The sequence below is a fragment of the Dreissena polymorpha genome, chromosome 8 (assembly GCF_020536995.1).
Source record: "Dreissena polymorpha isolate Duluth1 chromosome 8, UMN_Dpol_1.0, whole genome shotgun sequence".
Classification (NCBI taxonomy): Eukaryota; Metazoa; Mollusca; class Bivalvia; order Myida; family Dreissenidae; genus Dreissena; species Dreissena polymorpha.
In genome coordinates, this window is record NC_068362.1 from 27395809 (window position 1) to 27467897 (window position 72089).

Sequence of the window (72089 nt, forward strand, 5' to 3'; positions counted from 1 at the left end):
TTGACTAATCTTCATGAAACTTGGTCAGAAGATTCATCCCAATTATATCTTGGACAAGTTCGAAAATGATTCCGGTTGATTGAAAAACATGGCCGCCAGGGGGCAGGGCATTTTTCCTTATATGGCTATAGTAAAACCTTGTTAACACTCTAGAGGCCACATTTATTGTCCAGTCTTCATGAAATTTTGTCAGAAGATTGGTCCTAATGATATCTTGGATTAGTTTGAAAATAATTATGTTTGCTTGAAAAACATGGCTTCCAAGGGGCGGGGCAATTTTCCTAATATGGCTATAGTAAAATCTTGTAAACACTCTAGAGGCCACATTTACTGTCAGATCTTCATGCAACTTGGTCAGAAGATTCATCCCAATAATATCTTGGACGAGTTCAAAAAGGATGCTGGCTGGTTGAAAAACATGGCTGCCAGGGGGCGGGGCATTTTTCCTTATATGTCTATAGTAAAACCTTGTTAACACTCTAGAGCTGGCCACATTTATTTTCCGATCTTCATGAAACTTGGTCAGAAGATTTGTTTCAATAATATCTTGTTATCTCAGGTGAGCGACTTTGGGCCTTTCAGGCCCTCTAGTTCACAAAATGGGGGGGGGGCCAAGGCGGTTTCACAAAAACATTAAAAAAAGCTCTGCTTTATGCAATTTAAAAATAATTTAACTTATTTACTTGAGACTGTTGCTAAAAAATATCGATGTTATCTTGTAATCAATATTTGGATATAGATTTGTGAAAATAAACACTTTTGAGTCACCATGAGTTGAAAGACAGTGTTGGTTATGTTACCAGAACTTCTGTTGTTTTGTGTGTGTTTTTTTCACAGTTTTTAGCAGTATATTCATTCGTATCACAGGAGGCAAGTTTAGCAACTCACTCTGACTAGATTAGCTAGTTTATCAGTTCTAAGTTAATATACTGTGAAACCATTTATTTTCGCCTGCATGAAATTTTGTCGTTTCTCAAAAGAATACTATTTTGCTGAGTTAAGCTCTTTGCCAATTCCTGATTAAAAAAAACGAAAAATTCAGGATCTTGCCTCAATAATTTTCTGATTTGTTTTTTAAAAAATTCCGAGACAATTTGCTGCTGGGAGAGGGTTTCACTTGCAAGTCATGTGCAGGAGGTGGGCCTTGTTTATCACATGCAAAGAACAAGCCCATTGTCATTAGTTGATAGTAACCTATTTCATGCCACTTAACTAGTATATTGTTATGATTAGCGAATAAGTTGGACATGACCATGAATAAGTGTTCGAAGCGACAAAGTACATTTCCAATTAGACTTGTTCAATTACAATCATGGTTAAATCTACAACATGCCTGAAAAACAATAAACACAATTGGTAATAAAATTGTTTACAATTAATCCTTACCATTCTATCAGCATGAAGTCTACACTACTCAGAGCTTTATTGCATAAGCTTATTGCAGGAAATGTCATTGTCAGTAAAGAACACATCATAATGTACTTCTCTTTGTATACTATCTGTAAGTATTTAGATTGCAAGAGGCAGATGCCAGGTATGCATGTACAGTACACTCCACGCGTTTTCCCCAATTTCCCTCCATACTCCGCGGGTTTCGACCTGGAGGGAGATTAAGAAAATCCCGCTTTACGCGGCGTTTGCATAATTTTGGACGCCGCGGTTAACGATCGGCAAAACTGATAAGCCGACGCGGCGGCCCTCGGCGTTGGCAACGCGGGGGAAACTCCGCGTTTTACGAGATAACGATCAATTTAATTTTGTTTGACTTCCTGATTTTCAAATAAAATTACATTTATTAAAAGTACATACATGTACATGTAGTATAATGTTAACAATTAAAAAAAAAACCAAGATAGATCGATCAAGGCGTGGTTGTAGAAGTAGTTGTTGTTGTATAGAAAACTCGTTGATTTACGACACACAAAACGTCGTCTTTTAACTTATACTTACCAATTAATATAAACACAGTTTGCAACATTTTTTTTTATAATTTAATCCAAAGTTTTCATGTTAGCAGGTGATTTTCTATACTGAACATGTATACAAATGACCAAGGACCCTAAAAATCTCGCAAATCTGAATTGACAGTTTGACGTAATCAAAGAAAAGCCGCTTCCTGTCTAAAGGCATAACGTACTCAAGTAAACACGTTCAAAGAATACATAAGGAATGGTTTTAATTGTCGGAACAAAGTCAATTCTCTGCTCGCTAATGCATTGATTTTCTCTTTGTTTGTAGGTTATTCCATTGATTGCTAAAAGGTGGTAACTATTGAGTTGATAATTGCATTTAATATTCACAGTTGTACATGTATTCTTGTTGCGTCGACATTCTAAACAATGTTTACCAGTAATTATGGACCAAATCGGCAGAGTGACATTCACACATGTTAATCCCTTTTGTCAAAACACCGCAGACAGCAGTCTACACAATAGGTCAGTAGACAAGCTTTGCGTGTTTTCATAACGTCAAACACTTAAAATCCAGTTCTGCCCAGATGTCTTCTGTAATCAGTTTACAGTACAATTAGTGTTAAAAAAATTACTCTACTAAAATACCGTATCGATAAAGATTCGGCGTGTTCGATTTGAAATTATTTTAGAGGAAATATCAACTTATTCGAGATATAATTTCGTTAATAAATACCAAAGAAACTTTTAACCGAAATCAACAATGTTCTCTGCGCTACAAAGTTTGTATAAAAAAATCAATACATGCATGCTTTGCAGGAGTATACGTTGTACCTTGACCTTGTACATTGCAGCATAATTTTCGCGCGCTTTTGTCGGGAAATATACATGAGGACTGTATATTGGAAGCATTTGTAAACGTCTTGTTAACAATTAAAAATCGTAGTGTGTTTCGGATTACTAATTATTATTCTCATTTGGAAATTTTACGGAACATTTATTCTTTATTCTTTTATCGAGTTCACCTCGCTCTTCCAACGCCGCGTGAACACTCGCTAGCAGAAAAAAACCCGCGGAGGGAGCGCGTTTTTTGGGGAAAACGCGTGGAGTGTACTGTATATCAAAGTATTTCATGCCTATGGTAATTTAGTGTTAATGTTTTTGCACATTTGACATAATTATATTTGTAACAAACTGAAGTTCGTTACTGGATCTCATTAAGAAATATACTAAAATCAATGTGGGACAAATGATAATGGTTTCAAAGTCCTTAAATTACAGAAACTTACAATTATCCACCCTTAGGCTACTTGAATCAGTGGTAGGGGAAGAATTAATTACAATAGACAGGATTTCATGACCAATGTCCAAAGAAGTTATGTTGAATTGAGAATTTCAACAATATTGCTGTAGTACTTGCAGTTTAATATTCTGTAAAAATTAGACAAGACTAATGCAGGCAAAAGAGTGGAGGAGTTGTACTCGTGAGGTTGTATATGTCAATTTTTAACAAAGGGCAGCAACCCCTTACAAAATTACCCCAGTAAGCAATTATGAAACATTAACAATATGCAACTGTGCACTTAAAAGACAATCACTAGTAAAATTTAAGAGAAATTACACACCGAATCCTGATATGTTATTTTAAACAAAGGGAACTAACTATTGAAAAACCTTCACAAGAGGATATTCAGAGAATTATTAATGTTAATTTTGACGAAAAAGCACATGACATTTTATTTTAAACCAAGGGCAAATCATCCTTAAGAAATAACTCCATCATCAAACCTTGAAAATTTTCATGTTAGCACTTAGATATAATGATTATGTAAAAAGCACTTAGATATAATGAGTATGTAAAAGTATGATGGAAATCTCATTCAAAATGTAGGACGAGTATTGATTACATTAAAGAATTTGATTTTTAGGGGCATGCACAAACCACAGTTAGAGTGATCCCTTCCATTTCTATACCTTTATGCCTAAGGGGGTGATGAAGATTATTTGAAAAAATGTATTATAAAATGTAACAAGTAAATCTGTCATCAAAAAAACTAAGTTTGATACCATATTTAAGCTCCTACTTAACGAGGGCATAAAGATTTGCCCTCATCTGTCCTTTTGTCTGTCAAAAAAATATTTTCCCTAATAATACTTGTCAAACTTATCAACCAATATGTGGACTTGCGCACCGCTATATTTTAATTTGGATGTTTTCAACATTTTGAGATGTCTTTTTAACCAAACAATTACCCTTTTCACTTGTGTCAGGACTGTTACTCAAATCTTATTGCTAGCTATAAAAAGGCAAAATCTTTTAAAACCTATTAACCAATATGTGACATTGCATACCTCCATAATTTTCTGAGGATTTTTTCTTAAAAATTGGAGTTGAGGCCCCTTTTTAAAAAATAAATCACATTTTTGCAATTGAGTTTCCCATAACTCAAAAGTATTGCTCTTTATAGCTTAAACTTTACAAACATATAAACCCGCAAGTGCAATTCAATATTTTGGGTCATAAGAGTTTTTAAGACAAATTAGGAATGTGGGGGCATCCATGTTTTTCAGAAACATTTCTAGTTTACAGCTATATGGGTTTCTTTTATATTTCTTTTATATTGTTTTTGCCCTGTCTGTTGGTTGGTTTGTGTGTTTGTTTGCTCCAACTTTAACATTTTGCCATATTGAAGGTAGCAACTTCATATTTGGCATGCATGTGTATCTCATGGAGCTGCACAGTTTAAGTGGTGAAAGGTCAAGGTTATCCTTCGAGGTCAAAGGTCAAATATATAGCTTCAAAGCGGCGCAGAAGGGGACATAGTGTTTCTGGCAAACACATATATTGTTGTTTCTGCAAAAAAATGTAAAGATTACCGTAAAAACACAGTCATAAGTCGAGATTTTTTACCTCCAAAATTTGATTAAAATTACGGTATCGACTTATGAGGTCGACCATGAAATTTTTTTATGAAATTCAACGAAGATTGATCCCCGGAGCAATTGTTGTTGTTGTATAAAAAAACTCCTTGATTTACAACATATGAAATGTCATCTTTTAACTGATACTTTCCAATTAATATAACCACAGTTTGCAACATTTCCATTGTTTTTATTTTCATAAATCTAAAGTTTTCATGCTAGCAGGTGTTTTTTTATAACTGAACGTGTAAACAAAAGATCAGGTCATTTTTAATGTCGAGCGATAATTGGCAACCTGTGTGAATTGACAGTTTGACGTCATCAAAGGAAAGCCGCTTGACCTGTCAAGAAGCCATAAAGCATCACCCTACTCGCCGATAAAATAAGATTCCTTTAATTTGTGAAGCAACATGTTTAACCAATCTCGAGTTTGTTATTCACTGGTAATCGTCCAATTATGTTTTAGCACGTGCATTGCTCCGCCTTTTTAACTGTTATGTAGAACAAAGGTGGAGTTAGCAGTCTATTGGTTATGTCAATCATTGTAATAAAAACGTGTTTTACCAAGGAAGTAATCAATTGTTTTGATAGTCAGATTAAAAGTGCAAAGATTTGATTACAGTGATCACAGTGTGTCATCGGATTAAAAGTTTGTGGATTATTACTAGCGTGGAAAATTAAGTGCAAACTTTATAATAATAATTTATTAATTTGACAAACACATTTGATTTGTGAAAATTCCTGGAAAACACAAACGCCATGCGTATGACAATGCGTTAATAATACGCGTGATAGAATTTGCAGAGCAATCAAATAATAATAGTGCTGCTGAACGCGAGTTTGGTGTTTCGTATGTCGTTGTTGTGTAAATTACGATGTACATGTATATACATGTACATCTTGGTTTCCTATGTTGTTGATTTTGTTTTTATGTGGTTCATAATGATTTGCTTTTTCTTTATTTTTATCTATTATTTTCGATGTCCTAAATATTTCGTATTGATTATATAACGCAAAGTACATAATACACGTGTCCACTAGGTCTTTGTCGCACAGGGCTATAATGACGTTATGGTCTATGTATAGAATAAAAACTTCCCCAACATTAAAATGGCGTCGCCTGTTTATGAAATTCGCGGACAATTTCTGGCTCGACTTATGACTTTGACATATTCAAAATCTCTGATTTTTGTATTATTTTTTACCCCCGACTTATGAGCGGGCAGACTTATGGCTGGGTTTTTACGGTATTCTTATGTAACTGAGTGAAAAGTCTTACATAAATGAATATTTTGTTTGTAAAATTAATGTTGTGTAAAATGTTGCCTGTTGAGTAATTCTATTTGTTAATCATTTGTTTCAAAGAAGTCATTAATTATTTCACAGAATACACTTTAAGAAAAAATGATTGCAACATTTTTCACTTTTGAGTTGACAGTTGCATTATGTTCTGACAGACTCAAAGAAATGTGAGCCTACAAGTCAGTTTTGACATTTTCATTTATTGTCCATCTAGCTGTCTGTTACATGTGGCGCTTTTTAAAGAGAATAACTATTGTTATCTTCTCCTTCATTATTTGTGGAGTTATTGTCCTTTGTTTAATTCACCTTGCTCAAGTAGGAATCAATGGATTAAAATGGATACCGGTAAGTTTTAACATTTGTTTTGATATTATGTTTTGTTGCAATACAGTTTGGAATCACATAATTATTACTAAATATTATTAATATTGCTTAAGAAAACTGCCTTTTATGTACGGTCATCTCAGTTTCATTAAAGACACTTTAAAATATTATCTTTATAACATAATTAATATATTATTTCCTTGGATATCAGCTGCCATGCGCAGTAACATGACCAAGATTGTGACACTAGTAATTACAGGGAAACTTGTGGGGCAGTCAATAAAGCGATTACATTTTTGTCCTTATAGCGCAATATTGGAATTTATAATTAAAGCCACTGCTGATGCATTTGATCGGAAATCATGTGCAGAACTTAGTGACACTCATTGAATTGTAGAGAAATTATCAATAAAACATGTTCTTTATTGGTCAGTCATTATTAGAACTTAGTTTACAACTTTGTTCAATCGTAATAGAAAATGCCATGTTTTGGTTGTTTAAATAATATAATAATAGAGTAATATAAACTTGTTGTTGTCAATGGTAAATAATACAATATATTGAGTGATCCAAGCAATTTCCATTAAAGGTGAACTGATAATGATTCCCATTATCAACCAAATCTGAAGCAACCATTTCCCTGTGAGTGTTGTATTCAATTTTTTTCTTCCTTCTTACTTGAAATATATTGTTATTTTTTAAGCAAAAAAGGGAAAAATTGATTGAAAATGCAGATTATATAGTATGCTTAGTTGCAAAATTTAATCAGAATTTTTAAGTCCTTGGAACTAGCCTGTTACTAATTATACAAGGCATGTTCTGGTAATTGTGGAATCCATGACAACCTTTACATTGAAAGTCAGTGTCTGTTTGTAATAATAGGCCTTTTATTATAAACAAAACCTCTGTTTTAATAACATTAAGCAAGAAAAAAACAACATCTTCGAATCAAATTTAGTGAACGTTTTAATTGCATTTCCTGGAGTGGACACTGAAGGAAAACAGAGCAGGTTTGTTACGTAAGATGGCAGTTTCTGTAATTATAATGTCAGTTAAAGATACCCTTTTATATTTGTTCAAGTTAAGGATATTTCTAACAATTTAGTGTTTCCATTCACTTAACTCAAAGTTTGTCAAAACTATTTTTTTTTCATTACAGAATGGATAAGTTTATCCTGTCGATATAAAGTATTTCGCATTAGGACAATTTTGCACCAACTAAAACTGGTCTTGGAAAAATAATTGTATGTTATAAGGCTTCCTGAATGGTAATATAAATATTTAATGTGTAATGCACATTTACAACGTTACTAAATGCATTAGGTTACTATTAAATAAGACTTTTGAGCTATAATAGTTAAGCAAAGAAGTTTGTTGTTCCATGTTTTGTTCAGACTTTCGTTGTATTTACCAGCCATTTAAAGGGATCTTTTCACGGTTTGGTAAATTGACAAAATTGAAAAAAGTTGTTACAGATTCGCAAATTTTCATTTTAGTTATGAATATATTTGTGAGGTAACGGTATTACTGAACATTTACCATAGTCCAATATAGCCATTATATATACATTTTGACGATTTGAAAACCTAAAAATATAAAGCGTTGCAACGCGAAACGATTGAATAATTTGGAGAGTTCTGTTGTTGTCGTTTAAATTTACGGAACTACGAAGATTGCTTATATAAGGTATAAAATACTTATACTGCGTATTTCCGGCGGAATAGCCGAGAGGGCTAATGCATTTTTACTTCAGACTAACTCCAGGACTCCGGGGGTCACTAGTTTTAGCCCTACTGGTCGTGTACGTAATTCCGGCCTGTACGTAAAAAATCGGCCACCTGTGTTTAATCATTTTCATGATCTAAACACACATGTTTTGATTATTTTTAGAACAATCAACTTGAAAACCAACCCTAATCTCAATATTTTGCAAATTAAAGACGCATATCACTGTAAAAGTCTGCATTAAAATGTCTCAAACTTAACACAAGATATTTCTCTCATGGGAAAAGTGACGTCATTATCCATTGCAAAATTATATTCATATAAGAAACAAATATATTTGATAAAATTATTATTATTTCTATCTGATAAACATTAATTAAGGTATTTTTAATTAATTGTATAAAAACATACATTTAAAACAAAAAATCAGGAGCTAAATATAAACTTTTAATATATGAATTACCTCCCTTGATTTGAATATTAATAGTTTACATGTTGTAAAATTAAATATAAGTGATTACTAAAAATCGACACTAAAGTCAACTTTTTAAACAAAATGTTTTTACTTTCTTAGCTATGTTAGTAAAAATTGATTAAAACTATTGAAAATAATTTTTTTTTGAATTTGTATTTCCCCATTAACCGTGCAGGCCTGTTAATATTTATTCAAATGGGTAGGGGGAGTAACTGGTATAATAATGTCGCATATTTTATAAGTTTCAAGTCAAAAATTGTGTTTGTGAAAACCTTTATTAATTCTCTTAAAAAGAGGACATTCGTCTAAAGATATTGCTTTGTAATTGTACCTGCATATTAAACTGAAAAGTGGCCGATTTTTTAGGTACAATTGCCGTACGAAAATTGATAGTTTATATGTCATTAATTTCTGTTCATAAAAGTAACATACACTGATCTAATTCTATTGAAATTTTCATGCTAGGTGAGTTTTGAACCCAGGATTATAAATGTGAAGTTTCGTTTAAACCAGTTGCCTAAAACAAAAGATTTTGTTAAAATAGTCCCAAAAGTGGCTGGAATTACGTACACGACCAGTAGTACCGGCTACATTTTTTCCCTTTTTAGCTCATCTATTTTTTGAAAAAAAATTATGAGCTATTGTCATCACCTTGGCGTCGGCGTTGGCGTTGGCGTTGGCGTTGGCGTTGGCGTCGGCGTCCGGTTAAGTTTTGCGTTTAGGTCCACTTTTCTCAGAAAGTATCAATGCTATTGCATTCAAACTTGGTACACTTACTTACTATCATGAGGGGACTAGGCAGGCAAAGTTAGATAACTCTGGCGTGCATTTTGACAGAATTATGTGCCCTTTTTGTACTTAAAAAATTGCAAATTTTGGTTAAGTTTTGCGTTTAGTTCCACTTTTCTCAGTAAGTATCAATGCTATTGCATTCAAACTTGGTACACTTACTTACTATCATGAGGGGACTGGGCAGGCAAAGTTAGATAACTCTGGCATGCATTTTGACAGAATTATGTGCCCTTTTTATACTTAGAAAATTGACAATTTTGGTTAAGTTTTGTGTTTAGGTCCATTTTATTCCTTAAGCATCAAAGCTATTGCTTTCATACTTGCAACACTTACTAACTATCATAAGGGGACTGTGCAGGCAAAGTAATGTAACTCTGACTGGCATTTTGACAGAATTATGTGCCCTTTTTATACTTAGAAAATTGAAAATTTGATTAAGTTTTGTGTTTAGGTCCACTTTATTCCTACAGTATCAAAGCTATTGCTTTCATACTTGCAAGATTTATGAACTATCATAAGGGGACGGTGCAGGCAAAGTTATGTAACTCTGACTGGCATTTGGACGGAATTATGGGCCCTTTATACTTAGAAAATTGAAAATTTGGTTAAGATTTATGTTTTGGTCACTTTACCCCTAAAGTATCATAGATATTGCTTTCATACTTGGAACACTCACAAACTATCATAAGGGTACAGTAAAAGGACAAGTTGCATAACTCTGGTTGTCATTGTTACGGAATTATGGCCCTTTTTTGACTTAGTAACTTTTAATATATGGTTAAATTTTGTGTTTCGATCCACTCGAAGTATCAAGGCTATTGCTTTCAAACTTCAAATACTTACATGCTATCATGAGGTTACTGTACCTGGCAACTTGAATTTTACTTTGACCTTTGAATGACCTTGACTCTCAAGGTCAAATTATTAAATTTTGCTAAAATTGCCATAACTTCTTTATTTATGATTAGATTTGATTGATACTTTGATGAAACTACTCTTACCTGACATACCACAATAGACTTCACCCAAACCATCCCCCGTGCCCTCCCCCCCCTCCCCCCCCTCCCCCCCCCCCCCCCCCCTAATTTTTTTTTTTTTTTTTTTTTTTTTATAAGATCATCTCACAAATGACCACCACACCCTCACACTATACCCCCACCCCACCCCCCCACCCCCCCCCCCCCAAATTTTTTTTTTGATTTTTTTTTTTTTTTTTTTTTTTTTTTTTTAAGATCATCTCACAAATTATCACCACACCCTCACACTATACCCCCCCCCCCCCCCCCCCCCCCCCCGATTTTTTTTTTTTTTTTTTTTTTTTTTCGCTTTTTTGGAAGATAATGTAATAAATGTCCACAACCCCACACTATACACCCCTCTTCACTCCACTCCTCCCTCCTTTGTGATTGAAAATGAGAGTCCCTTCACCTTTAAAAAGAAAATAGATGAGCGGTCTGCACCCGCAAGGCGGTGCTCTTGTTTTAAATGTTATTCTTGATTTTTTACTGGAGCTTTTAAGATCCAATGTTTACATTTATCAATATAAAGCATTTAATGACAAACTTCAAAATATGCCAAAATCTGTGAAAAGGTCACTTTAAGACATATACAATGATCAGTTCACTTATTCACACTCTCCCTGTGTGAATGTTTGTGACTGAGGTTTAGCTTATTTTGAGTGCACTTAGTTGAACTAGGTGCGCATACCTTCTACAATATCATTTACCTAACAAGTGCAATACTATGGTTCAATGGTAGGCAAGAATGGCCAGGTACATTATTTTCTGAAAAATCCCCATACGAGTTATGTAGCCATGCCAGAGTGTAAACAAGAAATATCTTTAAAAAAGATATACGGCGTTGATTGTGGTTGGTTAAAGGTAAAGAGTTTAATGAATGAAATCAAAGATAGCATATGTCTTTGTCTATGCAGTTCTTAGCTGCATTTCACGCAGTACGGGATGTTACGTGTAGTTTTCGCGTTTTATTTTACATTATTACATATTTCTGATCGTATATCTATAAATACAAAAAAGAAGAAGGGAAGTGAAATTAAAACGTGTTAGTCAACCGGCCACACACTAAGTATCCGCGCGTTCTTCAGACAAACCTGTTTAGTTGTTTGTCGGGCATTGCTATTTAATTTGATTATTTACAGTATCGGAAATCACCTCGCTCATGCTTAATACATTGGTCAATATGGTGGAATAATTCTTGTTAAATTAATCAAAAATAATATGTATCATGGTTTTGTTGAAAACATATTAAGAATCTATTATTGAGATACCATAATTATATCGGCGAATATCTTCATTTAACATCTAAATAAAATTCCAGTTCACCTAGTTCACGCTATACCGGCTATATTATATGAAGATCCCTGTTCTGACCGCGAACTGACCCTGATTCATTGCGGCTTGGAATGCAATGCTTTAAAGTGAGGTTGCGATTCCACCGCTGGAACCACGGCTTGTTTAAAACTTCATACATTGACATGTTTGTTCAATTTCGAAAACAATTAAAATGGTTTGGCCAAAACTTATACATGTATCAGGATATCGAAAAACGATACTTTCATGAACTTAAATATACTAGTACACAGACAGGAATATGGAAGTAATTACTAAATATGAGAACATAGCCTTTAAGTGCAAATGCTTTGGTGCTGGTAATCCTCTGAAAATATAAGGTGCACTCACAAACTGTATTGATGTGAACAGTTGAGTGTAAAACTGTTCCATCTATCATGCCTTTTCATAAGAGATAAAATTATTTCATTCTGAACACGCAGTAAAACAGTGTTAAATAGACGCGTTAACGTTTCAAATGGACTAAATGAAGTGTATTCATCTGTGTCTAGCCACGGGCATTTTTATGAATGGGATTAAAGGTCACCTAAGGTCAAAAGTGACCTTAAACAGCTAACGCCCAACAATAACAGTCTGTGCAGGCTATGAAACTTCCTGTGCCCATCTGTAGACTTTGAATAGTTCATGTAAATAGGAAAAATGAGTTTGCTTAAAAAGTTCTGAAGGCTCTCTAAACATGTAAGGGGTTGTATGCTAGTGTTCATTTCTATTCACGCTGTGTGTGTTATACTAAAATATATACTATGCCTGGCTAGATACTTAAAGCAAGGAAATGAAAATAAATGTTCGACACATTCCGGTAAAGTGAGAGATTAGTGTACAGAAAATTAAGGTTTTAAACATAATTTCATTTTCATTGTAATAGAAGAAAACTAATTGCAGAGGTCTAACCATTTTCAATCATGTGGTGATTATCAAGTCAAATATCCATTTAATGATTCAAGGTTTCTATACTGTTGCAGTCTGCACAGGCTAAAAAGGATTGACCCTTTATGTCTCATATGGATTTTCGTTTAGAAGAGAATCCATTTAATGAAACAAACAATTCCAAATATCCCTGATAAGCCTGTGCGAACTGCAAAAGGTAAATATGGGACAACACTTCATACATGTATTAAAGCCACACACCTTGAAATGAAAGTAAATTTAAGTATAAATAAGAAACTTATTTTATGTATGCCAATTAGAATATATCTTGTGGTTACAAGGTAGAAATCCGTCTTTTTGCGCTTTAAAACTTAAAAATAATCGCGTTTGTTGGACGGATATGTCTAGAAATCCTCCTTTCGGTTTTAAAAGCGGTACCGTTTAAAAAATAATTAATTACTTGCCAACTAGGCTATAGATTTAATTTTATCTATGCCAATTAGAATATATCTTGTGGTTACAAGGTAGAAATCCGTCTTTTTTACCGCTTTAAAGCTAACAAATACTCACGTTTGTCGAAATGGACATATATGTATAGAAATCCTACTATCGGTTTTAAAATTTGAAAAAATAATAAATAACTTCCTAACTAGGCTTAAGATTTAATTTTATCTATGCCACTTAGAATATATCTGGTGGTTACAATGTAGAAATCCGTCTTTTTTGCGCTTTAAAACTTTAAAATAATCGCGTTTATCCAAATGCTCGTATATGTATAGAACTCCTACTTTCGATTTTAAAATTAAAAAAATAAAATAAATTACTTCCTAACTAGGCTATAGTTTTAATTATTATTATGCACACTTTCAAATTGCTTCTAAATGTATTGATTAACATGTATTTAATTTCAAGGTGTGTGGCTTTAAGGCCTATTATTCCAAATTGAGGCCCATGTGAATGTTCACAGCAGTGGTTGCTCCAACATTTCAGATCACTGAGGCACTGTCGTACCTCCATCTCTCGGAGCAGTTGGTCCATCGCAACGTGTGCCCACAGTGCGTACTGATCACTAAAACTGGAAACTGGAAACTTGTCGGCCTCGGGTTTGCAGAGAAAGTGGTGGACAGCAAGGTAATAACACTCGAGACTGTACATACTTTTTAGGTTATAATTTGTGGAATAAGTTGTTAATGAGACTTATTCACAGATGTTTGCATTATTTTAATTGTTTGTCATTAACTGCTTCAGATTGATAATAATCAATATCAGAACCAAAGAGCTTCAGTATAAAACAAGAATATGATTTAAGAAAGACAAAAAAGACAACAAAAAACAGTTGAACCCACCTGGTCTCTAACCTCTGATATTTGGATAAATATGTACAAGCTTAATCATTTGGCTATTAAGGCTGTTCCCAGGCGAAATAAAGGCCATATGACCATGGTATACCATGGCTAAACCATGGCCGACCATGGTCATATGACCATGGTTTACCATGGAAGACCACGTTTTGTTAAATGGCATCACAGTCTTTGGCCATGGTCATGGTGACCATGGCCAAATACCATGGTTGACCATGGCCAAATACCATGGTTGACCATGGTCAAAGACCATGGTGCCATTTAACACGTGGTTGGCCATGGTCTACCATGGTCATATGACCATGGTCTACCATGGTAGACTATAGTCATATGGCCATCCTTTTGTAAAATGGCACCACTGTCTTAAGTAGTTATGGTTTTGACGGAAAAAGGCTGATGATAACTGCTGGAATTTATGCAGGAATTACCTGGAGAATTCCAGGAAAAGGGTCAGGCTTGATAGTTCTGTTGTTTTTTTTCCAAAACTATAAATAAAAGGCAGTTTGACATTAATAATAAACTTTTTGGCATTGAACACTTGTGTGGAAAGGCTCTTACTCTAACTGATGTGTACAGGGCCATTGAATTACTGAAAGAACTTAAAGATAACATTCAACATTGTTATAAAATCATTAGCATTGCAGACATTTCATTGGCATGTTGGCAATCAGTTGATGAGTATGAAATTATTGGTTATGCTTCTGATTCTGTTGATGACAAAAACATTCATAAAGCAGAGGAAACAGTGATACAATGTAGCAAAAGTTGGAAAACATAAGTGAACACAGTGCCAAAGAAGTTGAAATGGAACCAATGGCTGATCAGTTTAGCCGGTAATTTATTAAAGACTTACATTTCCAAATATAAAATAAACCATGTTGCTTCATTCAGCTTGCCTGTTTCAACTTCCTGTGCACACAATATTCCTCCATTGTAAAAACAGCAATGCAATGTCCATGTTTGTGTTCTTAATATCATCTTAAACTGTTTTTGAAATAAGATGTCCCGAAAACTTTCTTAAACTGTTCTTTTAATTCTTTAAAAAATTAATGCATATTTTATGTAAATGAACATTAAACACCATGGGCACACTAAAATGAAAATAAAAGTAACTTTGCCGATCATGGTCCATGTTTTTTGTGACCATGTCCAAACATGGTCTGTCTTTTGTCACCATTGCCTAACATGGTTAACCGTGGTCACGATTGCTGACCATGGTCTATGTTTTTTGCTCACCTGAGCACAATGTGCTTATGGTGAGCTTATTGTCCGACCTTCATGAAACTTTGTCAGAACATTTGTCCCAATAATACCTCCACCGAGTTCGAAACTGGGTCATGCTGGGTCAAAAACTAGGTCACTAGGTCAAAAAAAGAAAAACCTTGTGAACACTGTAGAAGTCACATTTGATGCCCAATCTTCATGTAACTTTGTCAAAATGTTTGTCTTGATGATATGTTGGTTGAGTTAAAAAATGGTTTCGGTCCATTGAAAAACATGGCCGCCAGGGGGCGGGGCAGTATTCCTTATATGGCTATAGAGAAACCTTGTGAACACTCTAGAAGTCACAATTTTTGCCCAATCATCATGAAACTTGGTCAAAACATTGGTTTTATTGATATCTCGGACGAGTTCGAAAATGGTCCAGATCAGTTAAAAATCATGGCTGCCAGGGGGGGGGGGGCATTTTTCTCTTTATTTATATAGTGAAAACATGTGATCCCTCTAGAAGTCACATTTTTGGTCCAATCTTCATGAAATTTGGTCAGAACATTTTTTACTGGATACGACGGTTGAGTTTGAAAATGATTTGGATCGGTAAAAAAACATGGCCGCCAGAGGGCAGGGCAGTTTTGCTTATATGGCTAAAGTTATTAACCTTGTTAACACTCTAGGAGTCACATTTATTTTCCAATCTTCATGAAACTAATTGGTCTGAACATTTGTTTTTATGATAGCTAGGCTGAGTTTGAAAATAGTTTTGGTCTGTTGAAAAATATGGCCGCCAGGGGGCGGGGCAGCTTTTCTTATATAGCTATAGTGAAACCTTGTTAACACTCTAGAAATAACATTTATAGCCCAATCTTCATGGAACTTGGTCCAAAGATTTGTTGTATTGATAGCTTGGCTGTGTTCGAAAATGTTTACGGTTTGTTGAAAAACATGGCCGCCAGGGTAGCGGCAGTTTTCATAATATGACTATATTAAAACCACGTTAACACTTTAGTTGTAATGCGGATGTTGGTGCACAATGATGATGATGATGATGATGATGATAATGATGATGATTATGATTATACTGGTAATGGATTCAGAAACATTAACCACAACCCAAATATCTAATTATAATTATTGCATTACTCAAATTAATTATTGCCATTACTTATGATTGTTATCTATATCTATGCAGAAATTTAACATAGTGGTAAGTCAAGGTCACCGAGGCTAATAATAGATTTTTTCATCACACTTTTGTTACAGTTTCTAATAGCACCTTCAATATTTTTTCTGATCTCTTACATATTGGCATGTAGGTACCTTGCATGGACCTCTACCTTTCTATGAGGTCACTGGGGTCAAGATCAAGGTCACAGAGGCTAATAATAGATTTTTCTGTCACAGTTTTGTTACAGTTTCTCAGCACCTTCAATATTTTTCCGATCTCTTACATATTTGGCATGTAGGTACCATGCATGTACCTCTACCTTTTCATGAGGTTTGAGGTTACTGGGGTCAAGGTCACCGAGGCTAATAATGTATTTTTCCGTCACAATTTTGTTACAGTTTCTCATAGCACCTTCAATATTTTTCCAATCTCTTACATATTTGGCATGTAGGTACTTTTCATGGACCTCTACCTTTTGATGAGGTTTGAGGTCACTGGGGTTAAGGTCAACGAGGCTAAAAATAGATTTTTCTGTCACAATTTTGTTACAGTTTCTCATAGCGCCTTCATTATTTTTACCGTTCTCTTACATATTTGGCATGTAGGTACCTTGCATGGACCTCTACCTTTCGATGAGGTTTGAGGTCACTGGGGTCAAGGTCACCGAGGCTAAAAATATATTTTTCTGTCACAATTTTGTTACAGTTTCTCATAGCGCCTTCAATATTTTACTGATCTCTTACATATTTGGCATGTAGGTACCTTGCACGGACCTCTACCTTTTGATGAGGTTTGAGATCACTGGGGTCAAGGTCACCAAGGCTAATAATAGATTTTTTTAAGGTGGTTATTAACACATTGATTGACAAAGCGCATCATCGGGGAGCATCCATCAGTTTTACTGATATTCTTGTTACTTTTACTATGAGTCTTCTTCATTGTTGTTATTTTGCACCCAGATGTATGGGGGTTTAGTTTTTATTGAATCTGTGACAAAAAATTGGAGCATTTTCTTCTTTACATTAAATTTAAGCTATATTTCTGAAACTTAATTTTTACAGACTTGTCTATTTGAAGCTTGTTCCAAAAAGTGGATTGCATATCACATCTTAAATTATAATAATCAATACTGATCGGACATACAATTGATTAAATTGCATTTGTAATGACTTTCTGAAGACAAATAAAATGATGGAATGCAAATTAACAGAAGGCAAGACAAATGTCTGGGAGTTAATACATTTATTACTGTAGAAGAAACTGGACATAAATCCTTGCACCCATGTACCTTTGGAGTAGTAATCGACATATAGTCTTGTCAGAAAGAATATTAATCAAAAGTAATATTGACTTCTCACAGGCATCCAAAAAAGTGCATAGCAAAAATGATGTCTTAACTCCTTTCCCACTAAGAAAGAAAGAGAAAATGGCTTTTGCAATCAGCAGTTTTAAGCTGTTTGCTGCTCATCGGTAACTTAGGGTTTGAAATGAAGCCTTTATAACTTGAATCCAGTAAGAGGGCTTTAACTAAATTCAACTTTCTATGGGACTACAAATGCGTCAAAATACGTATCTGAGTGGTAAAGGATTACTTGCAGAAAAAGCACATACCCAAACACCCACCTAACCATGGACAGACCCACATACCCAAACACCCACCTAACCATGGACAGACCGACACACCCAAACACCCACCTAACCATGGACAGACCCACATACCCAAACACCCACCTAACCATGGACAGACCCACATACCCAAACACCCACCTAACCATGGACAGACCCACATACCCAAACACCCACCTAACCATGGACAGACCCACATACCCAAACACCCACCTAACCATGGACAGACCCACATACCCAAACACCCACCTAACCATGGACAGACCCACATACCCAAACACCCACCTAACCATGGACAGACCCACATACCCAAACACCCACCTAACCATGGACAGACCCACATACCCAAACACCCACCTAACCATGGACAGACCCACATACCCAAACACCCACCTAACCATGGACAGATCCACATACCCAAACACCCACCTAACCATGGACAGACCCACATACCAAAACACCCACCTAACCATGGACAGACAGTGCAACTGCTAACATTTAAACCATTTATGCATAGCGTCTAGAAAAAAGGCCTTTGCAAACAGTGTAGACCCAGAAGAGACGCCGCATGATGTGGCGTCTCATCTGGGTCTGCGCTGTTTGCTTATATGAATTTCTGTAAGAAATATTCTAAATAAAGAAATAAATATACTAGACATCCCTAATTTTGGAAATAAATTGATCCAATTTAGAAGGATGGGAAAGTCCACTAGGCATAAATGGGTTAATGTCCAGCTTAGGAGGCATACACATAGCAGACTTTGAATCTGTAAAGCTTTAGTTCCCTAAGGGATAAATTTAAATATTTATGAATATCAAAACCAACATGTATGCAACAGAAAAGTAAAACAAAAACAAGAAACATAGGTATTGCCCTGGTATACATGTACATGATGTACTGGTATTTTCAGGAAAAGTTTCCATGCCAACCATGGACCACAAAGGCCTCAAAGCTTGCTCAACCCGACCTGAACTTCATGGCACCCGAAGTTCAAGTTGAAAAGAAGTTCAGCGTGATAAGCGACATTTTCTCGCTTGGCATGACAGTTTGCTGCATTTTCAACCATGGGATGCCGCTGATTAATGCTGAATACAACCCCCAAGTGTACATGAAGCAGCTTGACCATGTGAGAGTTTCAATTTGTGCTAATTATTGTCTTTTGGTCCTAAATATGATGTTTTCATACACTGATCCAAGCAGTATGAAATAAAATAAATAATTAAGTTATGGTAAGTTTACCCTGTTGTAAGTCCTGAAGTAAACTGTTATCGTGACTTTATCAGGTCTCAAGGTCGGAATCTTTACTGTCATATGCCTGAAAATAATCATGCTGTCGTAAAAAGGTTCAAACCTATCGCAAGACATTTCAAGAAATACTGTCATAATTATAATTAGTAATATAATAATTTTAACTCAGTTTATCATGAAGCATTCTATGTAGGTGGGTGACAGTTGAAAATGCAAGACATTTATGTTATTGGCAGTGTTGACTGGTTTGTTTTTCACTAGATACAGACAGTTAATACATTTTATCAGATATTGCCAGATGAAGACACTATTTTATTTCTGAATGAAGCTGAATAACCAAATTAGTGGCGTTCTGAGAAAACTGGGCTTAATGCATGTGCGTAAAGTGTCATCCCAGATTAGCCTGTGCAGTTCACATTGGCTAACCAGGGACGACACTTTCCGCCTAAACTTTTTTATCGGTAAGGAGGAACTTCCTTGAAACTAAAAATACCATAAAAGCGGAAAGCGTCGTCCCTGATTAGCCTGTGCGGACTGCAGAGGCTAATCTGTGGCGACACTTTACGCACATGCATTAAGCCCAGTTTTCTCAGAACACGACTCAAATGATGTTAGATCCTGGCCATACATGTTCTTAATGTGTTACTCCATCCATTTGTTCGCCTGTCCTATCACAGTCAATCTTTTGCTTTGAATTTGTGTGAGTGTTGCTCCAAGATGGCTGAAACTTTTCAAACATATTAACCCATTTATGCCTAATGGACTCTCCCATCCTTCTAAATTGGATCAATTTATTTCAAAAATTAGGGATGTCTAGTATATTTATTTCTATATTTAGAAGATTTGTTACAGAAATTCCTTTAAGCAAACAGCGCAGACCCTGATGAGAAGCCGCATCATGCGGTTGCGGTGTCTCATCTGGGTCTACGCTGTTTGCCAAGGCCTTTTCCTAGACTCTAGGCATAAATGGGTAAACCAGCATGAGATACTGCTCATCTCTATATTTTGGTTCAGATTTGTTTGCAACATTTTTGTCAGGCCTTAAAAAAGAATTGCTTCTGGCGGGCTGCAACTGTACAAACATAATAACCACTGTATAAACATGAACACCATAATTTGTTGGTTCAGTTTTTTCAAGGTAAGTGCTGTCTTTAGACAAATAGGACTGAGAGAGCATGTGTTTTCTGCGAGCATATTTCTATTTAATTAATTGGAGACTGTCATTACGTTTCTTTTAAAAACAGTGGAGTTTATTAGCTTCATCTTTTGGTAGATCTGTAGGTAGGTGGGTCGGTCCAGCTGAGACCTTTTGGTTTTGCACAACATCTTGGGAATGCTTTGACCTACCATAATGCAATGTTTTTAGATGATTATACTTGGACTAAAAGGAAGATGTTGATTGATTTTGAATTCAACAGGTTGAAGGTCAATTTCACACAGGGCTTCTCACAGCAAGTGCACTTGGCAGGATACGTTGAGAATGCTTTGACCTTAGATCATGCAAATTGGTATCGAGGTTAATTCTGAGATATGGAAGATGTCTATTGATTTTGAGGTCACCAGGTTAATGGTCAAGGTCACATGAGTATACAAATTGTTTTTAGCTTACCTGAGCACAACGTGCTCATGGTGAGCTTTTGTGATCGCCTTTTGCACGTCGTCCGTTGTCCGCCGTGCGTTGTGCAACGTCAACATTTGCCTTGTTCACTCTCTAGAGGCCACATTTATCGTCCAATCTTCCTGAAATTTAGTCAGAAGATTGGTTTCAATGTTATCTTGGATGAGTTCAAAAATGGTTATGTTTGCTTGAAAAACATGGCTGCCAAGGGGCGGGGCATTATTCCTTATATGGCTGTAGTAAAATCTTGTTAACACTCTAGAGGCCACATTTATTGTCTGATCTATATGAAACTTGGTCAGAATATTCATCATAACAATATCTTGGACAAGTTCAAAATTGATGCTGGTTGGTTGAAAAACATGGCCGCCCGGGGGCGGGCATTTTTCTTTATATGGCTATAGTAAAACCTTGTTAACACTCTAGAGGCCACATTTATTTTCCGATCTTCGTGAAACTTGGTCAGAAGATTTGTCCCAATAATATCTTGTTATCTCAGTTGAGCGACTTTGGGCCTTTCAGTCCCTCTTGTTCTAAATAATATCTTAATAATGTTTTTATAAAAAATCATCTAAACTGGTATGCTGGTAACATGAGAAGAAGGAATTACTTTTTTGTTTATTTTAAGGTCAACAGCTAAAGGTCATTTGAACTTGTTACAGGAAATTTGATTCCACACATTTTGATAACACATTGTGATCATTAAGTTGTTCTGGTGGCTACTTAATTGGTTGAAAAATTAGATGCTGAGGAAGATTGAGGTCATAAGGTGAAATGTCTATTGTCAAGGCCACAGGGGCTTATATAATAAAATTCTTTTCTGCATTATATCTGGAAAATTCTTAGTATCATAAAATTATAAATTAGTATGCTGGTAATAAGTCTTGACTAAGGACGACCCAAAATGCTTTTCAAATATAGAGATATAAGGTCATGATCAAAGGGTTGACTTTGCTTGCAAGTTTTACACACATTTCTTACTTGGATAGCTTATGCTGTTGGAATTACTGCTCATCAGGGAAATACATTAGAAAAGCCTATGAGGGAAATAATTACCTCCTGATTTATTGAACATAAGTGAATTTTAGTGTCTGAATTCGCTTTTTCAATTACATCAAAGGCATCATCAGTGTTGATGTGTACAGGCACAATTAAAACTTTCCAAATCTTAAAAATTTTACCAGTTTTAACCATTATAATTTTACTTATTTTAGTACAAGGTGAGCAATCAGTCTTTGTCCATTTTCAACTTTGTTCATCTTCACCTTTGAGCACTAGAGGCTAGCATAAGAGGCTAGAGTTCTTGTTGGTTTAAGTTCTTATTTTGACAATATATAACCCAAGTTTGCATTTAGGTCACACGTGATCATAAGCTAGGTTGCCTGAGGTCGATTTTGGAAAAAATATGTTGCCACTCTTCAAGCCACATTTATGATTACATCTAAATGAAAATGGGTCAGAATGTTCATCTTGGCAATATCTAGGCCAACCCTTTGCATGCTGGGTAATTTGTCTTCTGCTAAAATGTCGTCTGCTGAATTTCTAAAATTAGCATTTTCTTTGATTTTTTTCAAAGAATTCTATCAGAATAGCAAACAGTTTGGATCCTGATGAGACGCCACGTTCTGTGGGGTCTCATCTGGATCCAAACTGTTTGCAAAGGCCTTCAAAATTCGGTTCCCGCACTGAAAGGGTTAAATTGGGGCTATAATGAGTCAACTCTAAATGCTTTATTTGACACTAAGTGAAACTTGTAGTCATGTTATATCTAGTCCATCAAAGTCTCAATATATATCTAGCCCAAGAAAATACAAGAAAATGGTAGCCTGTGTTTGGATTTTTATTTTAATGCATCGCACTCCTTCGGAGGCAGTATTAACAATGCACCTTAACCTCCAATATTTGTAGAATACTGTCCTGAAATCCTTGTCATTAAACAAATGTTAAGATAGTGCTTCAACGACACATCACTGCCTGAGAAATAATTGCTTTTTCCCCACCAAAAAAAAAACCAATGGCATCATTAGCGGACATTGGATTGTTTTACAGCAACTTCCCCTTAACCATCCCATGGGATTGTGGGAAGATTTACAAAAGTCAAATGTTGAAATAAAGCTGTGAAATTAAAAACAACACTTTTAAGAGGGAAACATATGACCTTACATGAATTATTATTGCAAAATCTTTAGATTTCTGGTGCTAAAGATACAATTGTGAGCAATTATGTGAACTGATTTTTACCACAGGCACTACTTTTCTGGTGTTATTTTAATGCTCTATTAAATTTAGCAAGATATCACTTGACATATCTTGCTGAGGAAACATGTTAATTAGTGTTGTTTTTATTTGTCACGTTGTGCTCAGGTGAGCTAAAAAACAATTGAATGCATTTCTTAATTAAATCTTCAATCAGGAATCTCCACGTCTTTAACCATGTCAAGTTAAGCCGCTGATAAGATTTAAATATGCAGATAATTGACTGGCAGAATATTGCTTACTTATTTTCTTTCATATTATGAAGATTTTTGTTCCAAATGCCCTGTCCTGTTACCATGCCTACGGTTTCTTTGTAATTCATCTCCAATGTTTATGTTCTTAGGCAGGATCAGGGGGGAATCACAGGGATTATGCATGGAATAATTGTTTCTGAATTAGGCGATGTCTGCAGGACTAAACCAGTCATTTATGAGAAAGAATTGACTCTTTTGGCGATGCATGTGAACAACCTATTAATATGGGGGGAAAGCAGTGACATGGCTGTAATTACCACATTGGGATAGGGAGGTTGTGGGTTTGATCCCTTTACTGAAAGTTGTTCTTCCTTTAGATAATTTTTTATGTGAAAACTTTGTTAGCAGCCTGCCTGCATTCAGCCTACCAGGTTCCTGTCACTATGTGACTGTCGTCAATATGCATTGATTTATGCATGAGCTACATATTTGCATACCACTTTAGATCCCAGTGCAATACATAAAATGATAAGTTGTCCTACAGTTTGTATTCCTTTAAAATGAGACTTTATGGAAAAAAAAGAAAGTTGAAAGTGGGCTACAACTAAGAATTTCTTAATATTTTTACTTTTAAGGTCTTTCCTCACCAACAATGAGAAATCATGTCAATTAATTTTGTTTACAGAAATGGTTTTCTCAGGTCTGCAAATTGATGTTTCCTGTCCTTTCATCAGTCTTAGTCTTAAAAAAAGAAAAGAGAGACAACTAAGATGTTTGTAAAAATGTTTTTATAAATAATATTACTGAAGCCCTCATTACCATGTGTTTCAGTTAACTCAGCAGTTTGGAGAAGTTGCCCATCGCATGCCCCTGGCACTGGTAGAACCTGTAGAGAAGATGATCAACAAGGATACCAGATACCGACCCACTGCTCAGCTCTTCTCACTTGTAGGTTACAATGCACCAACACTTAAGTGATATTGTCTAAATTGGTTATTGGTTGTGATCATTTATACGTTTCCATGATTGGCTGATACGCATCAGTTTCACTGATATTCTTGTTATTACATTGTATCAGTTTATATATTCCTCATTAACAATGCTAAGGCTGTATTTTTGTTCTAGTACAATTATTTCAATGATGGCCAGCTCTTGTGATCAATATGTGTTTGTTTTCAGTTTTTTATGCCCCCGGATCGAAAGATGGGGGGTATATTGTTTTTGGCCTGTCTGTCATTGTATGTGTGTGTGTGTGTGTGTGTGTCCAAAATCTTTAACCAAAACTTTAACCTTGGTCATAACTTTTGCAATATTGAAGATAGCAACTTGATATTTTGCATGCATGTGTATCTCATGGAGCTGCACATTTTGAGTGGTGAAAGGTCAAGGTCATCCTTCAAGGTCAAAGGTCAAAAAAACTAATTAAAAACTTTAACCAAAACTTTAACCTTCTTCATAACTTTTGCAATTTATTGAAGATAGCTACTTGATATTTGGCATGCATGTGTATCTCATGGAGCTGCAAATTTTGAGTCAAGGTCAAGGTCATCCTTCAAGGTCAAAGGTAAAATTTATGGCTTCAAAGCGGCGCAATAGGGGGCATTTTGTTTCTGACAAACACATCTCTTGTTTTTCATGCGTCTGCAGTTTCTATGATTCACACTGTTAGATAATGGAAGCATTTCCCTGATTCATGTGTTGTTTCAGTACAAGTATATTTATGTTCCATTTGATTCCATGATCAAACTTAATTTTCAGTTGAAGTATTTTAAAACAATTTGTTTTCATGATCCAATTTTTGTTTTATTTGAAGAATTTACATGATCCATTGGTTTCCTCAATCCAATGTTTGTTTCAGTTGAAGTATTTTCATGACCCGGTGGTGTCGTGTTTACAGCGACTGGACAACTTGGACTTGCTGGAGACCCAGCAACAGAGGGCCGAGGTGTACACAAACTTGATACAAGTCATCCCAGACATACACAAGGCACGTCTTACAAGTATAAAGAAAACCTCACAAAAAAGAAAATGTATCTTTTAGTTCTAAAGCCCAATCATTCAGATAAGAAACCATCATATTAAATCATGATAAATTCAGCTTTTATTAATCTTTTACAACCTGTTAATTTCATAGATACTTATATCCTTCATGTCTGCCTCTGGCTGATCTTGTATACCAGTGTAATGTACAAAAAATTATTGTTCCCTACCTGTTTCACCGGAGGGGACTTATGGTTTGCGCTCCGTGAATCCGTGAGTCTATGAATCTGTCACATTTTTCTGGATCCTGCGATAGCTTTAAAAGTTCTTCATATTTTTTCATGAAACTTGAAACATGGATAGATGGCAATATATACATTATGCACGTCATTTCATTTTCTTCCTATGTCAAATATTCAGGTTGCAATGGAAACAAATAAAAAATAAATTCTGACAATGGTGGAGCCGGTAGGGGACATATATTGCTTGGCCATAGTCTTGTTATATATTGTACATGTCATGTTGATTTGGGATAATGCCCCTGAATGTCTTTGCCAAACGATATGATCCAGTCAAGATGTCCATATCCAAACACAGGGAGTGAACCCACATTGGAAACTAAGCCAGTCTGCAATTATTTAAATGTGTGTACTTTGTAGCTGTACAAGACTCAAAGCCATTAATAAATAGAGTGCACCATTTCTTAGCATAGCTGATGTATTATGGTCAATAGCACTGCAGGAAGTATTCAAGAATAAATATAGCCTTTGGAAAGAAATTCAATATGTGAATACCTTATATCCAGACCTTGTAAGGGTTGCATGTGGCATTCTTGAGGTCACAGTGAATGTCACTGTAAAAAAAAGACTAATAGACTGTCTTAATAAATCAAAATCCAATTGTGCTATTGTATTGAAACTTCAGACCTAAATGCCATGTGTCCAGATCTAGCATGGGACAGCTTATTAGGTGTGTAGGTCACTGTCAAGGTCACTAGTCAAGGTCACTGAAAGAAGATATTGAAGAATTCTGTACTCCATAATTTGACAAGAAATTTATCAATTGTTCATGAAACCAGTTACATAGATTCCTTATGTCTAAGGATTGCAAATGGGAAGAGTGTGATCAAGATTCAGTTCACAACAAAAAAATATTTAAAAAATGGATTTGGCATAAGATCTCTTGAAAGAATCTAAGCAGTTTTGATGAAAGCATATGATTAAAACCAAGATGGTCTTGTCAAATATTTTTTAGATAAAAAAAATACAAAATTAATACATGGCTCAAGTAACTGACATATTAAACAAACAGTTTGGTTAAGAAAAAAGAGCCATAAACTGACCGACAAAATAAAGAAATATCTAGTGCGCTGTCCTCGGACAAATCATTTTGTTTTTAGCAATTTCTTGGTAAAGGTTTTGTCATATTAAGTGCCTTAGCTGATAGATCTGTGATCCTGTTTATTTGTTTGTGACAGTTTTGGACAAAATATTTCAGTTCTTATAAACTGTTTAGTGTCACTTGTTGTAAAATAGGTCACACTACTGTAATATCTTTTAAGAGAAATCATTTTAAGAGTGTTAATACATCACACATCTACAATTCAATTACTTAAATTTCTGGACTCCTAGGAATTTGTTAAAACAAGCATTTTCGTTGAATTGATATCCCCCGCCAATATTCTTCTTGACGCAAAAGTGTTATATTTGACACTCAGCTAAAAAAAAATAAAAAAATAAAGATACAAAGGGCCATTACTCCGTTATTAACAGACGGTGTACAATGCCATTTGGCATGCATCATCTGCTTATCCATGTATATACTCATACCAAGTTTCATTGAAATCCACCGAAACACTTCCAAGATATGGCTATGGACACAAAAGTGCCGGGCGGAAAGACGGAAGGACGGATGGACTACGCCAAAACAATATCCCTCCGCCTATGGCGAGGGATAATGATATTGAAAACACTTCATGATTCCACAAAAGTTATTGAGGAATCCATTTATAACAAATGTCAATCATTAATTCAAACATTTAAAAGAAAACATAATGCTATGTTTTTGAAAAAAAATGCGATCAAATATGAAACAATTTTTTCTATTTCATCAACAAATAAGTGTAAACAATAATCTATGTAATAGTAATTAACTCTTTCAGTGCTGGAACCGAATTTTGAAGGCCTTTGCAAACAGTTTGGATCCAGATGAGACGCCACAGAACGTGGCGTCTTATCAGGATCCAAACTGTTTGCTATTCTGATAGTATTCATTGGAAAAATAAATCAAAGAAAATGCTAATTTTAGAATTTCAGCAGACGACATTTTAGCAGACGACAAATTTCCCAGCATGCAAAGGATTAACAATATTTACATATCTGTCCACAGAAAGTTCTGTATGGTCAAGTCCTACCAAACCTTGTTGACTGGTGCCTCTGTGTGGAGACCATGTTTCTAGCCCTGCCTGCAATGTTGGCCCTCATTGACTATGTGACACTGCAAGATTACAAGACTGTGATACTTCCAAAATTCCGGATCATATTGAATGCACCCAGACCAATGCAGGTAAACAGTGCTTTTCTGATTTGTATTACCCCCACCCCCCTATAAACTAAATGGGGGTATACTGGAATTATTATAGATTACCGGTATCTTTCCGCTTGGCTGTAAACTAAAAAACTGTATCCTTAACTTTTCAATTTACAACATTAACTTGCATATTTGTTCCTTATGATCTGAAGTTGTGTATATACATAGAAAAACCCAGGTTATAGATTAGCAAACACTGGGCAAGGGATTGGGCAGGCAAGCAGTATGTGCACCATTCTGAACAATTTAAATTTAAGAGTAGTATATGTGACATATTTTTTTAAGTCTGAGGCTAATCTTCTTGAACATGAAATGTTTCTTTGAGGCTTCTCAACCACGTAGGCTCATATGGTCCAGCTTCACTGCACAATATTAAATCATGGCTAAAAAAGAAATATGTTTTTGGATTTGCAAATAAATTCACATAAATGCTCATAAGTTGGTCCTAGATCTGCCAAAATTATTGAAAAGAATAAGCTCATTCACACAAGATGTTTTGAGCAAAAAAGGAAATGTGGGATAAAGTTTTGTTTGTTTGACATATTTTCTTAAGTATTACGGTATTAAATCATGAGTACTTAAAAGTTCTCCCTATTGTTCGTTAACTTATTTATTGTCATTTATCAAAAATCATAAAAATTACTACAAGCTCTTGTGAAGATCAGAAAAAATGTCCATGTCCTTCTGTGTAAAACAGTTTAACCCTCAATCATGGGATACTCAAGGCTTTTGACTATTATTTGAAAAATAGGATAAATTGAAGCACCTGTTATGGCCACATTATGCTAGTGTTAACTCTTATTACAGTTTTGACTTTGTTACAATACATAAAAAAATAAAATCCCAATAGAGTATTTTTCAGAGTTTATGAAAAAATATCCCAAAGCAAACATGTCCATACATTTTTACAGTGTTAATGTTTTTTATCACAGAATTTCTATTTTCTTTTGTTATAATATGGGTCGTATAAAGGCTTGATAAAGATAAAGCGGAATGAGCATGAATTTAGTCCTGTTATTGGTCAAATGGAGAGTTTCCTATGCACAATTTGGATCACAATCTTCAGCCTTGCCTGAGCAAATTATTTCCCTCTAATCCTATTATAAGATAAGAATGAAAATAGTAGAAAGGCATGAGAATCATTGAGAAATATGTGTGTAATTACATATCAGTTCATTGGGAAGTCTTAAGATTGCAGTTACAGAAAATCTGTCTTAGTAAAGGATTCTTATAGGAAACCAGTTTGTTGTTTTTTTTTAAAAAGGTCACACATTTGGAATACATTTTGAAAAGTTCATACCAAAAGTAATTTGATATAAATTAAAGATGATCCAAAATTGAAAGAGTATATATACATGTGCTTACCTTATTAAGTTGTATTTGTAATTAACTACTTGTGAAAACAGTACATTAAGTCTGTATTCTGGAAACAGAAACAATGTTGCATTCCTTGACTGCCTTAATTATGTTCCGTTTCACGGATTTCCATAGTTATTTTTCAGTCATAGTATGCCGGTGTGATTTTCAATTACTAGTATGCCTTTACAATGTTCCTTCGCAAAATCCCTTTGTGATGTTCCATTCCCAGAATGTCTTTATATTCCATTCACAGAATGACCTTGTCATATTCAATTCTCTGCATGCCTTTACAGTCAAAACTGAGAACAGCGGTCAGTCAAGGGAATTGGTCAAAGTGACTGTTATCGACAAGTGACTGCTATTATTGGATCACCACTTTTTAGATGGTTATCAGTTGGTAGTATTGCTACGTCGTTACCAGACCCAGTCATTGAATAATGCAGAATAATGTCTTTACAAGAATATAACTTTGTTGTGTTCCATTCATTGTATGCCTGTTTCATTCTTCATTTCCAGAATGTCTTTGTCATGGCCCACACACAGAAAGTCTTTGTCATGTCCCATTCACAAAATGTCGTTGTCATGTTCCATTCCCAGAATTCCCTATTCAGCTTTCATCCCTAGAATACTTTTTTATGTTCAATTTCTATGATTCATATTTTATTTTCCCATTGTCCATTATGCCTGTGTAATGTTCTATTGCCAGAATGCCTTTATCATGTTCCTTTGGCAGTTTGATTGTTCGTTGTGTTTGATTACATGCTGTTTTCAAAAGAATTTCAATCAAATCACAGGATCAATTTCCCAACTCACACTTGTCCATGGTTTGCTTGGAGTAGTACATTCCTGAGTGCAACTACCTATGCCAGTAACTTACAACTGCCTTTCTTGAATCACAGGTAGAAGTAGGGTTAAGTGTCCTGGCAAGGGATTGAAATGGCAATCCTTTGATTTTGTAGTCAAGTGCTCTACCCACTCAGTATGCCTTTTACATGTTTTATTAGAAGAAAGCCTGTGTTGTGTTCCATTCTCAGTAATCTTTTTAATGTTCGATTCCCAGAATATATTTGTTATGTTCAAATTCCCAGAATGTATTTGTTCAAATCCTAGAATACACTTGTAATGTTCAAATCCCAGAATACACTTGTCATTTTCCAATCCCAGAATACACTTGTCATGTTCCAATCCCAGAATACACTTGTCATGCTCTAATTTCAGAATGCAGTTGTCATGTTTTAATCCCAGAATACACTTGTCATGTTATATTGCAGGCCACTGTGTACATCTTCGACAAGCTGGAGGTGATACTCACCACACGTGTCATGTTATATTGCAGGCCACTGTGTACATCTTCGACAAGCTGGAGGTGATACTCACCACACTTGTCATGTTATATTGCAGGCCACTGTGTACATCTTAGGCAAGCTGGAGGTGATACTCTCCACACTTGTCATGTTATATTGCAGGCCACTGTGTACATCTTAGGCAAGCTGGAGGTGATACTCACCACACTTGTCATGTTATATTGCAGGCCACTGTGTACATCTTAGGCAAGCTGGAGGTGATACTCACCACACTTGTCATGTTATATTGCAGGCCACTGTGTACATCTTAGGCAAGCTGGAGGTGATACTCACCACACTTGTCATGTTATATTGCAGGCCACTGTGTACATCTTAGACAAGCTGGAGGTGATACTCTCCACACTAATGTCATGTTATATTGCAGGCCACTGTGTACATCTTAGGCAAGCTGGAGGTGATACTCTCCACACTTGTCATGTTATATTGCAGGCCACTGTGTACATCTTAGGCAAGCTGGAGGTGATACTCACCACACTTGTCATGTTATATTGCAGGCCACTGTGTACATCTTAGGCAAGCTGGAGGTGATACTCTCCACACTTGTCATTTTATATTGCAGGCCACTGTGTACATCTTAGACAAGCTGGAGGTGATACTCTCCACACTAATGTCATGTTATATTGCAGGCCACTGTGTACATCTTAGACAAGCTGGAGGTGATACTCACCACACTTGTCATGTTATATTGCAGGCCACTGTGTACATCTTAGACAAGCTGGAGGTGATACTCACCACACTTGTCATGTTATATTGCAGGCCACTGTGTACATCTTAGGCAAGCTGGAGGTGATACTCACCACACTTGTCATGTTATATTGCAGGCCACTGTGTACATCTTAGACAAGCTGGAGGTGATACTCACCACACTTGTCATGTTATATTGCAGGCCACTGTGTACATCTTAGGCAAGCTGGAGGTGATACTCACCACACTTGTCATGTTATATTGCAGGCCACGGTGTACATCTTAGACAAGCTGGAGGTGATACTCACCACACTTGTCATGTTATATTGCAGGCCACTGTGTACATCTTAGGCAAGCTGGAGGTGATACTCACCACACTTGTCATGTTATATTGCAGGCCACTGTGTACATCTTAGGCAAGCTGGAGGTGATACTCACCACACTTGTCATGTTATATTGCAGGCCACTGTGTACATCTTAGACAAGCTGGAGGTGATACTCTCCACACTTGTCATGTTATATTGCAGGCCACTGTGTACATCTTAGGCAAGCTGGAGGTGATACTCTCCACACTTGTCATGTTATATTGCAGGCCACTGTGTACATCTTAGACAAGCTGGAGGTGATACTCTCCACACTTGTCATGTTATATTGCAGGCCACTGTGTACATCTTAGACAAGCTGGAGGTGATACTCTCCACACTAATGTCATGTTATATTGCAGGCCACTGTGTACATCTTAGGCAAGCTGGAGGTGATACTCACCACACTTGTCATGTTATATTGCAGGCCACTGTGTACATCTTAGACAAGCTGGAGGTGATACTCGCCAAGTCATCTCTGGAGGATATCAAGACTGAAATCATTCCACTTGTATTCAACACTCTGGACTCAAACTCAATTCAGGCTCAGGTGTGTACCATATGAAATTGAACACTTCTTAAAGTTATCTGGTCATTCATGTGGGAAAAAGAAAGTTTTTTAATGTTATGTGTCAAAGCTTTATGATTTCAGATGGCCATCATCTTAATGTTTTAAAGTGTTGGAACAGTTGAGTGCATCTTTTTACTAACAAAGAACATGAAACAGCTGTTTCCCATAAAAACTTTTTTTTAAATTCTACCTCAAAAATCTCTTTTTTATTTCACAAATAAATATAACTAAATGCAATGCTACAAATTCTTAAAATAAAGACACCAGTTGTCCTGTGGCATCACCTTTCTAATAGTACATGCATCTGATTTTAAGCAATGTGGTCATATGCAGCACCAATCAAGTCTCTTTTAAACCTTGACCACTTATGTACTCATCTTGACACGTTTTTGTCCCTTACAAATAAAATAAAATGAACAATGTCTAACTAGATTCAAGTTTAAAAGGCTTCATTACCCACCCTAACATACTCAAGAGCAGCAAATAGCATAAAACCTGAACAGACTGCGAGTTACTCGCAGGCTGTTCTGGTTCTTCTGCTTTTTGCATATAGCCATTTGCATTTGGTTTTGAGTGGGAAAGGCTGAATATCATGTGTTTTACTTTCAGGAAGCAGCGTTAGGTTGCATGCGGCTTTTGAAGGAATATCTGGACGACAATATAATGAAGAACATGGTGCTACCACGTGCAAAGTCACTGTACAACAAGTCAGACAACATCAAGGTTATACAACTAAATCTTTTTGTTGTAGTCCTGAATTTAGATACTCGTCTAAATCGTCTAATCTATTGATTATAAATCAGTGTTTGAGTGTTACTCTATTTAATGTTATGACACATGAAAATAGGTTAATGCCATATGCAGCCAGCAAAGCTCCAGACAAGCCTGCGCATTCACTGTGTAGGTCTCATGAGCAGACATGGTAGCTCTTGAACAGCCTGGGCATTCACAGCGCAGGCTGGTCTGGCTATAAGCTGGCATAATATCTATTTTGGCACACTGCTAAAATACCTAAATACATTTTCACTATAAAAACAGCTGCAGGATAGGAATTTTGTATTTCAGTGTGTTTGTTTCCGTATTCAATTGCAAGGAATATGGGCTAATTGTATGTGTTGTGTATCATAAATTCCATAATGCTCTGAGGGACTTTGGTTTTGTTTTTTGTTATGCAGAATACATTATTCATACAATGCATTTGTGTCGATCTTTTCGACATATGTGATTGCTATTTGTTTTTCTTAATGAGATACATAATAACTGGAATATAAAATGACTTTGGTGACATGTAATCTATTGTATTGCACTTGCTCATTGTGTGACAGCTGACATACTAATGTAAATCTGATAAAAGTGCCTTCATTCATTACTATCAAAGTTTTCATTTTATGTCAGGATCACAATGAAATATCTTGACTGTCTGGCATCAACAAATAACATAATATTCAGAATCCTTGTGCAACAGGATGTTTTGGTGCAGTATTTTTATGCTCCCCCAAAATATTTTGGGGGGAGCATATAGTCACCGCTTCGTCTGTTCGTGCGTGTGTCCGTCCGTCTGTGCACAATTTTTGTCCGGGCTATTACTCAGCAATTAATGACCGGAATTCAATTAAACTTTATGGGAAGCTTCACTACCAAGAGGAGATGTGCATATTATCAGCCGGTTCTGGTCGGATGATTTTTCACAGAGTTATGGCCCTTTGAAATTTTCCATTAACTGTACATATAGTGCAATTCTTGTCCCCCCAACTACTAGACGTTTCCTTTAATCTGAATATATAGTGCAATATTGTGACAAAAAAAAACTTTGGGGAGCATCACCCGTCTCCGACGGTTTCTTGTTTCTATTGTTAGCTGAGTTATTGCCCTTTTGAGCAAGCAAATGTCCTGCAGACATACATATTAAGATTACATCAATTGCAACAATCCCACTGTTTCTTGTACAAACTAGAAGAAATACTTGAATATTGCGTATGATTTTGAATTTTATAGATGAGAATCAATGCGCTGACATGTATTGATACAGTACTGGACAGTCTTGACAAAATGATGATTCTTGACGATGTTTTGCCATTCCTCATGGACATCACGCTCGGTCAGGACCCTAAGATTGTCATGGCTGTGGTTGGTGAGTAAACGCCCTCGGGCTGTAAAATATAGCAAAATTAAACTCTGACCCAACTAAACTAGTGATTCCAATCCTTACTAGCCATTTTGAAATTTGTCATTGGCCATAAATTGTAAAGCTTTGTTAAATGTTATTTTAGGAATAAAGATGAATGTTCTGTCAAGCTGACATTTTGTATCATTCTGTATGACTTGCATAAATAAAAATGTCATAGCATATTTCGCATTGCATACCATTAACGGCGCTTGCCAAAGGAAATTGTTTTCTTGCCATGGAGAGTGGGCTAATGAAATTTTACATTCCTCTCTCTTACAATGTTCTGATACTTATTGGACCCTCTTTGTTTGCAGGCATCTACAAGCACTTGCTCAGTGACAAGAAGTTTGGACTGACTCACAACCTGATCGCTACGAGGGTCATGCCCCCACTGATCCCTCAGACAGTGAACCCAGGATTGTCCATGGAGCAGGTTACAGACGAGTTCCAAGGGGCTTCATTTATCTCTATCATGCTGCCCTTAACCCTTTGCATGCTGGGATATTTGTCGTCTGCTAAATTGGTGTCTGCTGAATTTCTAAAATCACCATTTTCTTCACCTTTTTTCAAAGACCACTATCGGAATAGCAAACTGTTCGCAAAGGCCTTTAAAATTCGGTTCCAGCGCTAAAAGGTTTAAATTCACAGAGCTGTGAATACAATCTATTAATCTGGATTTAAATATTGCCATGTTGACCTTGAATCCGATCATTATTGCCTTGAATTGTATAATGTTGACTTTTAGTTTTGTCATTCTCATTCCAAAGTTTATTTACTCCCACTTTCAGTTCATGAATTTGACCCTGCTGACTTTGAAGTGCAACTCTCTGACCTTGAATTTCATCAAGTTCACCTTCAATTCATGATGCTGCCTTAAATCATTGAAACCCTTAAGCTGACCTTGCAAGTTATCATTTTGACCTTGAATATCATCATATTGAGCATGTATTACTTTTATTGACATTGAATTCTATTGGGTCCTTTAATTCAATCATAACCTCACATGTTATCACTTTTGTTTTGAATTTCATCATTTCTTATTTGATGACTCTCACACTAATATGAATGTTATCTGCTGATATTGAATTCCATAAAATTGGCATACAAACGTGTCATTCTATCTTATTATCCCCCGCCATAGGCGGAGGGATATTGTTTTGGCGTTGTCCGTCCGTCTTTCTGTCCATCCGGCACTTTTGTGTCCGGAGCCATATCTTGGAAGTGCTTGGGCGGATTTCATTGAAACTTGGTATGGGTATGAGTATATACATGTATATGGATAAGAGGATGATGCACGCCAAATGGCATTGTACACCATCTGTTAAGAACAGAGTAATGGCCCTTTGTATCTTAAAAAAAATGCTTTTTTACCTGAGTGTCAAATGTAACACTTTTGTGTAAAAGCATATTGGCGGGGGATATAAATTCAACGAATTTGCTTGTTGACAATGGATTCCATCAACTTTACCCTGAATGTTCAACATTCAATATCATGTTTTAATGTCATGATCTATCAATTCAACATTGAATGTCAATAACTCTCAATATTACCTCTTATATAATAAACTCAGTTTTACCTTAAGTATAAGGATACCGGTACATGTATCGCAATCAAACATTCAATGTCATGAACTATCAATTTGTACTTAAAAGTCATCAACTTTCATTTTTAGCTCGACTATTATATATGAAATATATATAGTTGAGCTACATGTATCCTACTCACCCCGGCGTTAGCGTGATCGTGAGCGTGAGCGTGCAAATGTTAAAGTTTGTGTACTACCCCAAATATTTCCAATGTCCCTCGACATATTGCTTTCATATTTTGCATACTTCTTTACCAACATGACCCCAACCTATAAACAAGAGCAGACAACTGTATCAAGCATTTTGTAAGAATTATGGCCTTTTTTCCACTTAGAATATGCATATTATTGATAACTCTATGTTAAAGTTTGCGTACCACCCCAAATATTTCCTATGTCCCTTGACATATTGCTTTCATATTTTGCATAATTCTTTACCAACATGACACCAACCTATGAACAAGAGCAGACAACTGTATCAAGCATTTTGTAAGAATTATGGCCCTTTTTTGTCTTAGTAACTGAATATTTTGTTAAATTTTGTGTTTAGATCCACTTGACTTCTAAAGTATCAAAGCTATTGCTTTCAAACTTCAAATATTTTCTAACTATCATGAGGGTACTGTACTTTCCAAGTTCAATTTGACCTTGAACCTTTGAATGACCTTGACTCTCAAGGTCAATAGTAAATTTTAGTTAAATTTCCATAACTTCTTTATTTATGATAAGATTTTATTAATACTTTGACAAAACAACACTAACCTGAATATCACAATGGATTCCACCCAAACAATACCCCACGCCCCAACCCAGAATCCCTGCCCCCCCCCCCCCTCCCAAAAAAATTATTATTTTTCCTTATTTTATTTTTGAAATATAATCTAATAAATGACCCCACCCCACATTATACCCCCCTCTGAACCCCCCCCCCCCACCCACCCAACCCAAAAAGAATATTTCTTTGTTGGAAACATGGTTAAAAAAAACAACAACAGATATTAATTTACTTTATTTTTAAAGGACAGTCCAAACTTCCCACCCAAGCTATTGCTATCAAACTTGAAATAAAATCTTATTACTTTGTTTTATGTCTTTACAAATGTTCAATAGATTGTGGAAAATATACCTGAACTATTACCTTGACCTTAATGATTAATTTGAACAATTACCCCATGATTAGCTTACGTTATACTGTCAAGCACTGGAATAATCGAGTCCTCTGACAGCTCTTGCTACTTTTGATGTCATGGACTCAAAATTAAACCTGTTGTAAGGCTCAATTTACTTTTAATGTCATGAACTCTCAATTTTACCTTTAATTGTATGAACTCTCAATTTTACCTTAAATTTCATTAACTCTCATTTTTACCTTAATTTCATGAACAATCAATTTAACTTTAAGTTTCATGAACTCTCAATGTTACCTTTAATTTAATGAACTCTCAATTTTATCTTTATCTTCATAATGCTGAACCTGTAGCCTTATGATAAATATTGAGTTTCATGTGCATTAAATTATAAACCAATGGTTCCAAAACTTTTTGTCAACAGTAAGCAAACTTGTCTTTGTTACAATGTTTACATGTCTTATCTGTCCCAAGGTACTATATGATTAACTGTTTTTTAATTGTTTAAGTATCTTATAACATAACAGCTTACATACTTTATATCATACTAGTACTTTTTGTCAGAATATATTTTTTATTATTAAGGATACATGTATCGCAATTGAATATTCAATGTCATGAACTATCAATTTGTACTTAAAAGTCATCAACTTTCATTTTTACTTTTGATGTCATGGACTCAAAATAAAACCTGTTGTAAGGCTCAATTTACTTTTAATGTCATGAACTCTCAATTTTACCTTGAATTTCAAGAACTCTCAATTTTACCTTTAATTGTATGAACTCTCAATTTTACCTTAAATTTCATTAACTCTCATTTTTACCTTAATTTCATGTACTCTCAATTTAACTTTAAGTTTCATGAACTCTCAATTTTACCTTTAATTTAATGAACTCTCAATTTTATCTTAAACTCCATAATGCTGAATCTGTAGCCTTATGATAAATATTGAGTTTCATGTGCATTAAATTATAAACCAATGGTTCCAAAACGTTTTGTCAACAGTAAGCAAAGTTGTCTTTGTTACAATGTTTACATGTCTTATCTGTCCCAAGGTACTATATGATTAACTGTTTTTTAATTTTTTAAGTATTTTATAATATAACAGCTTACATACTTTATATCATACTTGTACTTTTTGTCAGAATGTATTTATAAATTATGTAATGCAAATGGTGCAAGAGTGAGTTGTGCCTCTTGGCATTTGCTGTCATTGTATGATCCCATTCAGCAAAATTTTAAACTGACTTAAAAAAAATATTTTATGATAAATTGTTAAATAAAGAGTCATATATCAGTGGGATAAATCCTTATACCACTCATAGTGCTGCAATGGTCGTTTGTTTCCATATCACAACATTAACAAGACTTGTAGCATCACTATTAAGAGAGACAAAATATGTCTTGTTACTCCTTCCAGTGCCAGTTCTTATTAGATATTTATTATCTCCCTTTGCATTGATCACCAGTTTTCACCCTGTAAAATTTTTATCCAACAGTTCAGTGCCTTAATGGAGGTCTTACGTGAAATGCTGGAGCACATTGACAGGAAGAGGCGTGACAAGATGAAGCAGGAAACCGTCACTGTTCCCATACCCCAAAGGTAAGAACACCAGTCCTGTAGTGTTTAAAAGATGTTTGCTTTGATTGCTTTTTTTAATGATTCATTTTAAACATGGGGCACACTGACTGGACTTCAAAACACTTGTTTTGTTCTTCCCCCACCCCACCCCCCTCTGACACACACCGTTCTTGTGAGGTGAGGATATACATACGCTATGAGTTTTATAAATATCACTTGTGATTTCTTTCTGGGTTGAGTGGGGTCAAAAATTGTTAATACCGGTAGTTAAAGTCTTTCAAATCATTTTACCTTAAACTGAGGTGAGCAATGCAAGGAAATCGTGGGCAACTTTGAATTCAAATTATTTAAAAAAAATGCTTTAAGAAGTGTAAACTTGAAATTTAACAGGTTAATCTTGTTGGATAGAAGTACATCACTCATGAACTGTAATACTTGATGTCATATTCTTGAAGTGATTGTTCTTTGCTATTTGCTTCTAAACTCCAAATTGTTGCATGTTTGCAAATTACAGTCAACAATGATAAAACGAAATTAATATTTATTCAATCATGATTTGCTAACCTTATTGCTATATATCATACTCATCTAAAACTCAATTATGTGTTTTATAGATGTCCCCGTGGTGTCATGGATATGGTGTCCCCCTAGCGACCGGGAGATTATGGGTTTGATCCCCACCGTGGGAGCATTCTTTAGATCTCCCCAAAAGACATCAAGTACTGGTTCTCGGCCCAGGAAATGGACTCGAGAGCGTTTATATGAGCCATTAAGGCTCTCAATGCAATCAAGCTAAAATAAATAGGTTTAAACTAAACTAATTATGTGTTTACCACTTTCACAGAGGCCTTATTAACATGCCCGCAGAGAGCCAGAGCAAGGACCCTGCCCGCAATTTCCTGTCAGTAGATGATGCCATGCATCTACAGAAAAGCAGAACAGGTTACTCTCCACTCTAAATACTGTAGTGCATGGTGTTGGTGTCTTTTTTTTCTTTTCTTTTTCTCTCTGCAACATTTCACTTTCTTTAAATATCATGAAAGCATGGATTAAGGTAAACCAAACAGAATTGAAAATAGATTAGTTTGTTTTTAAATATGAATTGTTTTTATGCCCCCAAAGGAGGACATATAGTGATCGGACCGTCTGTCCATCCGTCTGTCTGTCCTTCCGTTACACTTTGCATTTAGGTTTCGCGTTTAGGTTTCGAAAAATGCTCATAACTTCTATGTCCCTTCACATAGCAACTAGATATTTGGCATGCATGTGTATTGTATGGAGCTGCACATTTTGAGTGGTGAAAGGTCAAGGTCATCCTTCAAGGTCAAAGGTAAAAAAACATGTATCAAAGCAGCACAGTAGGGGGCATTGTGTTTCTGACAAACACATCTCTTGTTTTTATTCTTCTAATAATAATACATTATAATGTTTTCAATGTAATAAAACATGATTTTAAAGTATATGATATAGATGACAATAATACATTTTTCAAAAGAATGAGATCAAATAATAATAGCAACTAAATATAAAGGCGAATGATAAAACATGTAAATATCAGACATCTATTAAAAAATGAAAAATATTTAAATATCATACCCTGTAACATGAAATAATATTTTAAAATACAATAATTTATAATTGTGTCAATTACTTGATATTTTGAAAAAATGACATTTGCCATTTCAGTTTAAACATCATGTGGTTATGTTTTGTTTCTGTTATTTTGTATACGTTAGCATTTAATATATAGTCAATGATTATCATGAAAAAATAGAATTTTTATATACCATATCCCTGCACTTATTTAGTCTAAACAACACTTAAAGTGTGTATGCATGATTTTGTCAAATATTTAGGAATTTATATGAAATGTGTAAAAAAAACTTGTAATACATATATTTCAATATAAATTAAAATAAAAGTTAAGAAAAACATGTGTTTTAAAATGGGAAATAAGCCATATATTTAATTCTGAAATAGAAAATGTTTGTACAGTCGAATTTGCCAGCATGCATGTACGATGTGAATCTAAATTTAGTTTAAGTGCAGATTTGTTCATACTACACAAAGACACAAATTTGTTTTACGGATCATTTTAATTTCCTGCAATGTTATCTACTCATACGACACACAAAGAAAACAAATGGTTCGGTTATTGTAGGAAAATATGTGTGAAATATTTTCGTCACAATTGGAGCAGAACGCTAATTTGTCTTTGCTGTATTTTATGAAATTCTTCTTCAATGTATAATTTTTCTTGCCTATTTTGTGTTATTGTAACATATATTTATCAATATATTACAATTTAACACATATAAAAATTGTGCATACACACTTTAAACAACACTTATCATTTTCAAACTTACCACAGTCATTAAGTGGAATGTTTAAAAGGATATCTTTGTTACTTAGACTAGTTTGAATGATTTACAAAAATTAATTTAGTTACTTAGACTTCACTTCTTTATGTCTTGATTATTGTTGTGTTCTTTATTTCTCAGAATTTTCATTTTCCTCCCTGCCTATTCTGGAAATTACCAAAGCCCCTGAATCCCCGACCATAAAGATCAGAAAAGGTAAAAATCCACCCTGTCTTGCTTATCATTTTCCCAACCCCCTTACAACAATTGCTGTGGTGACTACCCTCCGTTTTTGTCTGCACCTGTTCTCTCAAAACTGTAAATCAAGAGGCAAAGTTTATTTGGGCAAACTTGGGCCCCCATGATTTGGTATGACAGATGGTTTCTGACAATATTCTTTAATTGTCTCGTTTATCTTTATTGATATAAAAAATACTGGTAACGACCGGAAACACTTTTTGGTACCATAACAAAGTTTTCTACATTACCAATAACTTCATTTGTATATATTAGTTTGCAGCAGCCAATTGTATAAATCTTGATAACTGTTATCCAGCGGGAAACATTTGGTTATCTTCCATTCCAGAATACCTTTTTGGTTAGTTTGAACAGGTGCACGAATGGGTTCCATTTTGGAAAAGATTTAGCTAAGGTTTTTGACTCCGGTTATCTTTATCCAAAAAGGGTTATTGATCTTTTCAGTGTTGGATTGGCTTAAGTTATCCATATTTATACAAGTGGCTGCTGATATATATCTATTTAATACAGTTTGTTGTAATAAATGGACTGTTAAGACTAAATGTTGATTTCAGTGCAATAAGCCAAAAGCCTGTGCGCTGCTTTTCTTGTACACGTATTGTTATGTTATTACTTAAAGCTTTCCTTCAAGACAAAGATATATTTTGAAGTTTAAAGTTACTTGTTCACAGAAGTTGATATAATATAAAAAATCCTGTAATTGTTTACTTAAGGAAACTTTGAAATCTGGAACAGTTAATTTGAAAAAAAGCTAGAAACTTTTTTAATAAACATTCAAGTTTATTTGAAGGATTTGAACCCAGTACCTTTAGGATTAAAAGACTATGTGCTATAATTTCACCAATCAGACATGGTTAAAGCTTACTTTAAACCCATTGTCAATAATGCTAATAGTTCCAAAATTATAAAAAGTGTTACAAGCATTTTATTTTTATTTTAAAAGTGGTTGGCAATCTTCTGTAGTTTCTTATGTGGTCCAGCTTTTGATTCGCAACTCCTGCTTTTATCCTATGAAAATTTACAATATGTTGTACAATTTGTAAACGTTTTTTTTGTTTATGGACATGATCATTCATTAAATTTTCTGAAACTTGTAAAAGTGATAACTACTGGTGAGCTTATAAATGTTGTGATTTAGCTTAAACCTATTTATTTAAGCTAGATTCATAGAAAGCCTAAAGCTTATGTGAAACGCTATTGAGTCCATTCCTTGGGACTAGAACCAGTAATAGGTATCATAGGGGGAATGCTTCCACACTCCACAGCTGGTATCAAACCCGTGACCTCCGGATCGCTAGGCTGACACCATATCCACTACACCACTGGGACTTGTTGTGATTTTTTTTAAGTATTGTTATGAAACATTCACAACTTCTTCATAATTAACAAGAATCTGTGTTCATTAAATATAGCATGAAGATGACTTTAAAGTGCATGTATATGCATATTGCACTTACTTGTTTTTTTTCTTGATTGCAATATATTTCAAGTAAATACTCTTTTACTATATAAATTTTACACATATTTCATCATAAAATAAAGTATTGCTCTTGTACTTACTAAACCTAAAAGGAAACAGGTTCACTTTTAGGGACACAAGTTTTCACTTACAGGGGCCATCAAAATGGTAAGTTTTTTCAGCTCAATGAACACATATTAGATATTGTAGATAAGTGCTACGATTGGTCAGTATTTGTTGTGTTGCATACATCAGGTGTGTAGAACCTTTGAAATGTTTATTGTGATTAAAAGGTGATCTTGTCACCATGTGTGTTGATTAATTCCAGTTTTCTTTTTTCAGAGTTTGATAAGCCATATCAATGGAATATTGAAAGTGTTTGTGTTCTTGAAAATAATTGCAATTCAATTTATTTCAATTAAAGTCTGCTTTTTAAGTTCATAGGAATTTTATTATAATTCTGACGAAAGCACTTACTTGTATATATTTCCACTCAGTCTCGTATGGAAGTGTTTTTTTATTAAGTATACAATGGATATAACCTGGCCCACATTATGTTGGCAATTCATTCAACATTGTCCATACGGAAATTAGGGAAAAATCAGGATATCAATAAAAACATTCGCTTCCATCAATGAAATATGTAAAAGCAGCGGCATAACATTAACCCATTTATGCCTAGCGTCTAGAAAAAAGGCCTTGGCAAACAGCGTAGACCCAGATGAGACACCGCATGATGCGGCGTCTTATCTGAGTCTGCGCTGTTTGCTTAAAGGAATGTCTGTAAGAAATATTCTTATTATAGAAATAAATATACCAGACATCCCTTAAATTTTGGAAATAAATTGATCCATTTTAGAAGGATGGTAGAGTCCACTAGGCATAAATGGGTTTACCCAACACTTAAAGAGGTGTAGTGCATCAATGTATGGCACACACATCGAATGTCATGAGTTCAAACTTACCTTTTTATTAGTTTTTGCCTCACAATAAAACTCTTTTTGACAGTTTTATGTTCCATACTTCATGAATATTTTCACATTTGTTTAACTCTTAAAATTATTTGTGTATATTGCTTCATTATATTTTTTGTTTAATTGTATATTCGTCACCAGTAAAAGCAAAGAAACACATTCAGATTACTTAGTAGTATCAGTCTTTAAACGGTTAACTTTATGATGCAACATTTATCAATTAAAATGTTTACACATAATTGTTCACTCAAAGTACACATTAATTTGATTAACAACAAGAATTACTTAACTTGCATCTCTAGCTAGACAGTAACCACAGTGACTGTTTATAATTTATTTAACCCTTTCCCCCATAAGAAGCAAAGTGGAAATGGCTTTTGCAAACAGCATAAAACCAGTACAGCCTGTGAGTCACTCGCAGTCTGTTCAGGTTTTATGCTGTTTGCTGCTCATCAGTATCTAAGAGCTGGAAATGAAGCCTTTAAAACTTGAATCTAGAAAGAAAGGTCTTTAATTAAAAGTAACTTTCTAACGGACTACAAACATGTCAAAATACGTATCTAAGTGGTAAAGGGAAATAAGACTTGTTTAATTTGAATTGTGCCTCAGGTCTATACATGAATATATACATTAAATATCCGTATCAATAATGCACAGTGTTTATTGTCTAAAGAAGAGCATTGGCTACTGTTAAAAGATTTCAATGCAATATTCATGAGGGCCAGGTTAAATCTATTGTTAAATTTAAGTGTTGTGTATACTTTGCTACTCATAAAGACATTTAAACAGTGAGTTGTAGTTCATTTTTTGACAGTATTTAGAAAGAAGATAAATAACTCATAGGTGTGATGTTTGAAAAAAGAATGTCCCTTTGCAAAGTATGAGAACAATATTTCATTGTGGCTTGCAAATTATTTCCAGTTCCTGCTACACCAGAATCACAGCCGAGGGTGTTGAAGAATCTAAAAACGAAAACTATTTCTCAAAATGCATCAGGCGGATCATTAGTAAGTATTGAGCTTGATGCACTCAGATGCACTGAAATAAGAAGTTTTTACCTTATTAACCTTTTCCCTGATAAGGCGCAAAGCGAAAGGGGCTTTTGCAACCAGCATAAAACCAGAACAGCTTGCAAGTAACTCGCAGTATGTTCAGGTTTTATGCTATTTGCTGCTTATCAGTATCTAAGGATTGGAAAGGAACTTAAAATTAGTAAGAAATGTATTTAATGAAATCTAACTTTCTAAGGGACTACAAATAAATCAAAATATGCACTTAAGTGGTAAATGGTACATATATATATATATAGTCAGGTTGATATGCAAGCCATTTGGGTACAGCCAAGTATATTGATATGCAAGCCATTTGGGTACAGCCTGGTATTTATGTCTTCTGTTCTCTTCTGTCAAATTTTAATATGATATTCACCAAAAATGTGGACTTTATAGCGAAGTAAGCTTTCATCATCAGCATTTTGCATCAGTCATTATGGCCCAGGAATAGTGTCACATAGGCCTTTTAGCTTTTGTGGATCTTTTAGCCAAAAAGCTTAAATTCATCCTCTGATGATCCAAATATGTTTGTTATAGTCACATAATCTCAACTTAAATGCACTACATATTCAAATAGTCTCATTATTTATTGATTTATGGTTCTTGGATATTTTGAAATTTACATAGAGAGAACTAAATATTTCAAAGAACTAAAAGACATAGACAAAATATATCATATTAATATAAATGAATTGTGTGCATTTAAAAAAGCATAGCACAATTATGTTACAATACCATGATGTAATTTCTTGGTAGTTAAAGTATCAAAGGCATGATACCTGTTTAAATGTTCCAGGATGAATGCCTGGCCCCACCCCAACCCTCAGAGCTGCCACGACGACACAGCTTAGCCCCTCCCCAAACCTCCAATGCTCCAATCATCAGCCTAACAAACGAAGACGGAACCGAAAAGAAACGACGCTCAAGCGCACAGAGTCTTGGACCATTCTCATTTTCTGTAAGTTTGTTTGGGGATGCGCGCCGTAGCTCGCTGTTTTCCTCCGATTCCCGTAGATCGTCAGACCGTCTGCGTCGTCCCAGCACCCATAGTGTGGGTATTCTGCCCATCGCCTCCTTTGGCGAGAGTGAGCGGCCCCGCAAGCCCAGCACCCACAGTCTGGGGATCTTGCCCCTGGGGTGGGGTGAGGAGTACAATGGACGCCGCCCTAGCGCTGCCAGTCTAGGGCCCTACTGGATGAACGTAAGCCCATGGATGTCTCCTGACCCAGATTCCTATCCACCCCCTTGATATAGCCCTATTATAGTTACTATATTATGCCATTATCATATTTTCTTCACTTTTTCTATCATTTTTCAAATTTCTTATTCTTAAATATAGTATTCTCATGTCATTTGAGTACCCAAATATTTAATTTATATATTTGTCATATTTTTCCAGTTTCTATCTTCTTAAATGAATATTTGAAGTCTGAAAAAATATACATTCCGATGTTGTATAGCTCTTTATTCTTTTAGCATAATCAGCTTACCTTTAAAATATCAAAATAATATACAGATTTTGTTTTTGTATAATCTTAAACACTGCTGCATACAACAAATACTGTGAAACCATTTATTTTCGACAGCACAAAATTTCGTCATTTTTAAAAAAATGACGATTTCGTCAGCACTTAAATTCGCCGATTTCTGATTTTGAATTTTTAAAAAAATGTGTCAGTCAATATCCAAATTGTGTGTAATACATATTCGCGATCAATCGCAGTTGCGAAAAATCGTGGTACGAATGCGGGAACACACTTGAGAATCACTGCAGGAGGTGGGGCCTGTTTGTCACATGCCAATTAAAGGGGCCTTTTCACAGATTTTGGCATGTTTTGAAGTTTGCCATTAAATGCTATATATTGATAAATGTAAACATTAAATTTTAAAAGCTCAAGTAAAAAATCAAAAATTAAATTTAAAAAGGGAAAAGTAGCCCGCAGCAGGGCTCGAACCAGCGACCCCCGGCATCCTGAAGTAAAAACGCATTAGCCAACTGAGCTATTCTGCCAAGCATACATAGAAGTCGTATTTTATACATTATATAAGCAGTCTTCGTAGTTTCACAAAATTAAAAGACAACAACAAAACTCTCCAAATTATTCAATCGTTTCGCGTTGCAACGCTTTATAATTTTTAGGATTTTATATCGTAAAAAGATGCATATAATGGCTATATTAGACCATGGAAAATGCTCAGTAATACTGTTTCCTCACAAATATCATAACTAAACCGAAAATTTGCGAATCTGAAACAACTTTTTTCAATTTTGTCAATTTAGCAAACCGTGAAAAGATCCCTTTAACTAGTCTTTTGTTATCAAGGGACAGTAAAGGACCCTCTTAATGTATGCCATTCAAACGTTCATTGTTATGATTAGCGGACAAGTGGGATCGAATACTAGTAACCGTTAACGAGTGTTTTTAACAACGAAGCCAATTGCCAATAAGTCTTATTCTATTATTATAATTGCCATACTGATAACAATCGTACCTTTATCGGCACCAATTAGGGAAGGTGTGAACAATATGGGTAATAACTAGTGTAATGAAATTATTTTGTCACTTTTCAATAAAGTTTCAAGCGTACATTTTTGATAATTTTAAGAAAAGTAATTGGTCTCAAATGTCACTTTTTATCCTGATATCAACATTAAAATTATAAACTCTATGTGTGTGTTTGTTCTTAAAAATTAAACTACCGGTATATAAATCAATAATGTCAATAATTTAAAAATGAATAAATTGATACATATAAAATAGTAATAAGTGTGGTTAAACACAAACAAACAAACAGAAATTAAAATATTCTTTATTAATTTGTGATAAATACGCATGTTGATCACACATCGTCATCTTTTCATTTGGTTTATTGTCTTTCATCGGCATTCGCTGCGTGATGGCTAATATGCAACACCCCTGAAAAACACAATGCACCTAATGGGTAATAAAGTTATAAACAATTAGCGCTAATTCATTACCATTCTACATAAACGAAGTCGACGCATTCGATACAGCTGTACTGCACACGCGTTTTAAAGAAGTGTAACGTGTCAGTTAAGTACCTTGTGTAATCTACATCCCTTTGTGTCAAAACCGGATTAATCTTGATTACGAAACAGCAGTGAATGTGTGCATGGATTATGTTGGAATTTAATGCCTCATGTCTACGGTAAAGTTTTAAAATATTGTTCAACTTAGTGTTTGTTTTTGTTCAAACATAGAGCATGATTGTTCGTTAGGATCTTAAATTCGCCGATCGGTCGACTGACGAAATTTATGAAAATTAATGCCTGACGATTAATAATGGTTTCACAGTAAACAATTTATTCATTAGTGAGTGTTTGATATGGTTATTGATGAATATGCAGTCACAACTTTGTGGAGTGAAATGTTTAGGAATAACAAAGATATTGTGGTAAGGAATGGTTGAAATGTTTACTGGTCTGTTAGCAATGTCCTGTTTCCTATGAAGATGCTTGTTTCGTGACCCCATATACTCACTTTCCTTGTGATATTTTATACTGTTCACTCTATCACTTTATATAATTATACATGTGGTGTTGATGAATCTTCCATTTACAGGTATTGGATTTTGAGACTTTTTATGCTCCCCTTCAAAGAAGAGGGGGTAAATTATTTTGCTGGATGTTGGTCGGGCAGTATGTCTGTCAGGAGATCAGTTTGTTTCCAATAAATGACCTGTGAACTGATTGACCATTGGCTAGATGCTTCCCATTAGCATTGGCCTTTGCTAATAGGGGACACCTATTGAAATTGGGTTCACTAGGTCAAAGATTATGGCCACTGTCACACAAAGAATGAAAATGGTTTCCGATCAATTACTTGTGAACGGATTGACCAATGGCTTGATACTTCCCATGTGAATTGGCCTTTGCCAGTAGATAAAGGGGTCACTAGGTAGGAGGTCAAGGTCACTGTCATAATTAGAGTGAAATTGTTTCCGATCAATGACTTCTGAACAGATTGACCAATTGGCTTGATACTTCCCATGTGCATTGGTCTTGGACAGTAGATGAGCCATATTGAAATTGGGGTCACTAGGTCAAGGTTACTGTCACAATAAGTGTGTTGGGATCACTAGGTTAAGGTCACTGTCACAATAAGTGTGTTGGGATCACTAGGTCAAGGTCACTGTCACAATAAGTGTGTTGGGATCACTAGGTCAAGGTCACTGTCACAATAAGTGTGTTGGGATCACTAGGTCAAGGTCACTGTCACAATAAGTGTGTTGGGATCACTAGGTCAAGGTCACTGTCACAATAAGTGTGTTGGGATCACTAGGTCAAGGTCACTGTCACAATAAGTGTGTTGGGATCACTAGGTCAAGGTCACTGTCACAATAAGTGTGAAAATTTGTACTGATCAATAGCTCATGAACAAATTGACAGATTGGCAGGATACTTCCTTGTTAATGGGCCTTGGACAGTAGTCGACTCCCTTGGAAATTTGGGTCACTAGGTAAAAGGTTAAGGTCACTGTCACAAAAAGTGTGAAAATTGTTCCGTTCAATCACTGGTCAATAAATTGACCGATTGGCTTGGTACATCACATGTGCATTGGCCTTGGATAGTAGATGACCCCTAATGAAATTGGGGGTCACTAGTTCAAAGGTCAAATTCACTATGACATTCATTATTAAATTGGTTTCCGTTTGATATGTCAATGAAGGATTGAGTGATGGGTGTCAAGGCCCTGTTAGGGGTGTGGGGAGGGGGCATCTGTCTCTACCTGCGAAGCCCTTTTTATTGATGTATTATAAACTATGTTTACCTCAGATTTTCATATAAACCATGTCATTGGAAAATGGGTATTATGCCATATGCTGCCAGCATGGATCCAGACCATACTGCAACAGTCTCACAGTCTGGTTATGAGTTACTTTGTCTGCCATAAAATTATACAAGGACAGCATAGCTCTTGACCAGTCTGTGCGAATGCGCAGGCTGAACTGAAGCTACGCCAGCAAAAGACTCATTTTCGCATGACGTTGCTGATTTACATGTATAAATCAGCAGCAGCCTATGTTGTTCAATTTTCAAAGGAATAAAAGCTGCTACAATATGGCTAGGTTAATAATGCAAAATCATAAGCAAATATGCATTATGTCACAATAACCTTTAACATTCATATTAATAAACTACACTATTGCCTAAATACACTTTTTATGCCCCCGGATTGAATGATCGGGGGTATATATTTTTTGGCCTGTCTGGCTTTCTGTCAATCTGTCTGTCTGTCATTCTGTCCTTAAACTTTAAGGTTGGTCATAACTTTTGCAATATTGAAGATAGCAACTTGATATTTGGCATGCATGTGTATACCATGGAGATGCACATTTTGAGTGGTGAAAGGTCAAGGTCATCCTTCAAGGTCAAAGGTCAAATATATGGTTTCAAAGCGGCGCAGTAGGGAGCATTGTGTTTCACAAACATAGCTTCTGTTCAAATGGAAATTTTAATAGGAAATCATGGTACAGTATTTGCACTCTAGTTCAATAGTGCTTATTAAACTATTTCTAACGAGATGTTATTGTTCAAAGTTTTTCTTTAAATGTACTTACTGCTAATTATTACTATGATATTAGATGTTTTAGGAATTAAATCCTTCTTATTTGTTATCAGAAGGAATTTCTTTCATTGCTACCATTTTATTATAATATACATATCTCAGCGAACAGGGACTTTGAATAAGTGGAGTTTAGAGACAAACGTCAAATATGGGGGGCATTTTTGACCTATGGACGGCGGACGCATGTCTTGTTTTTGTTAAGGTGTAAACACTGCCCTTCCCAAATAAGTGTGTAAAACTCGAGTTTAACACGGGTTTTATCTGTGTTAAACCAAGCGGTATTGGCAGTTGGTTTTTAGTGGGTTTTGGTATGTTGGTTTTTGTGAGTTTTGGTAAGTTGGTTTTTTCTGTGTTTAAAGTGGGTATTTTTACCAACTTGGTTAAAACTGAGTTAAACACAGAAAAAACTCACTTGTTACACATATGTGGGTTTTGGTAAGTTGGTTTTTTGTGAGTTTTGGTATGTTGGTTTTTTGTGAGTTTTGGTAAGTTGGTTTTTTCCGTGTTTAAAGTGGGTATTTTTACCAACTTGGTTAAAACTGAGTTAAACACAGAAAAAACTCACTTGTTACACATGTGGGTTTTGGTAAGTTGGTTTTTTGTAAGTTTTGGTATGTTGGTTTTTTGTGAGTTTCGGTATGTTGGTTTTTTGTGAGTTTTGGTAAGTTTTTTTTTTCTGTGTTTAAAGTGGGTATTTTTAACAACTTGGTTAAAACTGAGTTAAACACAGAAAAAACTCACTTGTTACACATGTGGGTTTTGGTAAGTTGGTTTTTTGTGAGTTTTGGTAAGTTGGTTTTTTGTGAGTTTCGGTATGTTGGTTTTTTGTGTGTTACAAAGACTCACAAAAACCAACATACCAAAACTCACAAAACACCAACATACCAAAACCCACAAAAAACCAACATACCAAAACTCATAAAAAACCAACATACCAAAACTCACAAAAAACCAACTTACCAAAACTCACAAAAAACCAACTTAAACACACTTCTGTCTACAAAAGTGTGTTTAAGTTGGTTTTTGTGAGTCTTTTGTTCGCTTAAGGGATCATAAAATTTTGCTTGTCTGACCTGTAACCTTTGTAAAAAAATATATTTACACCTTTATGGTAAAAGGGTATTTGAGATAAAATGACAACAGATCATTACAAGCCCCATGTGATTAAAAAGAAAAGACACACACAATTTGCAAAAAAATATGTTTATATTAAAAAAACAAATAATGTGAACATTTTTACAGTGCATTTTTAACAAAACCAGGAAAACATCTACCCAAGATACATTATCACAATATGCGAGCACATTTAACATAATAAATTAAAATAAATAACATTCTCCTCTTAGGGCTACCACAGGTAAAAATGGGAGGAAGGGTATGAACCATGATATATACAGTTTCAGTTAGTGAGGGGTGATACAGAGGATAAAATTAATAATAATTGTTTTTAACTGTATTGGTGGTACCGATTTATAAAATGACGCCATTAAGGAATCCTTCATCCTATATTTTCCTGGAATAGCCCTTTACACATATTTACACCTATGAACAAAGGAACATATTGCTCAGCACTACACAGTTTATATATTCTCCCCGCAGTACATGACACAAAGCCTCCTCAAGGCCAATCTCATGTTCTCTTCCACTGTTGATATGGGCAGGGCAAACTTTTTGGAGATGACATCTGAAATGTATATGAACAATCAATGCAGGATTTTACTGTACATTACATTATTCAAAAAACATGTAGAAGTTTATTCCACCCAAATCAAGTCTGATCTGAATGACTTGATTTTGGTGGAATAAACTTTTACATCAATATCATCAGTTCAGATATCCCATTTTAACATCATCTACATTAGAAGGATTTCAAAAGAGGTTTTTGAAACAAGAAGGCAAATTACTGTTGCTTTAATTTTTTATATCGTTCAAAATGAGAGCTTGATCGTTAACTTTATACCGAGGTTATTTTTGTCTGCCTATGTGTTAAATTCTCAAAACTTTTTTATACACAAACACAATTTTTAGTAACTCTTACATTTGAGCAGTAGTATTAAATTAACGCAAGACAGATTATGTGCTGGAGTCAAATTTGAATTAATTGCATTATGTTTGTTTCAAAATGAATATGGAGGCAGTAGAACACCTATATATTTAAATCCCCTTTTTCCCTAAAAAAAAGAATCATACCAACCATGGCGTAGTGTTCAGCAATCAGGAGACCCTCTCGAATCTCCCCCTTAGGGTAGGTTGAACAACACTTCATAGAGCAGTCACCAGCTGATCAGGTCTGAAAACTATACTGTCATGGCCTTTGCGAGGTGCGTCTTGTGCATGATCTCATTTGAGATCAGGTCCTGAAAGATATTTTATAATGTAAGTGATAAATATTGCTGTTATGGTATATCTTGTTACTATAAATATTATTAATTTAAATCAAAACAAGTTTGTTTGCTTGTTGTTTTTGTTTGTTTATTTTTGCAATTTAAATCCTGTGATCACATGTGACTTAACGCTTGTCATAAATAATTAAAAGAAATTACGTGTGGTAGAAAATACTGTTTGAAAATGTACCAAGATATGTGATCTCATTTGGCTGTGTGGACTGGTCGGAAGTGTGACGCCTTTCAAATGCTAAAACCTGTTTAGTTTTACCTCTCAACAAATCCAACTTTTCTTGATCAAGGACAGGGCTCGGTTTTCCCACTCCTGATCTCCTCAAGTTGGCCTGCTCGTGCAGGGTAAAATCTGGTGTCAAAATCCATACATCAGTTAGTCCCCCTTCTGATGTCTTTTGGCAGGAATATTCTATCCAAAGAATCTTCCAATCAATGTAAATTTCACCTTGGGAGTTTAACCTTCAAATTTAAAATATAAAAATTTTCATTGAATATGTGGGAAAGAAATCTGTTCATTAATGACCAGAAATAGGTATAAATAACATTTAAGATGACAATAATCATAAACTACAGCCATAATTATTCAAATGGTGTTGTTTTTCCTTATAATTGCATTACATTTATACTTATCCATTTACATTTCCCAGTGACAATACATAAATATGATAATGATAATAATTAATTCAATATAAAACTAAATAAAAAAGTGATGTAAAATGAAAATACAAACCTAAAACAACTGTTCTTCAGTATTCCAAGATAACAGGCAGTTGATGAATTATGAGACCATATCACTTTAACCATCCACTTTGATTCTCCTTTGCAACAAACTGCAGTGCTCCAGCTAGGCCTAAATCGAAGGGCGCCGCGCCCTGCCCTCCTGAACCTCCGCCCTGCCCCCCCAAACCTCCGCCCTGCCCCCCCCCCTCAAAAAAAAATAAAATTATTATTATTTTTTTTTTTTACATATGATAATTCATAAATCTCTTATTACATTGTAATTAGTTTAATCCTCATTGTAGACATTATATTTGAATGGTTTAATAATAATGGGATTAATACAATTATTTATAACATATAAATGAACATGCAATAGAAAGCATTCCAGAAACACCCGCGCGCTCGAACATGCCCTTTTCACAAAATACTGCGCGTCGAAAGTGCCCTTCTCACAAAATACTGCGCGTGGAAAGTGCCCTTTTGACAAAAAAGCCCCCTTGCCCTTTTCAAATCCTAGCTGGAGCACTGAAACTTATTGTTGATTTACACATTGTAGTAAATACACATTGTTTTCACCACACAATACTTCATGCTAAAAGTTATTCATGACATTTTAAACTAGAATTATAAGTCTTAATGTTACTCAATTATAACTTAAAGCTCAAAGTCAGTTGATGAAAACCCCCTTTGTTTTCAAAACATAACTTCCTGTCTCCAGCCAATCAAAGTCGCTTGTTTTCAAATAGATGGTGGCTCAGCCAATCAAAAGTCTATCAACACCCCTTTGTTAGGCCTATAGATGGAGCACTGATACAGTGATAAGGATTAATGTTTATGATTTAATTGGGGGGGGGGGGGAGGGCTAATCTCTTATGTGTGTCAGCCAATTACTAAATCTGAGAAATATCTACTGATTTCAACACCAACATATATGTATTTATTGAATAATACACAGCACCCTTAGCATATTATATTCAATTGTGAATATTTCAATATAACATGCTGAATGGTGTTAGCAAATAATAATATTATAAATATTATTTATTTGTATTGCCTTTTAAATTGTATGTTAAAGGTCAATGTGGTAGACATTAATTGTATTGGGGTTAAATATCAGTATAAGAAAGTTAAAATAGTTATTGTTTTTATGTTGAGGAGATATAATTGATGCTGGCAAGCCCACATAAGTTTCCATATATTAATCAACCCTTTCACACTGAAACTAGTTTTATTTATTATAGAAACAGTGTCACCCTCCCCCTCAAAAAAATGAATAAAAAAACAAACTGTAAGTCTATTGAATTCTCCAAAGAACATGAATTAAATGGAAGTATTCACATTTTTATAGATGTGTGATTGTTCTCATAATATATTTAATATTTATGTATTGATTCAAAGTGAAAGACAAACAATTTCATATTCAGGTATAAAACTAAGTTTGAACATTTTAACATTTTTATAGTATCTGTGAACCTGTGATGTTCTGAAAGAGCAATTTTTATCCAATATTTCCTTAAAATTATGGGGAACCCACAAATGTACAACAGGTGCAATGGCAAACAAGATGTAAAAAAAGCCCCTTTACAATTCACCTTGATAATATATGGCTATAAACATGAAACAAAGACCTAGTTGAAGAATTATTGTTTTATTGTTGAGTTATGTTAATAAACAAAAGACCAACTTATTGAAAAGTGTGTTAAAGTGAGTCTTTTAGCCTTGTTGCGGCTTTCAAATTATTTATAAAAAGACCAACTTAAACTCGCTTAAACCCACTTCTGTTTATAAAAAGACCCACTTCTGTTGTAAAAGACTCGCTTATGAAACAAAAAGACACACTTAAACACACATAAACCAACTCATAAATAAAAAGACTCACTTTTGTCACATAAAAAACCAACTTCTTACAGCAAAAAAACTCGCTTTAACACACATCTACTTTAAAAAAACAACTTTAAACTCAGTTAAGCACAGTTTAGCTCACATAAAACTCGCTTTTATTAGCAAAAACCAACTTCCGCTGAGAAAAACTTAGAAAAAACACAGTTTTATGTTGGTTTATGTGTGTTTTGGTATGAAAGTGGGTTAACTTTTTGCAAGGGAGACTGATATTCTGTAAGTTTTTATTTTTATAATTAGTGTTGCAATTTTTCTAACTAAAACCACCCGAAATAGATAAATTCTTTATTTCCTCCATCGCATGGAGGCCATAGTTTCTTTTAAGTACATGTAGTTGTACCAGTATAATTCAATGCAGATAATTCTTATCTGGCCCAGGTCATGCAATGATTGGTCTTATGCCATATATGCGGCCAGGATAGCTTCAGACCAGCCTGTGCAGTTGTTCAGTCTTATCTGAAGCTTAATCCTTTGCATGCTGAGAAATTTGTCGTCTGCTTAAATGTCGTCTGCTGAATGTCTAAAATTAGGATTTTCTTCAAAAAAATCAAAGAATACTATCAGAATAGCAAACAGTTTGGATCCTGATGAGACGCCACGTTCTGTGGCGTCTCATCTGGATCCAAACTGTTTGCAAAGGCCTTCAAAATTCGGTTCCAGCGCTTAAAGGGTTAAGCTGAATGTCGGCTATACATTCACACAAGATTCAAGGTCGCACAAGCAGACAGGGTAGCTCCTCATCAGATTTTACAGTTATATGCGAAAAAACATAATTGAAAAATGCCTTAATTAATAAATGCAACAGGTAAATTTGCATGTAAAGCATTATTGATTAACAGTTTATTAAAAAATTGATTGTTTAAGTTGATTATTATGGTTTTTCAGGCAGTGTAAAACATACTTTGAAGTTCTGATGCATTGGAGTTATACAGCATTGCAACAACCAAGCAAGAATTACCATATATCATAAAGGCTTTTTTTTGCATAGTTGAAAAATAGTTTTAAAAAAGATAATTATTATGCTCCACCAAAATTTATTTTGTCTGTCCGTGCGTGTGTCCGTCCGTCCGTCCGTGCACAATTTTTGTCCGGGCTATTTCTCAGCAACTAATGACCGGAATTCAATGAAACTTTATGGAAAGCTTCACTACCAAGAGGAGATTTGCATATATTCAGCGGGTTCTGGTCGGATGATTTTTCACAGAGTTTAAATAATGGCCCTTTGAAATTTTCCATTAACTGTACGTATAGTGCAATTCTTGTCCGGGCTATTGCTCAGCAACTAATGACCGGAATTCAATGAAACTTTATGAGAAGCTTTACTACCAAGAGGAGATGTGCATATTATCAGCGGGTTCTGGTCGGATGATTTTTCACAGTGTTATGACCCTTTGAAATTTTCCATTAACTGTACATATAGTGCAATTCTTGTCCACGCTATTTCTCAGCAATTAATCACCGGAATTAATGAAACTTTATGGGAAGCTTCACTACCAAGAGGAGATGTGCATAATATCAGTGGGTTCTGGTTGGATGATTTTTCACAGCGTTATGGCCCTTTGAATTTTTTAATAAAATTTCTTGTCCCCCAACTACTGTGCCCTCAAGACGTTTCCTTTTATCTGAGTATATAGTGCAATATTGTGACAAAAAAACAACTTTGGGGAGCATCACCCTTCTCCGACGGTTTCTTGTTTATTTGTTTGTATCTATATAGATCTATGAGACTTTCCAGGACACAACCTGCATTAATGACATCACTGATGATGTTCGCAATTAGTTATATATTTCTAGCAAAAGAAATTAGTCATGTATGTAAGCAACATAAGCATTGTTCTGTGAAATATTTAATGCATGTTTGTAAAGTGTTATCCCATATAAGTCTGTGCAGTCCCCAGATACTTATCATGCACAACTTTTTCTGCCTAAACTGGATTTTCGTCAAGAAAAGCACAATATGTCGTCCCTGAATAGCCTTTGCGAACTGCACAGGGGTATCTGGGAACACACATAAATTAAACACCCTTTTCTCAGAGTAATCCTCATATATACTATAATACACATTTCTGTTGTTCACCTGTGCAGGACTCTGAGAATCGTCGCGGCAGCAGGGGCAGCATATTTGGGACCCTGGGGATTTCAGAGGGCACCCAGCCCCCTCGCAGGGCTAGCTTCCAGACCCTGGGGGAAAGTGTGGTAAGAAGCCTGTATATGGTTTTCTGCCTGGAATTGAAAAGATTTGGAAAATAAATTATGGGTAAAAAATTATTATTTCTACAGTCGGCAGGCATATTTCTAAACATGAATTGGCTGATTCAAGGAAAATATATATGGGTAAAAAATGTACAAGGGGTTTGGTGTAATTTTTAATTATGGTTTCAAAGCAGATTATGAGCAGAAAATCATATATAGTAAAGATAAAATTTCAAAAAATGAGCGTAACTTTAATTTCAGGCGGGAATCAGAATACATGCATTTTGTCAAAAAGTCACTATAAGAGGACTGGCCATTTCATAAAAGGATCAACCATATTACAAAAAAACATATGCAACACACTATCTGTATATTTATTTAATCATAAATAATAAAAAAATATGTATTTAAGATAAGCTATCAGCTATTATTCTAATTGATAATAATATCTATACCAAATTAGTTTTTTATGTTTGTAGAAATGCACTTTTGTACACAAAAACCTTCTTCACACACTGCAATAAAACAAAAATCTTCACAAGGCATTTTGTTTTCCAACTTCTTTCTTGAGCCCTTATTCCTCTTTTAGACAAAATTGTTGATGCCCAATATGAGAAATGTGACCACAGCAGCATTAATTTTTCTCCCACAATTCTATGGCTTAATCTGAAATATAAATGCATAATAAGTTAAGTTACAGTTTGACACCACTATTTTATATATTTATAATCAAATTAATCTTTATTTCAAACTTAAATTTGGTAAAACATTGTTTGTCACCCGTATTAGTTAATGTTCATTTCAAAGACACCCTTAAAGGTGTGGTTACTCTATGGTCATTGCCTTGTTATGTTTTCAGGCCTTCTGTTGTTTTCTAGCCTACCAAATGGGAACCCCAGAAGGGTTAATAATCAGAATTAATTTGATGAACAATATTGCACATTTTAACTGGTTGTTTGTAAAGTGCCTTGTAACATTTCCCTTGTTTCTGTAACTTCTTTGTCAAATTGTAATTACAATCTCTAATTATTACAGAGTTTATTGATTATACAATCCCTTAAATTCTAGTTACAGACCTTAGTTATGCAGATGCTTGAAATCATCAAACTACTTCCAGTGTAAGAGAGACAACTCTGTAATTGATGAGCATGTATGACACAATTGTTCTAGTCATGAACCATTAAATGTGTAAACACAAGGAAGTCACTGCAATACAGAGTTCACAAAATCCATAACAATTAATTACAGTGAATAAATTGTAATTTGTGGATGTTAATTTTTCAGATGCAACTATTTTCAAACAAGTAATCCAATTAGCTGTATGAATGTGCTTCAGCAAAACAGACATCAGCTTTATAAACAATGCCTGCAAGATTTTCGTCGTAAAACCAGCTGCAGTGTGCAAAAACAGTCTAATGCTTTATGCAGCCATCTTAGCTCCAGACCAGCATTACCCTAGTCCAGTCAGGAGCTCATTTCCTTATAAGGCAAGGTTTATTGGTCTCATTGGGGTCCAGGATAGCTCAGTACCAGATTGTGAGATTACTCAGGCTGGTCTGGACTTACTATGGCCACTAATGGCAAAATACCTATTTTTTGCGTTATGTTCAGCACTATTTACTTAGATGCACCTTTACAGTTCCACTGTGCTTATGCATTTGTTTCATCTTGAACACTGGACCACATTATTTGAAACCTTCAAATGTTATACACAGATACATTTCAAAAGATTGGGTGTTTTTTGTGCCAAGTGAAGTATGTTTTGAGACCTTATTAACTATTTACCACTAAGATATACATTTTGACGGGTTTGTAGTCCCTAAGAAAATAAAATGAAAGACGTTTTTTTCATTCAAATTTTTAATGCTTCATTTCCAACCTGTAGATACTGATGAGCAGTAAGCAGCATAAAACCTGGTTCTGGTTTTATGCTGGTTGCATATAGCCATTTTCACTTGGCTTGTGAGTGGTAAAGGGTAAACAAACTTGCTCTGTAGACACCCAACCACAATACTGGGAGTCAACTACAAAACTGGGAGTCAACCACAAAACTGGGAGTCAACCACAATACTGGGAGTCAATCACAATACGGAGGGTCAATCACAATACTGTGGGTCAACCACAATACTGGGAGTCAACCACAATACTGAGAGTCAACCACAATACTGGGAGTCAATCACAATACTGGGGTCAACCACAATACAGGGGTTCCACCACAATACTGGGGGTCAACAAAATACTAGGGTCAACCACAAAACCGGGGTTAACCACAATACTGGGGGTCAACAACAATACTGAGAGTCAACCACAATACTGGGAGTCAACCACAATACTGAGAGTCAACCACAATACTTTGGGTCAACCACAATTCTGTGGGTCAACCACAATACTTGGGGTCAACCACAAAACTTGGGGTCAACCACAAAACTGGGGGTCAACCAAATACTCTGGGTCAACCACAATACTGGGGGTCAACCACAATCCTGGGAGTCAACCACAATATTGGTAGTTAACCACAATACTGGGAGTCAACCACAATACTGGGTGTTGATCACAATACTAGGGGTCAACCACAATACTGGGAGTCAACTACAATATTTGGAGACAACCACAATACTGGGAGTCGACCACAATACTGGGAGTCAACCACAATACTGGGAGTCATCCATATAACTTGGGGTCAACTAAAATACTGGGAGTCAGCCACAATACCAGGAGTCAACCACAATACTGAGAGTCAATCACAATACTTGGAGTTAACCACAATACTGGGAGTCAACCACAATATGGGGGTTCCACCACAATACTGGGGGTCAACCAGAATACTAGGGGTCAACCACAAAACTGGGGGTCAACCACAATACTGGGGGTCAAACACAATACTGGGGGTCAACAACAATACTGAGAGTAAACGACAATACTGGGAGTCAACCACAATACTGGGAGTCGACCATATAACTTGGGGTCAACCACAATACTGGGAGTCAAGCACAATACCAGGAGTCAACCACAATACTGAGAGTCAACCACAATACTTGGAGTTAGCCACAATACTGGGGGTTAACCACAATATGGGGGTTCCATCACAATACTGAGGGATAACCAGAATACTAGGGGTCAACCATAAAACTGGGGGTCAACCACAATACTGAGGGTCAAACACAATACTGGTGGTCAACCACAATACAGAGAGTCAACCACAATACTGAGAGTAAACCACAATACTGGGAGTCAACCACTATACTTTGGGTCAACCACAATACTGGGGGTCAGCCACAATACTTGGGATCAACCACAAAACTGGGGATCAACCACAATACTGGAAGTCAACAACAATGCTGGGAGTCAACCACAATACTGGGAGTCGATCACAATACTGGGGGTAAACCACAATACTGGGAGTCAAGTACAATATTTGAAGACAACCACAATACTGGGAATCAACTACAATACTGGGAGTCAACCATATAACTTGGGGTCAACCACAATACTGGGAGTCAACCACAATACCAGGAGTCAATCACAATACTGAGAGTCAACCACAATATTTGGAGTTAACCACAATACTGGAAGTCAACAACAATACTAGGAGTCAATCACAATACTGGGAGTCAACCACAATACTGGAAGTCAACCACAATACTGGGAGTCAACGACAAATACTGAGAGTCATCCACAATACTGGGAGTCATCCACAATAATGGGAGTCATCCACAATACTTTTGAGTCAACCACAATACTGGGAATCAGTCACAATATTTGGAGTCAACCACAAACAGGGAGTTAAACCTCAATACAAATAACACATTTTTGCAGGTTATTGTGTTTTAATGTACAGTGGTGTTTTGGCACATTCATTATAAGTAACTGGACTGCACATTCAGCATTTTGACAAACTGGACCACACATTAAGAAGCACCTCCCTGCTTTGTCTTCCCACCTGTTTGGGTAAAATGCACTAAATCAAACTGAGCCTTTGAGCAGTTTTTGTTTTGCCAAGTTTGTGAATTTCAACTAAATTAGCTGTCAACAGTAAGACCTTGCCTCCCAATGAATGTAATGGCACAACAAGTTTACACATGAGACTAGCTTGTTCATTATTATATTTGCACATGTAAAGTTCTGGCATTTATTCCACAAGTAAATGTTTTTAATTGTTTACTTGCCATAACAGTAGAACATTACACTAATATGTCTGCGGTGTAATGTAAAATTATTATTTGTAGATACCATGTAAACATAACTTTAAAAAGTTGTTGATAACATGCTTATCTGAAAAATTCATTTGTTAACTGTACTGCTGATGTTGTAAATGTTGAAATTGTTGGATGATATTTTTCCTGTACATTTATATGTTTATGTAACACTAAGGCTGTGTAATCATAATTATGTTATGTTTTTATGTAAGGCTGTCTAAATAATCATATGTTCATGAGGAAAAGTGGGCTGTCTAAATAATCTTATTCATGAGGCAAAGTGGGCTGTCTAAATAATTTAGAGAGTTTATTTGATAATACAATAGGCAATATGCCCATGAGTATACATGAAAAATCAAATACAATATGCAAAAAAAAAAAAGTCACAGGTCATTCAAATCATAGACATCAAAAATATATCGGAACAATGTAAAGCAAAGTATTGGATATTTTATAAGACAATATACAGCAGGAGGCTGTGCATAAGTATATACAAAAGTCCTACCCTAATCATAATACGTATTATAAGTATTTCTTATTTCCCATGCTTTAAAAATAAACATAGCTAAATTTTTAACTATATTGCTATTTTGAGAGGTCAATAAATCTATCAACGTTAACATATTTGGTCTAACATAATAACATGGTTTTAAATAAGCTTTTCTTACATCAAAATATAATGTACACTCCATAACAAAGTGGTATTCGTCTTCTAAGACATTGCATAAAGTACATTTTCTTTCTTCATAAGGAATAGCTATTGGTTTTTGCCATCTACCCGTTTCAAGTTTAAGCTTATGTGCAGAGACTCTTAATCTAGAGAGACCCGATCTGTACTTTGGGGTAAGGACATCACTTAAATAGGATTTAAATTTAAAATCGGATATTAATATGTATGTTTTTGCTCTAGTTGATTGGGTTTTCCAATTTTGTTTAAACATATCTGTAACTCTTACTCTAAAAATTTTCAAAAATATTTCTACATTCCCTACCCCTTGGTTCAGCCACACATTGTTAAAACCACAATTATCTAATAGACTTTTTACCATGTAGGCCCAAGATTTGTTATTAGGGTACGTTTCTAATTCTCGGAACATAATATCATAAACAAGTTTTACATATTTAATATCATGTGTGTTTACTATCTTTAACCAATATCTAATTACATTAATGCTATGTCTGACGGATAAAGACGTTCTTCCTAGTTCTCCATATATAAAGTTATTCTGTGTTTGCCTTCGTACTCCTAATAATAATTTGCAATAATTTAAATGTATTCGTTCTATCTTTATATTGCTCTGTTAACCCCATATTTCAGACCCATAACTTAAAACCGGATAAATTAATTTAGCAAATATTTCTAATCTGTGTTGTATTGTAATGTTATAAAATTTCAACATATATTGTCATAATTTAAAAATAGCTTTCAAAGATTGTCCACACTGACTATCAAACATTTTAGAAAAAGAGCCCCCTGAGGAAAAGACAAAACCCAAATATGTAAAGTTATCATCAATTTCTAATACATTGTTATTATATAAAAATCTCATATTTTGTCTAAGTCTTCCTCCTTTTTTAAAAACCATGACTTTAGTTTTTTGTGTATTAACTGTTAACTTCCATCGATCACAGTATTGTTTTAACAAATCTAATCCTTTCTGTAAGCCAGTTTCACTTTCTGTGAAATCATAAGTAATCATAATGTTCATGAGGCAAAGTGTGCTTTCTAAGTCATCATTTGTTCATGTGGCAAAGTGGGCTGTCCAAGTCATCGTACATTCATAAGGCAAAGTGGGCTTTCTAAGTAATCATATGTTCATGTGGCAAAATGTGCTTTCTAAGTCATCATTTGTTCATGTGGCAAAGTGGGCTGTCTAAGTCATCGTACATTCATGAGGCAAATTTGGCTTTCTAAGTAATCATATGTTCATGTTGCAAAGTGGGCTGTCTAAGTCATCGTACATTCATGAGGCAAAGTGGGCTGTCTAAGTAATCATATGTTCATGTGGCAAAGTGGGCTTTCTAAGTCATCATATGTTTATGTGACAAAGTGGGCTTTATAAGTCATCGTACATTCATGAGGCAAAGTGGGCTGTCTAAATAATCATATGTTCATGTGGCAAAGTGTGCTTTCTAAGTCATCATTTGTTCATGAGGCAAAGTGGGCAGTCTAAGTAATCATATGTTCATGAGGCAAAGTGGGCTGTCTAAATAATCATATGTTCATGTGGCAAAGTGGGCTTTCTAAGTAATCATAGCTTCATGTGACAAAGTGGGCTTTCTAAGTAATCATATGTTCATGTGGCAAAGTGGGCTTTCTAAGTCATCATATGCTCATGAGGCAAAGTGGGCTTTCTAAGTCATCGTACATTCATGAGGCAAAGTGGGCTGTCTAAATAATCATATGTTCATGTGGCAAAGTGGGCTTTCTAGGTAATCATATGTTCATGTGGCAAAGTGGGCTGTCTAAGTCATCGTACATTCATGAGGCAAAGTGGGCTGTCTAAATAATCATATGTTCATGTGGCAAAGTGGGCTTTCGAAGTTATTATATGCTCATGAGGCAAAGTGGGCTTTCTAAGTCATCGTACATTCATGAGGCAAAGTGGGCTGTCTAAATAATCATATGTTCATGAGGCAAAGTGTGCTTTCTAAGTCATCATTTGTTCATGAGGCAAAGTGGGCAGTCTAAGTAATCATATGTTCATGAGGCAAAGTGGGCTTTCTAAGTCATCGTACATTCATGAGGCAAAGTGTGCTTTCTAATTCATCATATGTTCATGTGGCAAAGTGGGCTGTCTAAATAATCATATGTTCATGAGGCAAAGTGTGCTTTCTAAGACATCATATGTTCATGTGACAAAGTGTGCTTTCTAAGTCATCGTACATTCATGAGGCAAAGTGGGCTGTCTAAATAATCATATGTTCATGCGGCAAAGTGTGCTTTCTAAGTCATCATTTGTTCATGAGGCAAAGTGGGCAGTCTAAGTAATCATATGTTCATGAGGCAAAGTGGGCTTTCTAAGTCATCATATGTTTATGTGACAAAGTGGGCTTTATAAGTCATCGTACATTCATGAGGCAAAGTGGGCTGTCTAAATAATCATATGTTCATGTGGCAAAGTGTGCTTTCTAAGTCATCATTTGTTCATGAGGCAAAGTGGGCAGTCTAAGTAATCATATGTTCATGAGGCAAAGTGGGCTTTCTAAGTCATCATATGTTTATGTGACAAAGTGGGCTTTATAAGTCATCGTACATTCATGAGGCAAAGTGGGCTGTCTAAATAATCATATGTTCATGTGGCAAAGTGTGCTTTCTAAGTCATCATATGTTCATGAGGCAAAGTGGGCTTTCTATGTCATCATACATTCATGAGACAAAGTGGGTTTTCTAAGTCATCATATGTTCATGTGGCAAAGTGGGCTTTCTAAGTCATCATTTGTTCATGAGGCAAAGTGGGCTGTCTAAGTCATCATATGTTCATGAGGCAAAGTGGGCTGTCTAAGTCATCATATGTTCATGAGGCAAAGTGGGCTTTTTAAGTCATCATATGTTCATGAGGCAAAGTGGGCTTTCTAAGTCATCGTACATTCATGAGGCAAAGTGGGCTGTCTAAATAATCATATGTTCATGTGGCAAACTGTGCTGTCTAAGTCATCGTACATTCATGAGGCAAAGTGGGCTGTCTAAAAAATCATATGTTCATGAGGCAAAGTGGGCTTTCTAAGTCATCATATGTTCATGAGGCAAAGTGGGCTGTCTAAGTCATCATATGTTCATGAGGCAAAGTGGGCTGTCTAAATAATCATATGTTCATGAGGCAAAGTGGGCTGTCCAAGTCATCATATGTTCATGAGGCAAAGTGGGCTTTCTAAGTCATGGTACATTCATGAGGCAAAGTAGGCTTTCTAAGTCATCATATGTTCATAAGGCAAAGTGGGCTGTCTAAATAATCATATGTTCATGACGCAAAGTGGGCTGTCTAAGTCATCATATGTTCATGAGGCAAAGTGGGCTTTCTAAGTCATCATATGTTCATGAGGCAAAGTGGGCTGTCTAAGTAATCATGATATGTTCATGAGGAAATGTGGGCTATCTAAGTAACCATATGTTCATGTGGTAAGTCAGGCAGCCTCAGTATTAATATGTTAATCATGTGGCCAATTGGGCTGTATGTGTCATTATATGTTTTTTGGCAATTTTTGGGGAATGTGTGTGATCATGATTGTTGTTACAAGGTCAGCAAAACAGTCCATTAATCATACCTTTATTTGGAACTTCGGAATTTTTTTGCTTATGTACTCAACGAAAAGTGCATGTGTTCATTTGGAAAGTGTGTTTATTTGGTTAGCGTTTAGTACTTAAACAAAAATTGTGTTAAATATTCAATATTGCTAGTGGATTATTCCCATGACACTATCAAGTGAATTTGTGCGCTCATTTTCATGTGAATGTTTGGAAAAGTATTAATTGTTAGGCCCCAAAATGGAGGCATTGAGTAATCTTGTCATCTGCCCTTGTGTAAGACCCACTTTTGTGGAGCACATTAAAGGGATTCAAGTGAAACTTCGTATAATTATAGATTGCTTCGAGTGAAAGTGCTCAGAACAAGAACCATAACTCTCATCATGGTATAAATTATTGTTATTTAGGAATTACAATATTTTATGCAGAGCACAATGTTTGTATTTAAGGTAATAAATTAATTAGCCTTATACATTGATAGAGGAAATTGAGAGGAAATACAGATTACAAGAACCATAACATTTCTGCTACATTCTGTAAGTTTCTGGTGCAAAGCATGACCGGAAATGTTTTTTAATAACTTCAAATGAAACTATTTGAGTTGGTAAAAGTGGTTTGAGAAAAAGTGCAAAGTGAAAGTATCATAACTCTTTCTTCAATGTTTACAGATTTCTTTCCCTTTGTGAATTCTCTTGTACACTTTTGTTCACTCTGTAAGTCCATTGCAATTGAAGCTATTAAGATAAAACTTCATAGATCTACAGAGAACAATGTGGGTGCATTTAGAGTGCAAGAACTTAAACTCTCTACAGTGTTTTTTAGAGTTACTTCCCATTGTATTTGTCTAGACACAGCCCTATTACAAGATGTAATTTTTATGCAAAAATAATAAATCATAAAGTTATAAAGGGATTTAAATGAAATTTCATATAATGAAAATTATGAGATGAAGTCAAGGTACAACTACTATAACTATGGTTTTGCCCTTTGTTTAGTTTTGAGCAAAACGTAGCTGCTATTATGAAATAAATTGTAATTAAAATTCAAATATTACAAACGGGGCTTTGAGATTAGTGTTTTTCAATAAACAAATTAAACACGCCTGTTTTAACCAAATTTGAAGGGGAATCACACAGCCCACTTGTCACGGAGTGATTTAAAAAGTGACAAGCGGTTCGAGCCTTGATCATGAAAATGATAATAGAGACAGATGAAATTGTAAATACTGTCGCAAAATTAGAACTTCGATGGTAGCAATCAAAGTTAAACCTTGCGCAAATTATCTCAACTAAATTTTAATTTAGTCAAGAACCTGTGGTCTTATTTACGGATGCTGCCACCAGTCCATTTGGACAAATTTCCATGTTACTTGTTCACTAGCCGAGCTAGTAGAAATTAAATAAGTCATTTGTTTCTACCACTACAGTTTTATTTACATTATATACACGTATTATTTTAGCATTTTCCAACAAAAGTCAAACATTAGACATTTAACTCACATACAAAATATTTTAAGTTTAGATACATTCCAACAACTCCTGAAAAACATCCAAAAGCCTTCTTCCCTCTCTTTTTAATATAACTTCAGGTTTATATACTTAAACCCCTACCCGAACTTTCAGGTTAACCTGAATCCTCGGTTAACCTGAATCCTCGGTTAACCTGATAAACAGGTCTGTCACAATTCTTAAACTTTAAGGGTACCTGAAATTGTACTTAATCATGGACCTGACCATTCAATACCGAAGTGTCAGATACCCATTGATAAACAATTATCCCCCATCGATAAGCAATTATCAAGAACTAATCTGATAATGAGAGTTGTAGGTTAACCTGAGTTTACATACATGTTTTATGTAGTAAAATATTGATATGAGTATTAATGAATAATACCTCAAAAAGTGAAGAAAATCATTATTGCTATAAAACATTTTAGATGCAAAATAGTAAAAGAATCACTAATAAAAATCAAATGTATGATTTTTAAAAACTGCAACACTACTCCCCCCTCAGCTTGACACCCCCTGGTGTCAAATCAGCGGAAAAAAAATATTATTAAAAATCCAAATAAATCAATGACATTCCCCTCTAATTTAAAGAGGGAAAAAAAACAATAAGATAATGAATACAGCCTCAATATATATATATGAAATACTGATTTTTTTTTCAAAAATTGAAAAATGAATACATGAGATTTATATACAAAGTACATATTTATACTATCATCATTTTTGAAAACGGTTCTAAAACATAAGAAATCATATATTTACAAATTAATGCAAATAACAGTTGTGTGCTTAATGTCTCTTTTCACATACAACATATTAAAAGATTATTGTAGTTAGAATCACAATTTTATCATATTTGGTGAATGAATCAGAAAAGCATTTATTGTTTATTTTAATGAAATTAAATCCAGTCACAAAAGTAAATCCAATTCGCAGTGAATATTAAGTCCAGTCACACATTGAATGAAAAAAAAATGATGTACATTATTTACAAATAAACACACACACACACAAATGAATCCATATTAAACAAATTAAATTGTTTATCATTGGCACGTCGCGTCGCTCTACCCGGACATCACGGTGGGAATTCGTCCATCATGCCTACCCACTCATGGTCAACAATGTGGCCTGACCATGATGGACCCTCCAGGGGCGACTTACCCGCGACTGCCTCGTCTGGGCGGCAGATGCGGACCTGATACACAGGCGAAATTGAATCATTTTTTAAAAGTTTTTCATGGTGGTTTCTGCCATGTTTATTAGAAAGTTCTTTAAGGTTTCGTCTTCTTTTTTTGAGTTTAGATATGTGTTAAAAAGTTCTTGTTGATATTGGAGTGTTTTTGTCATTGCGTCCAGAATTTCATCATTTCTGTCCTTAATCAATGTTTCTAATTTATTGGTAGTGTCCGTAATGGTCTTTTCTAATTTTTGTATTTTTGCGCAACAGCAACCCTCCACTTTTTCATCTTGCAGAGGTGTATTGGCACGCCTACGTAAGTTTGGCGGGGCTGGAACACTAGTACACGTAGACAGACTAGTGGATTGGCTGGATAAAAGGTATGGCGATGCCGTGAGTTGACCTCCAGTGTTCCACGTCATGTATGGTAATGCGGATGTATACAATCCAGCGTTATACGGCGAAGTACTTGTAGTAATGGATGTGTCATTTTCTGAGCATATGCTTTCCAGCAAGTTATTTTCATGATGAGAATCGACGTTCTCTGGCGATGGCGATGGCGATATCGGCGTTAGTTCAACTTGAACCTTTACCTTCCGATTATCTTCTGTGATAGTAGAAGTTAGATTTCCTTGATGGTGTTCCATGTTAAGCTTATCCTCTATGCTCGAAACTATGTCTATACACTCAAAGTTTGTTTCACTGGGAGAATTAATTAAATATTTTATTTCTTTTTCAGTAAATTGTGCACTGTTTATTCCAAAATGTTTATTGTGTTGTTCATTAAAGTAATTCTGTCTTTTAATTTTTATGTCAATACTGGCAGCTACTGCTTGTCTTTCATGTCTTTCAGAAAATGAATGTTGAAGAAGTTTCAGTTTTGTTTCAAATTTTACTTCACAAGTAACACAGCAATAAAATCCAAAGAAATACGGTAAATAAATCAAATAGTGTCTCCTCAACTTTTGTACTGTTCCGAATAATTTTTTACAATTTTTACATTGTTTCATTTCAATAAATCCGACATTATTTTTGTTTTAATTCACAATTTTGTTAAGAAGTTTCTGATAAAGTATACGTATGAGTGCTGTTAGTTAACTGAAGAATGAAAGTCTAATCTTATTCCTTGAATATATACACAAGAGTAAACCTGAAGGTCTATAAAAATATTAGTCATGGTTAATCTTTTATGCATTCCGTTTCTTGACATCAGAAGGAGTCATGGTACCTTAGCAGTAACCTTTATTCTAGGTTAACCTGATTCCTCGGGTACCTTATGTAATAGCTTAATCCAAGCATTTTTTAATGCACTGTTACAGTGGATAGTAATTGAATCTTTCTGGAGAAACAATGAACCACCTTTGCCATTAGTGTCATTTCTTCAAGCCCTATAAAATTCTGTCTGTTTTCGATTTCTCACGCCTCTTCTAACAGAACTTTTAGTATCATCTTCTACCCGTGACTGATTAGTCTTTGGTGTATTGCACGTGTTATTGCTCTGTTGTTTACAGCTACCTAATTGTTGTTTGATAGGTGATACTGTTCCTTGACCTAATTTCATTTTCATCACATATGCCCAGTCTGGTATTATATTACTGTTATATGGCTTCAGTCTATCATGATGCACAATTTTTGGTTTCTGCACATTTGACTTAATCTCGAATAATAAGTCCTCAACTTTTCTAGTAATCACTAAAGGTCCTTTCATATTATTGGCTCTAATTTTCTTCAAAGTTTTATCAAAATAGTGTTCCAGAGCTTCCACGTTATAAGAAATTAGTATTTTATCTTAATCACAATCTCATTTCCGTCTTTTTATTGATCGTAAATTGTCGTGTTAAATAATAGCTTCTTTAAAGGTTAGATGTGTAATTTCCACTGTCATTCTTTTACTCTCATGTCCTTACATGGGAGTTTACGGAACATAAATTAATACACCATTCCTTAAGTATATGTAATATGTCCCATTTTAGCCACAATACGAATTGCTGGTGATTTACCAGCAATCACATTTCTAGTTGGTTTATAAGGACTTTTCCCCAACCAGGTGATATGACCCATGTACGGCTGAGTCATTCTTTTGCAACTTTGCCCATGATCCATGTACATCTGGATCATTCTATTGCAGTTGTTGTAATACTTCCTGTAGAAAAGTAAAACACAGAGCGAGGGCTTGAACTGTACGTGGACAATGAGGGTAGTGTCAAAGTCGCTAGATTCAATCCAAGTATTCCCTCTCCCACACCTTTCGGAGATACTCCATGTTCACTTTCAAAAGACTTGTCTCGGATCCTGAGACTCGATACGCTACCAGTGATTTTGTGAAATCCATTCTTCACAACACTTGTTATAGTGGCTAAATACACAACGAAAACGTCCCAACGGTATTAAAAAGATTGTACAGCATGTAAACGTGTACATCCATAATTTATCCTGGAAGCGGAAACTTTCCTGGTAAATACGAATTTTAATCTTTCAAACGGAAAATTACCAGTTATGATACTGATAATTGCAGCTAACAACACGACTAAAATAATCCACCAGTAGAGAAATGATCGTACAGCATGAAAACTTGTACATCCTGTATTTATCCCGGAAGAGGAAGTATTCCTGGTGAATAAAGGTACCACATCATCTACTTTCACAAATTCTAACGATTTGTGACGCCAAAGTTTAAAACTACTCTTGCAGCCCTCACATCGAAAATTATATTCCTTCATATCGCATGAAATCTGGAATAAACTATCCCCGTTCAAATGCTTGGTGCCTATTTGATGTTCAAATTTTAAATTGAATTGTACCATCATCACAGAATTAATCCACTTTTGACAACTACATGTAAGTGTGTACACCACTACACACTCCAATTCACATATTTGATGCAACACCACCAAAATTGCACATATAAATTCCATCATCTTTCAGAATATACCACAACTTTTTGACACAATGAACACATTTTAACACACATATTAATTTTGTGTGTTCATCCAACACACGTACATCATAATCACTTTTTTTCTATCACATTTGTTTTAATGACAAAAACGTAAATTAAACATTTCAATCACATTAATTCCATTCTCAATATCTTCAGCATTCCTTACTCTGCTCCGCGGTTTGTACTGGACACTCGCTCTTATAATGCCCAAGATTGTGACAATTAAAACACTCAACGTTGGATATATTATTCCGTTTGTACTTCCTATGGTCATTTCTATTGTGGTGACCACCACTGTTGTAATGTTCTCTAAGACCAGCAGCTGCACTCCACAATCCGATCTGTCCAGCAATGATTGCTAAACC

At 35.2% G+C, this 72089-nt stretch overlaps 1 protein-coding gene and 1 long non-coding RNA gene across 3 annotated transcripts; one reads left to right on the top strand and one right to left on the bottom strand.

The window, feature by feature from the left end:
• The first annotated feature begins 11201 nt into the window (after positions 1–11201).
• On the top strand, positions 11202–46100 carry LOC127840403 (SCY1-like protein 2). The gene is made up of 14 exons (XM_052368816.1): positions 11202–11222; positions 13677–13817; positions 18971–19186; positions 24208–24324; positions 25235–25363; positions 27745–27921; positions 32142–32264; positions 32895–33008; positions 34281–34416; positions 34767–34885; positions 38666–38769; positions 39593–39690; positions 44721–44806; positions 45648–46100. Exons 1-14 carry the CDS (start codon positions 11202–11204, stop codon positions 46098–46100), a joined length of 2034 nt encoding a protein of 677 aa, XP_052224776.1.
• Positions 46101–51603: 5503 nt separating this feature from the next.
• On the bottom strand, positions 51604–53288 carry LOC127841090 (uncharacterized). 2 transcript variants are annotated; one of them, XR_008030702.1, is made up of 3 exons: positions 53098–53288; positions 52637–52799; positions 51604–52126 (listed from the first exon to the last, which is right to left on the bottom strand). It is a non-coding gene; the product is annotated as an uncharacterized LOC127841090 (long non-coding RNA). The 2 variants fall into 2 exon arrangements; XR_008030701.1 differs by having other exon boundaries at positions 52633–52799.
• Positions 53289–72089: the final 18801 nt, after the last annotated feature.

Excerpts from the sequence above, each read along its gene's own strand:
- LOC127840403 (XM_052368816.1), top strand. The coding sequence starts at position 11,202 with ATGGTAGGCAAGAATGGCCAG. Across the intron at positions 11,223-13,676 it reads TGGTAGGCAAGAATGGCCAG|ATCACTGAGGCACTGTCGTA; the intron begins GTACATTATTTT and ends CCAACATTTCAG. Across the intron at positions 24,325-25,234 it reads CTGCTCAGCTCTTCTCACTT|TTGAAGTATTTTCATGACCC; the intron begins GTAGGTTACAAT and ends TGTTTGTTTCAG.